Source organism: Cinclus cinclus, chromosome 15 (genome assembly GCF_963662255.1).
Source record: "Cinclus cinclus chromosome 15, bCinCin1.1, whole genome shotgun sequence".
In the NCBI taxonomy this organism is placed as follows: domain Eukaryota; kingdom Metazoa; phylum Chordata; class Aves; order Passeriformes; family Cinclidae; genus Cinclus; species Cinclus cinclus.
Window position 1 is genome coordinate 15,167,490 of NC_085060.1, and position 56,494 is coordinate 15,223,983.

Consider the following 56,494-nt stretch of genomic DNA (forward strand, 5'->3'; position numbering starts at 1 on the left):
ATCCAAATTGCTCCTTACGGGACTGAGGGCAAAAACAGCCCAGGGGAAAAAAAATCCATCTCGTTGAATGTCTACTTTGAATGTGACCATGCTGTGCCCAGAATGGTGCCCTGGACAAGAGGTGGCTGGGCTGTGCTCAGAGAAACAAATCCCAGGAGTCTGAGGTGTTGTGGACTCTTCTGAAGGCCATTGAGAGGAGCTCCTGTGGCTTTGGAAGCTGCTATCTCCACACCCCCAGTTCCTATAAGCGAGTTCCTACAAGTAATTTCCTATAAACACGTGGTTGTTACAGAGCAAGAAGCATAAACCCACTAATCTGTGCTGGCATTAAGTCAAAAAAGTATTTTCAAAAGGGTAAGAGGGTTTGAAAGAGAGGATGAAAGCAGCTGCAGTAATCCCATGGTGTCTTCATGCTCTTCCAGAATCGTGGCAAACTGCAAATCCATTTGCAAGCCATTTGTGGTCCCTGTGTCCCCGTGGGAGTCAGAGCCACCACCCCAGCCGACCCCAGAGCTGCCCCAGCCCTGCTCCTCCTGGGGGGCTGCCCAGGTGACAGTGGCACCTCGAGGGTCCCCGTGTGTTGGCACTGCCCCTGCAGACCCCAGCGTGTCCCTTCAGCAGCACCTCCCACGTCGAAATCCAGGGGATTAGAGCTCCTCATCTCCTCCCTGCCTGGTGGCAAGACTAGCAAAGCAATTAGGCTGCTGTGGCAATTTTATGGTGCTTAGAAAATTAATTAGCCACTTATTAATTAAAATTTGTCATTAATATTATTATTATTATCTTTTCTTTTAATTCCTTCTCGAGCTTGGGGTTTTTTCTGTTTTGTTTTTTTTTTTTTGTTTTGTTTTGTTTTTGTTTTTTTTTTTTCTCTTCTTCCTTTGTATTTCTTGCTTGCTTCCCAGGATGGACACATCCCATCCCAGCTCCCCAGCCACAGGGAGGCCCTGGATGGGGAGCTTGGCTGTTCAGGATGAGCCTGGAGTCAACAGAGCCCCACGATGCCCAGAGAGTGGACACAGCCCTGGCAGGGCACCTGCAGGACTTACCAGGGAAAGCCTTTGCATAAATCAGCATTTAGGTCAAAGGACAAATTCTCTTCTTTTTTTCAGAGACCTGGGATATCTCTCTTTTTTTTTTTTTAAAGCAGAGGATGCAGATAAAGGCTGGTGATGTGGAATCTTCCCAAAGAGGCAGTTCCTGGAGGATAATGTCGTTCAGAGGTTGGAAACCACAGCACTTGTTCTTTGTGGACACCAGCCAGGGATTTTTGTTGTTGTTGCTTTTTGTTTGCTTGTTTGTTTTTTAATTCTACATTGGGAATAATCGCCAAGAGACAGTTTCATAAAATTTTACATTAATTTAAGACCAAAGTGTATTTTATTTGTACCCTTGCCAGGATTTTGAAGTCTCCCTCCCAGGCTCCTGTCCTCTGTTGAAGCATCTCCAGAGACTCCTTTGATGCTCCTAGCATGAGAGATCCCACCACCCCACAAGGCCAGAGATTGTCGGAGTTGGAAACTTTCCCAGAACAAGTTTGTTGGTTAAAGGGCTCTATTTGTGATGAAATACGGCTCAGTCCACAGGGTCTTACCTTCAGTACTCTCACACTGTTGTCTCAGACGACGTTAAGCAGCACCACTCTTGACACGCTCCTCTCTCCTGTAAGAGGCACCGAAGAACTTTATTATCGTCAATAAAATTCCTGCTGGGGCTCAGCGTGGCTTGGCCCGTTCTGTCCTCAGTTCTCCTGGAGTTTTACAGCCCGTGTTTAAGGCCAGGCAGCGCCACGGACACTCCCTGGCTGGCCACGACCCGGTGATGCCCCGTGGTGGCTCTGGGGCAGCCCCTGCCCTGCGCAGGTGAGGAGGGGACACGACCCGCAGGGAAGCAGCAGCACCACGGTGACACCGCGGTAACAATCGGTGGGCACGGAGTGGCAGCCACGGGCTGGGCTCACCCCCAGCGGGGCAGGGAGGGGATTCTGCCCTCACCTGGGATCCCAGGGGAAAAGTGTAAACCCCAGCGAAAAGGACGTGGAGCTGCTGGGGTGGGTCCTACAGAGCCCGGGGAGCTGCTCCGAGGGCAGAGCCCTGCTCTGGAGCCAGGCTGGGGAGCTGGGGGCGCTCACCGGGACACGTTCGGGACCCGGGAGCAGGGTCCGAGCTGGGTGCGGGGTCGGTGCTGGGGTGCACGGCAGGTTTGGGGTGCGGGGTCGGTGCTGGGTACTGGGAGGTTTTGGGGTGCAGGATCGGTGCTGCGCTCAGGGCAGTTTTTGGGGTTCAGAGCAGTTTTTGGGTGCAGTGCTCGGGGCAGTTTTTGGGGGCAGTTTTTGGGGTTCGTGGCAGTTTTTGGGTTTCGGGGCAGTTTTTGGGTGCAGTGCTCGGGGGAGTTTTTGGGGTTCGGGGCAGTTTTTGGGTGCAGTGCTCGGGGCAGTGTTTGGGTGCAGTTTTTGGGGTTCGGGGCAGTGCTCGGGGGAGTTTTTGGGGTTCGGGGCAGTGTTTGGGGTTCGGGGCAGTTTTTGGGGTTCGGGGCAGTGTTTGGGGTTCGGGGCAGTGTTTGGGGGCAGTGCTCGGGGGAGTTTTTGGGGTTCGGGGCAGTTAATGGGTGCAGTGCTCGGGGCAGTGTTTGGGTGCAGTTTTTGGGGTTCGGGGCAGTGCTCGGGGGAGTTTTTGGGGTTCGGGGCAGTGTTTGGGGTTCGGGGCAGTTTTTGGGGTTCGGGGCAGTGTTTGGGGTTCGGGGCAGTGTTTGGGTGCAGTGCTCGGGGGAGTTTTTGGGGTTCGGGGCAGTGTTTGGGGTTCGGGGCAGTTTTTGGGGTTCGGGGCAGTGTTTGGGGTTCGGGGCAGTGTTTGGGGGCAGTGCTCGGGGGAGTTTTTGGGGTTCGGGGCAGTTTTTGGGGGATCCACGGCCCGGCCCCGGTGCAGCAGCGCCATCTGCAGGCGCTCCCGAGCACTGCACCGCCCCCTGCGCCGCTTTCCGTGCAATAAATAATAAATAATAATAAATAATAATAATAAATAATAAATAATAATAAATAATAATAAATATTAACTATTAATAAATAGTAATAAACTCCGTGCTTCTCCCCTGTGCTCCATCTTTCCCTCCCGTGCTCCATCCTTCCCCCCCGTGCTCCCTCCTTCCCTCCTGCACTGCACAGGAACCCTCTGGGATGTTCCCCAGGCTGGGGGAACCCCCAGACTAACTTCCCTGGCAGCCCTGACCGCCAATAACCCGATGGCAAACCTACTCTGGAAGCTTCTTCCCGGGACCTGAGGCTGATGAACACGGAGCAGCCTCACAACATGGCAGGGAAAGGGCATAAATTCAAACATTGAAACATTCTGCTTGGCAAAATCGTGTTAAACCCCCGATATCTGGGTGCTGAGATATCATAATCCAATGTTGTTGTGGGTAACATTTGACGAACTCCTGTTAGATGTCATTCTAAGGGTGAGTTCAGAGCTGTTAAAGCATTACAGGATTCAACTTGCTGCTTGCCAAAGTCACCCTTCTGGCTGAAGTCACTCTCAAACAGCACTGTTACCTCAAAAATAATTTGTCTCTGCAATCAATGACCTTTCCTTTCTATTAAAATCTCGTTTAAAGTTTCTAACCCACTTTTCTGCAAGTCCAAAGCGTTGTTGTTCTTAAATAACCTTTAATAACCAAAACCTGCCCAAAAGTTCCTGCCTTCACCCTTGGCTCTGGGTGGTGCCTGACCGGTTTTATTCACTGCTCACACATGTCAGGACTTTTCCGTTCTACATTGTTTAATAAATGAAATTTTTGGGTACAAGCTGAGCTTTGGGGTTAGAGCAGCTGTCCCTGGCCCGGTGAGCACTGGAAATGTCCTGGGGACAGCTCCAGTGCCAGGCTCACCCTGAAGGAATGTCCCAGCTGCAGTTCTGAATTGCACCAAAGGTAGCAATAAAATAAGCCTTCCCTCCTGCAGCAGGAAAATGAAATTTGCCATTATTCACACAAATCCTCGTGGAAGAGTGGGCTCCACTTGCACGAAGCTGCTGTATTTCATATTGCACTGGTTAATACCAGTGTCTTTGGAGGTCATCAAACTCAACAGTTAAAAAAATTAATCTGAGAATTTACAGCAGTTAAATACAGCTAAATAATTAATGATGAGAAAATTGAACTTCCCGTTGAGATTGGATTAGGAGCCAATGTGGGACACCACTGCTGTAGAGCATCTTTCCCTGGGGAACCTCCCAGCAAAAATCAGCTCCTTTATTGCTTTCCATATCACTAATAAAATATGAAAGGAGAGAATACAATAATATTTTCATATCATATTAATGACCTTCAGAATGCAATCAGACTTGCAGCTCTGGCAGAGCAATTTGCTAACATAATATAAAACTGTTAATACGATATGAAGGTCACTGAGACTGTACAAAAATTAGTGTAAAGACAGCAACTAACCTGGGCCCTTCAGCAGCAGGAACAATTAACTTCCAACTTCATTTCTGCAACCTGCACCTCACATGGCAGGGGCTGCTGGATCCCAGGCTGCTTCTTCTCAGGCTCTGAGTTCACTTTTCTCCTTCTGCAGGGCTGGAAAAATACTTTTAAGAGGTCCTGCCATGCTGAGCAAGTGCCTTGAGCTCCTTGGAAAGACACCACTGCAGCCATGCAAAGCAGATTTCTAAAGGAGGTGGAAAACTCTAAAAGACCTGGTGAAAAAAGCTCAGATTCAAGGGGGTTTATGAGAAATATAAGAAAAATAATATTTTTAACAGAATTGAGCATTTAAAAATTAAAATATTTCCAAATTGTATTATTTTGCCCCTGACTAAAGCTGATATGTTTTGTTTTGGTAGTTTAAACATGAGAATGTCCAATTTAAAAGTACTAAACAACCATAAATCAAGGATTTTAAAATTATTTAAAAGAAAGCCCTATTCTGAAGCAGGAAAACTTTGCTTTTCACCATTCCATGTTCCTGAAGCACTACAGAGCATGGAGGACAGGAAGCATGTTTAAGTCATTCTTTTAGGGTCTTCTAAAGAACTAGGTCTAGTTAGAAGAAGATTAAACTCTGCTCTTGATCCAGTGTAAACTCTTATTCCAAATCTGTCCATTTGACCTCACCTTAAGTCCACCAGTGCAGGAGCACAAACTCCAGATTTCTCTCTGAAATGTCTCACTGATTCCCAAAATGTTCCCTCTTGGGAACATGGGATGGGGGAAAGGAACATAGAAACTACATGAGGCTTCTCCTGTGCTGGACTCCTCTTCCAGACCCTCCAAAACTTCTCTCCTCCCTGGAGCACCCCTGAATTTCAGCATACACAATATCCTACAACAAGGCACCTACAGCTCAACTTGTTCCATGAAAAGTTATCTTGTTTTATTAACTTTGGATGCTCTGGATTCATTTGATGCCCCTATAAAGGACCTTCTCAAAAATGTTGGGAGAACAAAGATCAAGTTATTCTTTCATCAATGAGAGTTTTGTCTAATTACACCAACATCAGCATGACAAAGTGGTGATGGAAAAGTCCCTGTGAAATCTCTTCTGAACAGCAGGAGTGGGTCAGACTATGGCTTTGTTTCCATAAAAACAGCTTTTCTGCAGGGCTTCAACATCCTGAATGGCAAATACAGCAAGGAAAAGAGTGTGGGAAGCCACTCTCCAGCTGCACAGTGAGCAAGAGGGGAATCTCCTCCTGGAGGTGCAGTTACAGCCTGAGCCAAAGCCCCTTTATATATGTTTTATACAGGGATTGATTGGCATTTAATTAACCTCCACTTTATGCCATAGTCAATCTTTAATTAAATGCATCCTTAAGCATAGAATTTAGAGCATCACCAGAATGAGTTTAAGTGCAGGAAGGGATTTTATGTTTTCCTCATAAACAGGAGACAAAGAAGGAAGGAAATTGCTGCTTGGAAGCAGGAGCCTCCTCAGCCAAACACAAAACTCTTTGCAGGATCCATTCCCCCAGAAGGAGACATCCCAATTTCCCACTGGGTGGGGATTTTTGGAGGGGGAACCCAAAACAGAAGCAAGGCTTGGATGGAAGGAGCCCCTGCCCAGATCCCCTGAGCTCTTTGGAGCCCCAATTCTTTGTGCAGCCTTTGAAAAAGAAAAATTCCAGGAAAGAAACAAGTAGGGAAAAAACCAAAGGTACTACAGATGATTTTCTAATGTAAACAGCAGTGGTTAATTTTAATATCTTAAGTAGGTAAATATTGTTTAAATAAGACCCAGCAGTTAAAAGAACATCATTATTTTATAGGTTGCAACAAAACCTGTGTCTGCTTTCTCTGCAAAATTCTGAGCCTTCTTACACAAAAATGCTGAGCATAACAAAGTTTAGAATCAACTTATTTTCCATTGCCTTGTGACACTCATCCTGCTCTGATTGCCCTGAGTGGAACCCCCACTGTGGTCACCCCACAGTCTGATTTCAAACAAAATTTTCCTCCAAATTTTGCCTTACACAGAGGTCAAGAATCACCACACAGGTTTCTTGTCATTATTAGCCAATTTATTCATATCAAAGTGATGATTTAAGAGGAATTCACATTATGGATCATTCACACGAGTAAAAGATGTTTTTACCAAACAAGGCAATTTTGAACCAGGCGTAACCATTTCTGAAGAGAAAAAAAAAAATCCCTTAATCCCCCAGAGAAAGGAACCTCCTCTACAGGGCAGTGTACGCCCTCCACTTTCATACAGATTTTCTTTAAAAAGACATTTCTCAGGCATCCCATGGGCAGCTGTTCAAGGTTTTGCCTGGGTGCAGCCTCACGTGGAAATGCAGTGAGCCCCAGAGCCTGCTGGGTTTCCCTGACAGCAGCAGGGTTCAGCACAGCGAGGACGAGCCCAAGCAATGCCCCTCTGCCTCAGTCCCACCAATAAACAGCTAATTAATGGGCAGAAACATAAAGACTGGCATTGCACGATCTGCTTTCTCACCTTGTTTGTTAGCTGTATTCCTGTGATACGGAGAAATGAACTTTGCAGGTTAATCCTGTCATTTTTGCACCATCAGGAGGGGTTAGAAGAGACCTAAAACATCTCCAAGTTCCAACTCCCTGCTGCGGGCAGGCTCACCACAGTGTGCGGGCTTGAGATGCTGTCCTGCTTGAGAGAAGTGTTTTAAAAACCAAAACAAAACAACTTTTTTGGTGGTGTTGTTGACAAACCAGGAATTACTGACTGACTTTCGTTTATTGGAAACACGAACTCCACACAATGTCAGTCCACAGTTCAGCCTAGGGTGACACCAGTTGGTGTTTTTTAATATGTGTCAAGAAGAGGGAAGGAAGGGGAGAGAAGCAGAAAAGGATAATTCCCAGCTCAAGGAGGGAGAATTTGGGTTTGACCAGTGTGAGATCACAACAGTCAGAAGTAAACTAAGAGATACTTACATTTCCATTAACCCCAGAGTTTCATCTCACCCAGAGCAAGTGATGGTGCAGATCAGCCCAGACTTCATCTCCATTATTGCACAAGTGCCTTTGGGGCTGGTGGCCACATGTTTTGGTTGAGCTGGGACCTGGGCATTCCTCTCTGCACACAAGTATTGCTCCCCAGAGGAGAGGCCCCCACACCAAGTTCTCATATGAAGGATTTGTCACCCTGTTTTTCTCCCAGAATTAAAAGCATATTCGTTTTGCTTCCAGAAAACCAATGACACACAAAGCTCACCTCGCCTGAATTAAAAATAACAAGACTGAATGTTTTCCTTGTAATATCCCAAAAGCTCAGACACCCCAGCTGACTTCCATATTTTATTTGAAAGGAAAAAGAACCCATGTGTCCTGGCAGATCTGTGCTAAAATCACGCCTCATTGTGGCTCCAGATTGAGGGATTTTTCCAAGGAAAGAATCTCAAGTGCAAAGCTGACAAACATTTCTATGGCTCCAGACTTGCAGTGGTGGAAGGTCACAGGCTCCCTTCAGTCCCTCTGGGTCTCTTTTCCATAGACGAAAGGTCTCACTGAGCAACTCAGCTTGGAGACAATGATCCATGAAGAGACTCACGGCTTTCCAAGAAAATAAAAGTCTGTCTAAATCATTTAGGCAGGATAACGCCTTCTTCCTTCGTGGAAAAAAGTGTCTTTCACTGCCTGTCTTATCTTTGTTATAAAAAAAAACCGCCTTTCATTCAACTTGCAGCACAATGATCTCGTCCTACCAGCGCTAGACATTCCCTCTGCCCGAGCCCATGTCTCCTAGCATTGGGTCTCCAGCATGAATAATTGCTCTGCACAGGCTGGCAGTGGGCAGGGAGCAGGTTTTCCTGACATCCCTCCCACAGCAGCCTTCCTCCATCCCTCTGGTTCCCGTTCCTCTGCCAGCCCCGCTGGGAAGGTGCAGAAGAAGCGAGCAGAGATCGATGCTGTGCCACACCATCCTAAAACAAGCACTGCTACCAGCATCCCTGACTGACCCACAGAGTAGAGACTCCGAAATTCCCCCAGCTGCCCAAAATCCAGGCACAGTCCTGCCCTTCCAACCTGTGGCTGCTTCCATAACTGCAGAACTGAGCGTGCCTGGACCATCGCCCTCTCTGGGGCTGCATCCAGCTCCTCCTCCACCCTAAAATGAACTCATGGATTCAGCTTCACGTCCCTCCTCCAGGATTAGCCAGAAAGAGAAGCCGTTTTTGGCAGGGTTAACGAAAGAGGGGGATGAAAACGCTGGCTAAAGGCAGTAAATAATGAAACCAACTCTTAGGTCAGCTGTGATGTGCTTACACAATTCCTGACATCCCTACTAAACAGCCCAGATGGAAACGTGAACCTTTCTAAAGGATAAGGGATTGTACTAACAGAGAGTGTGCAGGATCCTTGATATTGTGGCATTTGAAATATTCAAAGTGAGCAGAATTTCTCTATTCAAATGTCAGCCTTAGTTCAGCCAGAAACTCAGCACCTGCCACAGCAAACACAACTCACCCTCACCTTTAGGATCAATCCCCTCCCAGGCCTTACAGCACATCATATGCAAGTCCCACACCATCCAAACACTAAAAAAGAGCTTTTCCCCAATAAACCAGCAACCTGAGTGCCATCCTGGCCCCCTTCAGCCTGAAATGGCTGCCAAACAAAAACTTCCTGCCCGCCTAAAACAGACCTCCCTGCTGAGCGCCTGCCTCTGCTCCTTTCTCCATTTTTATCTTATATGCAGTAATTTGCTTTGTTTTTCTGATATTTAGGATTAAGTTATTACATTTCCAGATATTTCCCCATAGACATTTTCTTAAATAGCTTATGTTGCAATAGTAATAATCCTTTGGATGGTCCAGCTGATTGTTCACCTGATTTCTTTTCACTGGGGTAGGGCTGTAAATTAGATCTCTCTTCTCCAAAGTTTTCTTGGATGAATGGTTTCATTAATAAGAAAAGAAACAGAAATCGATTCCAGCACTCACAAGGCTCCAAAGAAAAATAATTTCAAAGTAAAGAGAATTTAGGAAATTTCAAAGCCTAGAGGACAAAAATTAGGACTTAATCAGTTTTCTATAAATCCTAGCTTTAAAAAAATAAGGGAGAAAACACAGAAAACATGTCAGGATAAAGAAACTTGCCAAGAAATGCCAAAATTTCACAAGCAGAGATTTTCTTGTGTTTCTTTCCCGATGATTCTTGTTGGAATAACTTCACCCTCTAAGCATGTAAGAATTTTGTTTGTTGTTTTGTTTTACATCTCCCTTTCTAGTCTCCTCCAGTTACTGAATTCCATCTGGCCTTTTATTCCTGTATCCTAAATAATGTTTCTCTCCCCATGATCTCCCACCTTTGCCAAGCAGCAGGGACACCCAGGTCACATCTCACCTTGTTGGTTCTCCAAGCTTTGGTGTCTTCTGCCAAGGAGAAAGAGGGACTGGGAGGTGCAAACCCAGCCCTGCTCAGAGGTTACTCCTTGTTGAAGAGATGCTGGGATGTTCACACATCTGTGCACTCCCAAAAAAGGGAAATGTGAAAGGAATTTCTGTTTTGTTAACCCCAGCTGCTGAGCAGGAGTTTCCTACAACAGGAGCTGCTGGAAAACACTTCTGCTGCACAGTCTCCCAAGTGTCCCTGGCAGCAAATCATCCCCTTCTTAGCCCTGGATAATTTGTAAGGACGTTTGGAGGCTTCTGCTGGGGCATAAATCATTGGCAGCACACAGTTGATTCATGGGGAACTTCAGTGAGCTCAGTCTCAACTCCAAACAATTACCACTGGGCTGATTTCAGAAAATGTCTCTTCCCTTGGGATGAAAGCATCTAAATCAAGCTCGGTTTCAAGCCACAAAAAAATTAATGGCAGGTATTGCCATCCCACTGTGCATGGAGCTGTGCACATAAATCCCACCTCGTGGAGTTTTACATATCACACAAGCCCCAGTTTCAAAATTTATATTAAAAGCTAGCCTAAAGTGTGAAAAGCTCATTCTCACAATTTTATTTTCACTTAAAGAAGCCCCAGTATATTAAAACAATCAGAAAGACATGGGCTTATAAAAACATGTACTTCTGATATTGCATTATCCCAAGAAAAGCTTTGATGTATCAGTTTTTGACAGGGTAAAACGCTGCTCATCCAGGGAGTTGGGGTTCAAAGCAAGGTGTCTTCAGAGCATGTTTTTGTCACCACCTTGTCCAAAGGACACAAAAAATGGGTTGGAGACTCCTGGAAGGATTGGAGACTCTTGGAATGGTTGGAGACTCCTGGAGGAACGTACAGCCACAGCAAAGGGAAAACTCGTTGTGATTTAGTAAATTATTCCAGACTTCAATTGATCCACTTAGTATTTTCTCTTCACTTTCCAACAATTCAGGGCATTTTTAAAAAATTAAATACAAAGGCCTTCACACATTTCAGAAAATTAATCACTTTGGCATTTATTACCTATTCATTTATGTTTAAAGCATGCTTTATAATTCATTTAAGTACCTCAAAAATTAAATTCTTAACAGCCGTAGGCCCAAATTATATTTAAGTAAGAAAATTAAGCACAGTAATAAATAGTAAAGAATTCTGAAATATTAATTTGGCCTGTAGCATTTCAAATGTTTATTTGCAATAATTAATTTGAAACCAAGTTTACATTGCCTATGCCAGGAGTTTTTTGGGAACTTTGAGTTAATGTTATTAATTCCCTGAAATCTGCCCTCATTCCCCCCCTGACAAGCACTGCCAGCTCAGTGAATTAATTTAAATTAATTCTTTCAGCTGTTTTGGAGTTGGATCATTTTCCATGGGGCACATGGAATGAGCAAACCCACTCTTCCTGGGCCGGTGCAGGGGGAATTAGCAGCTGGAGCTGTTAATTAACTTGAGATTCATTTTCTGCTCCCTCCTTCTGCAGCAGAAACCTGAGCAGCACAAGGAAATCCCTTCTTTTGGCTTGGAAGGGACCTTTAAAAGCCATTTAGTCCAACCCCACCTGCCATGAGCAGGGACACCTTCAGCTTGATCACGATGTGATTTTGTAATCTGGCAAAGCAAGATCTTAACCAATTTTTATTCCTAAATTGTTGTCTTGCTATCAGAATTTAATGAGAGTTTTTCTATTGTACAGTTTGCTCCAGATGCTGAACCCTGGAGTGTCAGAGCATTTCAAATTGCAATAAATTTCCTAATGAAAACAGCAGACATGCACAAACATACAGGTGTTTAAATCGCCTTTCCTAGGGTTTCATAGCTTTTTAAAAAATCGCTAAAAACATACACCTGGTTTCTATTTGGATGTAAAATATTTCTATGTACCTCAAAAATCTGCATTTTGAGGTTTTTGCTCTTGATCAGAAACTTCCAGGTTTGCCTCGTGCCGCTGTTTCCAAAGCAGAACTTTTTGTGCTTGGCTGCAGCGGGAAGAGCAGAGGAAGAGAAGCGAGAGGGAAATTGCGGGTCCAAGCCCTGCCCACACATTTCCACGCGGATCCGTGCGCTGCCCTGGATGGAGCGGCTGCCCCGGGAGTGCTCCCGGCCCAAACCCTGCCCGAGCTCCCAGGGATGGGGTTCTTGGGTCTGTGCAGGGGTAGCAGCTGGACTCGGAGATCCACGTGGATCCCTCCCCGTTCAGGACAATCTGTGATTCCATTATTCCCGCTCCTCCTCCTCCTCCTTTCCCGACGCTGGGGAGTCCTTGCCCAGGTGTGACCTCTGCGTTCAGGGAGATGCTCCAAGGTCGGTCCTGCCGCTGCTTCTCTGCCTCTCAGCCAGGAGCAGCGAGATCTGCTTCGGGAGCAGCAGATACGAAACTGTCCTAATAAATCCTTCGGGATACGGACATGAAGGGACCACACAGACACATCCCACAGGCAGGAAAACGAGAGAACCAGGAGAACAAAACGTTCTCAACGAGGAGAAGTACATATATATAAAAGAATAAAACAGCAACTAATTCCGGTAGCTCAACTGAACTCCAGTTCCTGGCCGTGCATCCTTCAGCTGCACTGATCCCGGGAGGGCTCCGGGCGGGGCCGATCCCGGCGGGAAGGGCTCCGGGAATGCTCGGGAAGGGCTCCGGGAAGGGCTCCGGGAATGCTCGGGAAGGGCTCCGGGAAGGGCTCCGGGGAATGCTCGAGAAGGGCTCCGGGAAGGGCTCCGGGAAGGGCTCCGGGGAATGCTCGAGAAGGGCTCCGGGAAGGGCTCCGGGAAGGGCTCCGGGGAATGCTCGAGAAGGGCTCCGGGAAGGGCTCCGGGAATGCTCGGGAAGGGCTCCGGGAAGGGCTCCGGGAAGGGCTCCGGGGAATGCTCGAGAAGGGCTCCGGGAAGGGCTCCGGGAAGGGCTCCGGGAATGCTCGGGAAGGGCTCCGGGAAGGGCTCCGGGGAATGCTCGAGAAGGGCTCCGGGAATGCTCGGGAAGGGCTCCGGGAAGGGCTCCGGGAAGGGCTCCGGGAAGGGCTCCGGGAATGCTCGAGAAGGGCTCCGGGAATGCTCGGGAAGGGCTCCGGGAAGGGCTCCGGGAATGCTCGAGAAGGGCTCCGGGAATGCTCGAGAAGGGCTCCGGGAATGCTCGAGAAGGGCTCCGGGAAGGGCTCCGGGAAGGGCTCCGGGAAGGGCTCCGGGAATGCTCGGGAAGGGCTCCGGGAAGGGCTCCGGGGCCGCTTGCGGGGCGCTGCCTCCATCTCCTGGGCGCTGCGGGGAGTGCAGCGGCTGAGCCGGGACCTGCCCGGAGCGGGCCCGGCAAACACCGGGAACAGCGGCACGGGACCCGCACATCCCCCAGGACAGTGAATAGCAGACCCGCTGAGCAGTGCCAGCATCCCGAGTGGATTTGGGGTCCCCGTGATCCTGTAACCACCCGGTACCTGTTCCCCCAGAGAACAGCAATGAAGAATCACTTTCCCCTTTCCCCACGCTGCTCCTCGCCCCTGGAATGTCCGGGTTCAGTCCCAAAGAAGCAGATGATAGCACAATCCCTGTTTCTAACACCTTGCTACGAGGTGGACTCTCAGTTTAGTTGCCAAGACCTCCAGACAAGGCTTTCAGCACGGCCAGGTGCCAGGTTAGGGAGACACAGGGCCAGTACAGCACCCCACAACTGTAGTTACCATAGAAAAAGATCTGCGATTCAATAAAATGGGAAGGGACCTTAAAGCCCATTTCTTTCCACTCCCTGCCATGGGCAGGGACACTTCCCCTATCCCAGGCTGCTCCCAGCCCCATCCAGCCTGGCCTTGGACACTTCCAGTGATGGGACAGGCACAGGCACAAGCCCATCAAAATTTTACTGTGATTCCCCCACCAAAGCCTTAAAAAGAAACCCCATTAAATTAAGAGATATCCCTCCCTCTGTGATTGCAGTCATCCCCAGAGACCAGCACACAAACCTGGATGCTGAGGGCCACAAGAGCCCAAAATGCACCTGCTCAGAAATAAAGGAATTTGCACAACCAGCCAGCATTAGGGCACTGAGCTTCTTGTTTAAACACTTCTTGGTACAGGATTGCTCTGTGCATGCCAAAAATCAAAGAGCAGGCCCCAAAACATCTCTGGAGAGCTCAAGATTTGCTCCAAGGCTGGAAATGCAAACGACCCCAAGGGCAGGGAGCTGCAAGGGAGCCCCCACCCAAACAGTGCCTTAAGGGGCTGCAGAACTAAGCTCAGCTCTAACAGAAGCTTTCTGTGTCTTTCAAGAGGCCCACAGGAAGCTTCTCCCAGCCTCTGAGAGAAGTTCCCCAGAGGCTCTGGAGGGAAATTGTTAAACAGAAGTTAAAATAAATACAGTTAAATCCATATTTTGGCAGAACTGCCAGCAGACACCTGCTCCCTCTTCCTGCTATGGGTGGGACAAGCAAAGGTAGGAACATATTTACCTTAAAACATTTTGCACCCCATAAAAACACAAAAGAGACATGGGAAGGAGCCTCTTACATTCTATAAAGCTTCAGAGATGACTCATGGGGAAAACAGCTCATGAGAACCAAAATTTGCAGGAAAACAAAGAACAGGATGCAATTAAGGCACATTTTGGAGTGTCTTTTTTTTTTAACACTTGGTTCATCCCTGTCCTTGGTTTCTCCAAACATTCAGTAAGGTTGGCTTTTAATCCATGCCTTGTCTCCTCCCATCCAGAAACACTTCCACCAAGCCTGCAGATCTCAATACCTGAGACTCAGGGCTTTTAAAAATATTTTAATGGTTTTGTCCAATTTGGTTCATTTTTCCTGCCTTGAATGAAATCAAACAAATCATCACAATCTAGCAACCTTGTACCTGCTGATTCCTCTGTGGCTCCAGGCCCCCTTCTTCTGCCACCAGTGCTGGTAAAAGCAGTGTCTTGTGTGAGCAAGCAGCACCTGGGAGATGGACCTGAGGCAAAGGTGGGAAAACCTTCCTCTGCATTCAAAAAAATAAAGCATCTATAAACCACTGTGAATACCAACAGCACCAGCAGTTATCAAATACCTCAGGAGGATTTTAAACCCAGTTTTTAATGTCATCCCTGCCACTTGTAATTCAAGTGTCTCTTTTCAAAGGATCAGATCTTTGCAGGAAAATTATTTCCTCTTAATATATAGAGTCAAATTTAATTGGTACCTAAGAAACACAGAGGTAACACATCAATCCTACCACTGAATGTCTGTTTTGCTGCAAGTGTGGCATGAAACATTTGACTCAATATAAATTCATAAATAGCTCTTGATGTATGTGAGATTTTTGGCAAGGTTTATGAAATAATTCATATACATTTAATTTAGGAATGCTTGCTCCTTGTTTTTTATATCCATTTGAAAAACAGAAGCAAACTAACTTCCAAAGCAGAAGTGATGCATTTCTGTCGATTACCAAATGTTATGAATTTGCAACCCTTTTATTCTAGTACTCAAGGAACTGCCAGCTAATTAAAACTGTACCTTTATGATTATTCGGGGAGTTTGACAAAAATAAATACAATTTTCAGGTTGTCTTTGGTGTGTTGTAATTGAAGGCAGCAGTGCCAAGAGAAACACCACTGCACTGCCAGACCCAGCCTTGCAAGAAGAGGAGAACGTAGTACAATGCAAACTTTAATGTCAATATATACAGAGTTTTAAAGAAAACATTTCTTTTAAAATTAAATGAAATAAATACAGTATGATACAAAATCCACAATATGCTTAAGAGAAAGAAATGACAGTTACAATATCTGATAACGGGGACCTTGTGTAGAGTTTCATCTTTGAAGTACCTCAGAGCATGGAATTCATTGCACACTGTTCTCAATTAATGCCCTTTATGGAGATTTAGCCACGTGCCAGGAGAGTTTCAGCTCTAACCAGAGCATCAGTGCAAGATGCCAAAGTGCTTGGGACATTATGATAATGCAATTAGTTAATTAATTAGCAAACACTGCTCAAAAGCCTAATGCAAAACACCCAAACCTGAACACTTGGTCCTGCAAAGCAGATCCACCTCCAGCATCCTTGGTCCTCGTGTGAAAAAACCCCAGAAGAGGATTCAGGGTTATTCAAACTCACTATTGGCAATAAGCTATTGCCCCAAAAATTAATAATTAAGAGATATAATCAATTAAGTATCTTTTAAAGCTTTCAGAGAAAGTTTGCTTTCATTACACAGGAAAAAAAATCTCAAGAAAACCAGTTGCTTATGATTTTGTGGTGGACTTTCTAATTATGTAAATTATTACAAATACATTAAGGGTGGGGGTTTTCAAATTTGCATCCATTTTTCTATTCCCAAGGAACAGTCAAATTTGGAGGAGCAAATATTTAAAAAAATAATTGGAGCAGGGACAGAGATGTTGATGCAGAAAGCTGGTGTGATATGAATGAAGTGCAGGGGTGTTACCAACAGCTATCAGTGCACACCTAAAAGAGCTTTGGAACAAACTTTTAAGGAGAATTTTATGTTTTTAACCCTACAGAGCTCCTGTAGGATTACATAAGGACTACTATGATCACAGCTGCAGAAGCTTTCTGGGAACTTTGAGAAAGAAAATCCTACTCCTCTCTCCCCTCCCACAAATATTTGCAAACTTCCAGGTCTGGATAGGACTGAAAAGCTTAAGTGCTACAGAAATACATAAAAGCCTGTGTTTACATTGATGTTTTAGCCTAATTTCACTGATACAAACCAGGAGACTTATTATAACCTCATGTAATTAATTTAACACAGCTGTACAGACCAGTCTCTGAGTACACTGCAAGGAACTCCCACCTGCTGAAGTTTGCTAGAGGTTATTTTAACTATTGGGCAGCTGAAGATCAGCTTTGGAAAAGGAATTAAAACATGGAAGACAGAATTCAAGCTCAACATGACTGACTTGGGTGAGGTTCTGGATGCCTTCTCTGGTTGCAAGAACATTCAAACAACAGAAGTCTCAAATGAACAGCAGACTCAGCCCCTTGCACATCCTGGTGTGGGCAAGGGGAGTTCACTGATTTTGAGCACAATGGGAAGAAGAAAACCACAAAAGCCACAGAGCAGTGGCTTGACTGGACCCAACCAGGAAAGCTCTCAGGAACTCACTGTGGTGCCAACTGCAGTTTTTGGATATGGAACAGGAGTATAACAGAGTTCCTCATTTTATATCCAAAGGATAACTGAAGGTACAAATGGAGATATCCTGGAGTGAAAGAACTGCAAAAGAGGTCCTGAGCTCACTCCAGCTCCAGTGGGAATCTGCTTTTTGTGTGCTCCAGAGCTGGAATTTTCTGATAATGATCATCACCAAACACCAGAGCAAGAGCTTCTTTGGCAGGAAGCCATGGCCAAAATATTCTATCATTTAAGATTTAATTCTGTGGAGATTCCTTTAGTCTGAATGCCTACTTCTGTGCAATTATCAGCATTTGTGAAAATTTGACTCCTTTTTTCTAACTCAGTAAGGCAGTAAGAGCATCACCAATTTGTAAACTTGAACTGTGCCCAGAGGATATGAAATAAAAATTTCCACTAACCTTTCACTGCAGCCAGAGCACTTTCCCAGTGCCTGCTCTTCCCTCTCAAACCTTTAACTGACAGCTCACGAGCCGACCATGCTACTTTTAGATATCAAAACCTAAGCTGGGAAAGAAAGGGATGAGAACCAGGCAAGGAATTCCCACAGGAGCCTCACAAAGATGATCATTAAATACAGAAAAAGTAAACTGCAAGTGAACTCTTTCGTGTTCCTGCATATCCCAAATATTTCCAAGACTGATATGCTGAAATAGTCAGAGTGAGGGAACTCTTCCCCCAAAATAAAGATTACAATTGGCATACCAGGGTACACTGGCCTGTCAGATATAACACATCCACATGTTTTCCCCACAATAAGACAACTTTGTAATGTTGCAGTCACTGAAACTTTGCTTTTACCCCTGGAGTACCACTTGCACTAAAGGCCAGCAGTGCTATGAAACAGGGATAACTTGACAGGAGATGTTTTAAATACTCTGCAATGAATCAGAACATCCACCTTGTTGGTGTTCTTTTCCTCTCACCACCTTTGTGCTGCACATCAAGAGCAACTTTAGTCCCTTCAGCTGCTTCCAACTGTTCTTGTGCAAAATGCTTTTAAGGTGCTTATACTGTGGTGCTTCTAATCAAGCTAAAAGAAAATACCAACAGAAACACTGCTAAATGATTCATGGATAAAGCCATTAAAGACCAGCTGCTGCCTTACAGGAAAGCTGAAGACAATTAAAGTTTTGACATTTTCATTGTGTTCCAATGGCCCTGCATTACCTCTTATCCCCAACACAGCTTTGAGGACTACATTTCAACCTTGACCTGGGCTCAGGGGACTTAATTTCCACCCTTTTTTGGGTAAATTCAAATTCTTCTGGCAGTCATCTCTAAATTTACATAAAAATGACCCTGACGGGGTGTAGACAAGAGGTTTCCAGCCATTCTTGCTGGAAAAAATCTCCTTTAAGGGAAAGGAGGATGAAGCAGCTGCAAAAGGGGCAGATTCTGTACTTAACAAGAAGCTTTCCAGGAAGCAGTTGTATTCTTTGATAAGCTTTCAAGCATTTCAAACAGGCACCTCAAAACTAGGCACAAATGGCCCCTAAAGCTTCCACCATCTATCAAACACTCAAGAAATTCCATCTGGGGGATGTTCTGCATGATACAAAGAGCACACCTATGTTTGCTATATCATTTAGTCTCAAGTCTACATATATTCATACTTAACTATTTGGCCAGATAATGTCCATCTTCCCCCACCACAACAGAAGAAAGCAGCTTATCTAAAAGTACTTCCAACACCACCAAGTCCTTCACAGGTATAAGCAAAAACCAGCCAAGACCTCTTGTGAGATCCGAGTTATCACCACCACTCCTGGTGCTTGGGCCAGAATTCTCCTGGAAGTTTTTTTTCCTGCTGTCTCAAAACACTGTCAGCCCTGGGGTCTTGCATTTGAAAATTCAATGATGACAAATGAGCCTGAACTATGTTTTGAGTTTTGGTAATTTCACAGTCAAATGTCACTAATATATTTAATAATCATCCTGCTATGTCACTACAATTGCTCAGTGTCTACAGCTTTTGAAAGCACTTCTAAGCCTATCTCTGAATGAACTACCAGCAGTTAGCATTGGTTTTGAGTCAGGAAACCCCAAGGGAATTCTGGCCCTGAAATGAATTTCCTCTCCATCCCAGCATTTAGGAACAGCTCAAGTCCTAACACCAGACAGAGAGGGCGAGTGAGTGCTGGTCACAGGATGCTGAAAGGAATTTGTCCATAACTGTGAAGTTTCTTGATCAGAATTCCCTTATCTGGGCACACAGCAAGGCTTATTTATTTTCCCAAGCTACCCCTACAGTTAGGCAAAGAGAATTTTGCATTTCTGTTCTGTAATATTTGTACATGCGGCAAGAGAATCAGAGAGAAGCAACCTTCTATTAAAAAAAAACAAACAAATAAATAAAAAATAAACCCCAAGTGCCAAGTTGGTTATAATAAAGTGTCAGTTTCTCTCATATACCAAACAAACCTAATATTGGGTGTATTTAGTGGAAAGACTGCTGAGGAAAATAACACAGTAGCTGTACTAATGGATGGGAAATATAAATAACAAAGGATTGAGCTGCATGATGTTGGTTTGAGGTGGCAACAATTTTGCTGAGAACCTGAATTTTGACAGTTTATGCACATACTGACTTTCTCCAGCTCAGGACATAATTTGTGGTAACAACCAGAAATGTTCATTTTCCTGTTAGAGGCCATAACCAGCATTTCTTTTGGGTCACAAGAGATCAAATTTAAGTGCAGGATCTTGCACATCCCTTTGGTTTGTATTTCCACACAAACTCCTCAGTTACTGGCACCGTGCAAACACAGACCTACCAAATCAACAGTGATGAATTAACCCTGGCACATCACACTGCTCAACTCTGCATAATAGTCATGGACAAGGGAAAGGAATTGAGTTGAATCAACGAAGTGCCCAATTACAAAATGAAGAATTTGCCCTTCACAGCAGGGTCTAAAGGTGTGAAGCAAAGAAAACTCACACTGACACTTTATGTACAACTTGGTCATTGGCAACGGTCCCCTAAACCTTTTTTTTTTAAACTGAACCCAGCAAAACCATACAGAATGTGAAAGAATATTTGCAACAGATCTCAAAGGACAGTGAGAAATTCATTATGGTGTACCTGATGTTTAAATTAACTTAACAGATACGGCCTGTAAAACAAACACAGTATGAACCTGTGGATTTTTTTTTCTTTTTAAAAAAAGGACTTTTACAGAATTCAAGTAGTGTAGCAGGAAACCATAGATGCCTTTTGATCACAGGTCAGGCAAAATAGAGCCACTTGTTGGGTTTCCCCCTTGCTTGTGTCTGCTCAGGTGTCCCAGTGGATCTATAAGTCTGTGGATGTGAGCTTTTTCATGCTCCGTCGCTGAGCTAAACTGGAGGCTGCCACAGGCTCCAGCACTGGCTGAAATGTCTTGTGATTCAGTGCAGAATATGTAGCAGCCATGGCTCCCTGGAGAAAAAAGAAGTATGTCATATTAATTCATATATACAGAAGTTTGAATCAGAAAATAAAGCAATTAAACATTAAATACTCTATTAACTCCATTAAAACCAAACAAGACTTATGCCAGGTCATGTGAATTCTCTGAAGCTTGTTAGGGAAAAGAGCATCAATTGTCAAATCCTTCCAATGTCTAAAAGCATGGCAGACACTTCTTTCCCCTTCTTTTGTATTTCTTTTCTACCCCTTAGATGTAGGAGTCACCTGTTAATATAGGTCAGAATTTCTATCTTTCAAGCCAGATTAGCACCAATTTCTCAAATACAGCCACTTCAGTGGCTACTCAGGTCCTCACTTTGGAGACAACTCAAGAAATGCCTTAAAAAAAAACCACACAGAAAAATCTCTTCCTTTACATAGAGGCTAAAAAGAGTAACTTACCAATAATCTGGAGAGGGACTTGATACAAGGGTAAGTAGGGCCAGGACAAGGGGAGTGGTTTCCCACTGCCAGAGGGCAGGGGTAGGTGGGATACTGGGAAGGAATTCCTGCCTGTGAGGGTCTGGAGGCCCTGGCACAGGGTGCCCAGAGAAGCTGTGGCTGTCCCTGGATCCCTGGAAGTTTCCAGAGCCAGGCTGGACAGGGCTTTGGAGCAGCCTGGGACAGTGAAGGTATCCCTGCCCAGCTTTATGATCCCTCCCAGCCCAAACCATTCCATGAATCCATCTCACTATGTAACTTAAATGTGTTGGTGCTATGGAAAACAAATAGAAAAAAATGAGACCTCTGTCTGTAAACCAATGACACCAAATGAGCTTCTTGCACAGCCCCCAGCTGAAGCAGCATCCCAGGTGGGTTTACCTTTACTAGATGTGGGGCATCTTGCCTGTTGAGCTGATAATGAGGCAGCTGGTCCCTACAGGCAATCCAGGAATGCTTCAGCACCTGCTCGGCCGTGTACCGCTGGTGGGGATCCACGTGCAGCATGTGTGACAACAAGTCCTGCAGGGAAGGGAAACACAAAGATTGCTCAGTCCAAATCATCCTAGGTGGCTTTGAAAGCAGCAGGGATGGCAGCAATGGGAGAAGCACCCGATGTGGAGGGAGTAACACAATGGCAGCACACAGAGAGCAGCAGACAAACGGGATCATTCCGTGCCCTGACACTGCAGAAGGCTGAGAACAACGTGTGGTACTATTGGAGCAGTTCAACAGAGCCAGCCTTGATTGCAAAGCAACTCACTGTTGTGCTTTTCATGTTTATTATGAATATAATCTTTAAAAGACTAGAAATCCTATTAAAATGCAGCAGGCAGATTTTTATGGAGGAAAGCTATTATTTGCAAATCTCTCTCCTTGTTCATTCTGCACTTTGGGCTCTGCTGACTCTTTACTACAACTGAATTCAGAGACAGTGAGACCCAGCAAGGAATTTTTCCTTCAAGAAGCCACATAAAGCATAAAGCCAACAGCAATGGACACTTGTTTTTGCCTGTTAGAAGCAGTAGCAATAAGCTACTGATTAATTACAACGTTGGTCCAAAGGAGAGGTGGGTGGGAAGGGCACAGAACAGAGACAGCAACAGTTTGAAATAAAACCAAAATATGAGCAAGCTGACAGAATGTTCCCTTTGTTTTAGGTACAAAATGTGAAGCATTCTTAAAAACACAGAAGTGAATTTCTCATGCTAGGACAGCAGCAGCCAACAAGCATTCTGAATCACTCCTACTGAAATGAACAAATACTGCACTTCCAAGGGATTGGGAAAAATATTTAAACATTAATATTTAATATTAATGCTGATCTTTTTAACAGATAACACTGGTGATTAAGATACCCACAGAGTAGGTCAACACCATCCCATGGAATCCATACTGACTACAGATGGAGTCTTTAAACAAAATGTCAGAACAGATAAAAGCCTGCAGATAACAATAACAAACTACACTTATAGAGCAGTCTAGCTGATCAAAGCTCAGCAGATTTCATAGGAATTCCACAAAAATAAAAAAAACAGAACACATTTACACCTTTGCTGCATCTGAAACAGTGTCCCAGTTGCCTCCACTTAGAGAGAATTTTCCATTGCCTATCCGTACTAGGATCTCCTCAGGAGTATCATTGGGACCATTGGCAAATGGAGTATAGCTGGTGAAGGAAAAAAAACAAAACCACCTTGTTATAGATACAAACTGCAAGAAATGGGTAAAATCTTGAGAAGCAGGGGCAATACCCCACTGCCAAAAGAAACATATCACAGAATATATACACATACTATTAACATTATGGCTAATATTAAATGGGAAGTACAGATTTATCAAGAAAATAATTTCCAGTAGACAGGATTTAGCCATGAGACTAAAAGCCTGCTCTTTTTCTGTTAGAGCAGGATTCAGCAAACATCTCTCATTTGGCCACTAGATGCCTCCTAGAGCTTCGTCAGGTTTGGATGTTTAGGAAACTCCAGAGATCACAGGAATGCAGCAGGGGCAGGAGACATGAGGAGAGTAAAGGGGATGAGGTGGGAGGACAAGAGGCTGGAGGGTAAAAAAAAAATCCACCACATATTTTCACAGACTCAATTCCCTCCTGAGAACTGGGGGAAGTCTTTGGCACCCCCAAGTCCTGCTCTATGGGAAGAGAAACCTTGATGCTACTTGGGAGCTAAACATGGTTTATTTGGCTTTGACTCAGCTGCCTGTCCCACCTGTGAGTCTGTGTCATTCCATGAGCCAACACCTCACCATTTCTATGGAAGCAAGGATTCAGGCAACATTCTGGGATTTTAGGTAAACAAAACAGCTCAGAAATATTCTCACCCTGCCAGCATTGTGTAAAGGAGAACTCCCAAGCTCCATATGTCACAAGCAGCATCATATCCCTGTCTCATGAGAACCTATGAAACAAAGAGTGGTAAAGACTTGGCATATATTAAAAAAACACCCCAAAAAAACACCACAGCCTAAGGAAAGGTCAGTCAACCCCTGGATCATGTCAGAAAATCAGTAATCAAATCTAACATTCAGGTTGCAGTAAATACCAGCAATACTTTTTGTTCCCAGATCATCTCTTAAGATTTTCACCAGGCTCCTATCTTATTTTTGAGGGTGGACTCTGCTGTTTTTAAAGCAGGTTTATAATAAACATATGCCTCAGTGTTTAAAAAGCATGTGTGATTATATTTAAAGAAAAGCAGCAGAATTGTTGAGGTTTTGTCCCAAGCATTGCTGAAAAGTTTTAGCATTTGATGCACCAAAAAACAGCATAAAGAAAACACAGAGCAGCTTTAAATACCTCTGGTGCCACAAAGTTTGCAGTGTAGCAAGGAGTTAGAAGTAGTCCATTCTCTCCTCGAAGTTGTTTTGCAAATCCAAAATCACAAATCCTGATGGAATCAGCATTGTTTGAATCATCAGTGTATAAAATATTACTGGGTTTAAGGTCTCGGTGCACCACCTTTGAACAAAGACATTTGAAAGCCATCACTGAGGAGAAGCAGGTACATTTGTTTGCAATTTACAATTTATGAAAGCTGTTCTCTAGATTAATATACATATGAGAGTTTTAAACAACTATATAACTAAAGTACCCAAAAATTCTAGTTTAAGTAATGTAAGAACAACCTCCTGGCTCATAACGCAACTGGAACCAACATCATTCAGCAACAAGGAGAACAGGACAAAAATCTGCAGTTTCATAGAGTCCAAATGCTTTGCCAGGATAAGAAGAGAAGTTATTTCCATTATTCGCCTTTGTGATAAAACACAAAACCCTGTAGGATGAAAACAAGCCAAGCAAAGCACAAAGGGCAGGGGAGTGGCAATCTCAGAGCTGTGCCAGGGCTCACTCACCCCCTGGCAGTGCAGGTAGTCCACGGTCTTGGCAATGGTGAAGAGCACAGCGCTGGCCTCCCGCTCCGAGAAGAATTTCTGCCGCAGGATCCGGTCCAGCAGCTCCCCCCCCTTCATCAGCTCTGTGACCAGGTAGATGAATCTGCCATCATCATACACCTGGGGAGAGGTTTAACAGTGCTCTCACACAGAATACTCTCAGAGCTATTAAAAGGCAACATCTGTAGCTACACATGCCCATAAATCCCCTCCTCCCACGGCAGCGGGCAGCACAAACAGCGGGGACTGCCAAGGCAGGGAGTGCAAGGCAGCTCATGTGTCATCCTGGGAGTTCATGACTCAAGCTGTTAATTCATCACTCCCAATTCAAGTTGTTAATTCATCACTCTGAGTTACATTTTTCACTGTAAGAACTTCTGCTGCAAGAGGAGAGCAGCCCCACAACTCCCTACTGCTCTTCCCTTCCAGAGCCATTCTGGCAAAGACAGGACAACATGCAGGCCACTGCTTCCTCAGGTTACCAACACATTGGCTGCTCCTTTGAAACAAGAAAAAATATGGCATTTCTAACCTTTATATCATTTCTCACCTCAGGCTGGTTAAACAGCCTTTACAAAAATTTAGTATCAGGACAACATTGTATTTTGAAACGCTCCCTCTATTATTACGTACTCCTCTCCCAGTAGATTTTTCTATGTAAAAGAAATTTAATGAATCCAAATAAACTGCCTAAATCTGCATTTATTTTTTCAGCACTGTCTAGTAAGAGGCAGCAGAAAAGGAGGTACATACATCCTTTAAAGTAATAATATTTGGATGTTGCCCATAACGCATGAGAATCTCAATTTCTTCTGACGGATCCCTTTTGCTTTTATCAATTATCTGCAAAATATAAAAGGAAAAACAACTTCCATAAGCAAAGTATATTTAATAAAGACTTTCTTGTATCTATAGTCTCATTTCAACAGCAGAATTTTAAAAATATAGAGTTCATTACTTCTTGCTAATCATGAGTAATTCACCTTCCAGCTTCTAATCCTGTTTATTCATTTCTTGCTCTATTCTTGTACAATTCCATCATTAATGCAGCCTATCATGCTCCACTGAACAGGGAAATGCATTGGTCTGAAGCATCACTAATTCCCTGCAGCCCAGTTCCACCCTCACGAATCTCATTTTATTTCAGGTATTCCCATCACTGTACAGGATTTTCAGCTTTTAAAATTGTCACTTATGAACACGTAAAAAGAGAGTAACTGGAAAATTCACAAATATAAGTTTTCGAACCTACTGGCCAATATTTTCAAAATGTCAAGAGTGGAATTTATGCCAATACCTTCACAGCAAACTCCATGTTTGTAGCTATGTGGATACATCTCTTGCAAACTGAGTAGGAGCCCACACCAATATCTTCCTTCAATTCATAGACATCAGTGAACTGTGCACTGTTTCCATGAAGCTGCTTTAAAAAAACACAGGCAAGTGGTTATCTCAAGTGACAGGATTCTCCTTGCCATTACATTGGTACCAACAGCAGAAATTCCTCCTGCTTGCTCATGATTTTTCTTTGAAATTCTGCCTCCAGAGCAACAGCAACTCGCTTTTAAAAATATCCCATGGAAGTATTTAATAAGACACATTTTATAACTGTCTCCTCAACAAAGCGAGAACAACTGTAAATACTAAATATTGGTCAGTGTTTGACATGCCAAAGAAGGTTCCCAAAAGCAAAGCATTACCTGGACTATGGGCAGGATATTGGTGAGGGGTGATATTTTATGGTCTTCTACAGTAGTAGTTGCAACAAAACTAAATCCCTTGAAGAGCTGGTGGGCGTTTGCACTGGGTGGGACCCCTGGAGAATCTGGGGGCACACAGACACACAGGATTAGAGTGGCTACATCCCAGCAGGACCATTTCATAACATTCAGGACAGGTATGTTATAAAAACCATCTTGAGGGAAGGGAAGCAAACAAGAGGAACACCAATGTTAAACAATGAATAAGACTTCTAGTTTGTTATCTGTGCTCTCTTATTTCAGTGACACGCAAACAAGTATTCCAGGGTTTTATCTAAAAGTGGGAAGCACTGCAGGAATTTATGTATGAATACACATTTGAAGGAAGAAGTTGACTGAAACAAAACTACTTATGGAAAATAAATAAAGATCATTGTCTTGTGCTCAACAGCTTCGTAACACAGAAATGTGTTTGGTTCAGTGGTGAATGAGCTGCTGGTGAGGCACAAGTGAGGCAGAACAAGAATACCCAATTAGTAAATTTTTACTGAAAAAAAATCCCTGAATTATTAGAATTAAGTTTTTCCTCAGGTTCCATTCTGTGCACCTCTGAATTCACTGTCTGAAATCTCACAGTGAGCAAAGCTCAATAATTTTATGTAGCCTATTAAGAGCACAGAGCATCTCCAAACAAACATGGGTTTAAAAGCTGGATGCAGCAGGAAAGACAAAAATTCACAAAAGAGAACCTGAAGTGAAACTTGAAGCAGACCAAGCAATAATAATGATAGTAGTTAATGTTTCTTAAAGCAAGGCATTCTCAATGAAATACTGACCCTAAAAAGAATCACTGCTGCAATCAAACTGAGTTTACTTTAATATTAAACACTTCCCCTCAAACACTGCATGCCTGACTTTAATCACAGCTAGAAACCATAGTCCAGCTTTTAATACTCCATTTATTTTTTTCCTTCCTGAGTCAAAGATTATCACAATATTCAAAGAACAGAAACCTGCTGAGGGGAATATCCTCCTTCAAAGCACTGGAACCTTGGTGCATCCTTTCCTTTTAACTTTGTCCCTGGCTTTTCTGCTTATTGTTTTAGCATTAATTTGACCCTCCTGTCCCACTAACCTCATCAATTTATAGCCATGCACAGTTACCTTTTGGGGTTTTTGCTGTGAATTCTGGATCAAAACAGAAAGTATCTTCTGGCTTTCCAGAGGCAGGTTTGAATGGAGGCTGAATTTCTCTTCTGAACAGTTTCTGAAAGAGAAGGACAAAGATTCAAGAGTCACCGAAGCTTCCATGGGCACTGTTATTTTATCAAGATAAAGGGTAGAGGACAAAGACCTCAACCAGTGTCAGGCACGTCCCTCTTAGCAAGGAACTGCACCTTCTCAGAGCTCTATTCCAGCCTTTTCCTAATCCACCAAACTAAATCAGGGAAAGATCTCAAATCTACAGTAAATCCCATTTACACCTAACAGAAAACTTAATGTCAAAATATGTTGAATCCCCATGCAAAATTCAGAAAGTTCTAAGAGCATTTCCTTGCCATTTCTTTCCTCCTTTCAGACCTATTTTTTGCATCTTTTCTAAATTTAGCCTTCCTGCACAAACGCATACCATATATTTTAGTTAGAAAAACCAAAACAACCAAACCAACCAACACCAAGGAAAGGGAGCATAAATTCATCCCAAGGAAATAAAGAGGTAAAATACAGGAGTGTCATCAACACCAGTGAAGTGAAATAAATGCAAATTACTGCCAAATTAAAAAAAAAAAAAGTAAAAAGGAAGAGCTAGAACTGCTGAAACTGCTGAGCTTTCAAACTTCCCTGCTGGTATTTATTTCAACCTCAGTCCCTTAAACAGGAAAAAAGTAAATAATCAAGCCAAACAAGACAACAACTTCTGAAGTGTATTCACATAAAGCAGTGAAGTTTTGCTGTTACTAAAAACTTGTTGCTGAACAGATGCTGAGGGAGCTGCTGCATGAACACAGCCAGAAAACCACTCTTCAAAAATAAATACAGGAGATAAATAATGATGAGGGGTTTTGGAAGAAACAGGTGAGCACAGCACTGCCCTGTGTGGTTGCAGCTCTGTCAGCACAGCCACATCTTATTTATTCCATCAAGCACTGCAGCATCACAGCAAAGGGGGATTTATTTCACACACAGCACCTTGGCTTTGAGAACATTTCTGACAAGCACAGCTCAGAGGATGAGAGAACCACAGAATCATAAGGTGCTCATGAGAAATTGAAGCCAGGAGTCGTGATCTTGTAGACTTTGGATCATCGTGGAGTACTTGAGTTAATTCCTGACCTGTGACTGGGATGGGATGGGAGTGATGCAGAGGGAAGTTCAGGACAGTTCCAGCCACAGGGAGCTGTTGTGACCAGCAGGGGAGCACTGGACAGACACTTCCTGAAGGATTCCTGAGAACACCAGCAGCCTCTCCCACCTGCAAATGCTCTAATGGACTATTTCAGCTTGAGAATGCTGCAACTCTTAATTATTTAGAAAGTAAACACACAATTGATAATTAATACTCTATGTGCAGTAAATACCACAGCTCCAGATGCCAAGGAATTACAGGAGAAGCCAGGATGTGCCAGTCAGCACTAATGCAGTGTTTGCTGTGCCCTGTTCTGATGTAAATACTTGTACAAATGCTACAACACACAGAAAACTTAACAACAGCTTCATCATTCAGATCTGTTTGTACTCACATTCCAGTCAACAGTAGAAAAAAAAGGATGTCTCTTGATTTCTTCAACTCCATCTGAACCAGCTCCTGAACACAAGAAATACTGTGTTTAACACACTTGTGGGTAAAGCCTTTGAAGTCGCACTAAAAATCAGCCCATGTCTAAAAAGTTTGCACAGACAAGGTTACTTGAGGGAACTCTGAATACAGAGATATTCCAAGGATGTAAAATACCCAGGGATGCAAGGAGAGCACAAGAAGCCCATAAATACAGTGTCAATATTCTTTGCTGTGACACTATCAGAGCTTTGGTTCACTCCTACGTCACTGATCCCACATTTTGACCATTCCTTGGCTCAGGAAGTCATGATCCCAAGGAAGTCAGGATCCAAACTAACAGGAAATGGTACCCAAATATTGCTGATCACCCAGAGCTTGAGAGTCTCTAGCAAGCACTTTTTTTTTTTTTTAAATAAAAAGTTAGGCTGAGTAGATTATTTAAATATCCAAATAAATGAACCAACCTAATCTATTTGATGGGTTCCTTTTAAACAACATCCTCAAGAGACTTTGTGCTTCAGGGCTGAGGAACTGAGGCATTCCCAGCTTTGCTCTGAAAGAAAACAGAGAACGAGTCAGAAGAAGAAACTTATCTTAGTAAAAACTGTCTACATAGATTTCACTGCACAGTTTGATGCACCAAGGATCTGTTCCAAAGCCTTGTAGAGTGCACATAATTAACTCATCAACTTTTTCAGTTTCCCATTATAGGAGTGGTTTAAAATAAAACACAACAAAGAACAAACACCGGACCAAAACCACCAAACCCCACCCAAGCCCCCAAAGCAAGCTTTATGCTGAAACACAGTAAGATAATTATCTCAGGAATACGTAAGTATTTTCAATTTATACCTTCATGTCACCAGGTTTTCACCAAAATAACTACCAGAAACTCAGAAGAGTTACCAAATTACTTGCCCTTGAAGTGACTGTTACTATTCCTCATATAGAAGCTCACTGAGTTTACCATTTATTTGATTTAATGGAAACTCTAATGCCAAAGCAGGAAATTCTTATGCAGAGCTGCAGCATCACTGGGAGCTGCAAGGGAGGCAGCTCATGGTCTAATCCATCCTTTCACAGGCAGCACCACCATGAATTCCCACTCAGGGCAGGCTCCAAGTGCCCTGTGCTGGGAAGAGCAGAGTTTCTCCCTCCTCCCCTTCCCCATCACCCCTGAGATGGCCCAAGGCTCTGCCTGTGCCACGAGGAAACTCTTTGTTAGCTGAGCACAGACAGATGAGAACATATTTGCCCAACAGCTCCACTCACTGAGCACCAGCTCACCCAGTTTGTCCAGTCCAACAGCTTCTGTTGTAACTGGGGTAATTTAAGATGAGAATTTGAGCACGTAAGGGCTCTCCACATATCTGTACACAAAAGCAGCACCTGATCACCTGCTGCTTACAAAACAAGGGGTGCTGTAACAGTAGCAAGGGAGTGTAACAACAACAGGAGTGAAAATCAAGCTGCTCTCAGTCACTGCACTGTTCTTCTCTTTATTATATACCCACAATCAAAGTACAGATTCATCCCTGAGATTTTAATTGCTGGGGATACTTAATGGTACTTCACAGTCTGGGATCTAAAGCTTATCAAGGGGCTTTTTGCTCCTGTTGCAGCTCAGTGCTCTTAGAATCATAAAATGGTTTGGGTTGGAAGGGACCTTAAAGTTCATCTTGTTCCACCCCCTGTCATGGGGACACCTCCCACAAGACCAGGCTGCACAGGGAGCTATAACCAGCTGTTAAAACATGTTTAAAATGACATTTTCTTATTTCTGAGAGAGGAAGGAGATATACTTACTTCAGTATCATATTCATAGTCTCATTTCGATCTTTACCTTGAAATGGCAGGGTACCAGTAAGCATTTCAAACTGGAAAGAACAAATGTTAATCTAAATCAACACTTCTTCCCCCAACTGCTGAAACAAAGTGTTAAGCACTGCACTCTTTCCTACCTCTACATCACACTGGCTGAACCTTGAAAAGATTATGGAAGTGTTCCCACATCTAAAATTCTGCTCTCACTTGCAGTTTACATGATGATAACAGTGGCAAGTGTGGCATGATGATGATGGAAGAATATTACACATCAAGAAGTCACTTGAAAGTAATAAAATCTCCTCCACAACCAGGTTCTAGATGTTGCCATATTCCAAAAAACTGTAAGAATGGTAAATTCTAGAGCAGTAATTTACTTTTCAAGTCCATCTGCATGTCAGGCTGATGTTCTAACACAACTCAGGAAGGGCAGAAGTGGCAGCACTTATCTCACTATTTCACTCCAGCATTCCTTCCATGGGCTCACTCTCACAGAAATGCCATTAATATTCCCTCAATCCAAGTCTTCAAAAGCCTGTTTTTAAATTTAACTATCAAGTAACATGCAAAATAGATACACAAAGTGAAGTTTCACACACTGACTACAACTGGTTTTAACTACTAAAGGATGACACAGGATTCTTCAGGTGCCTGATAAATACTCCTTAGAGGTAAAAAGTCAATTTTATTCCACCCAGTAGCAATTCAGTCACCGAATTGTCCCCCTTACCCAAACATGCCTAACCAGAACTGGATAAGCTTATTCTAAGTGCATTAGTGTGAGCTTAGCAAGGGAAGCAAGAGGCAAATACAGTACCATGAGGACCCCAAAGGACCACCAGTCAGCACTCTGGTTGTGCCCTCGCCTGTTTACCACCTCAGGAGCCATGTACTCTACAGTACCACAGAAAGAATAGGCCTTCTTCTCTTGGTCTACTGATTCCTTGCTGAGTCCAAAGTCTACAACAACAGCATCACAAGAACACAGCCAGTAAACAATGTCAGGGGAAAACAAATCAATCAATATATGGCAATTCCAAACGCAAGCGTTGAGAAGTTTGGGTTGGTTATTTCCAGAAATATGATTAGCACAGCTCTCCATGAAACAAGAGACTGCAGCTACCTGGAGATAGCACATTTCTTCTACTACACACCTCAAAAACCGTTTTAAAAGTTATTAAATTCATGATTATCCATCAAACTTATTACTGAAATAACCTGACATTTGAAATCCTACATGTTTAGAGCTCTAAGGCACTCAGAAGTTCTCATTTTCTCTGTTTACTGCCCGCTTTAGTCACACAAAAAATTGAATAAAAGTAAAAATCAGTTTCAAAGGGAATGCAGCCTGCATGGTCTGGTCTTACTGAATGATGAATAAATAAAATCACACTAAAAATACTGTTGTTACATAAGGCAACATGGATCTGTAACCTGCCTCAAGTTCAGTACAGAACAGCCCTGCACTCCCAGAATGTTCCATTCCCAGAACACTTTTTTCCCTATTTTGAATACAGTGAATACACAAGTCCTTGACACTGGCTCAGCTCTCAAACACTTTTTTCCACAGGGAATAATGATTGCTAATCAATGATCCCATCCATTATTTCCACTTTCAGAAGCAAGTGACAAATTTAGGATTGAATTGTATTTAAATATAGCAGAATTTTAAAAGATGTGCATTCTATAAACCTGATTTCCATCACCATTATTCTATCAAGTCTTCAAGGGTTTAAAAAACTTCATTTTCTCTTGGAATCTAACAGCAATTAGATTAAATTACAATTAACAGCAATTAGAATAAAATACGTGATGGAATCTCTAGTACAAAATCATCACCTTCAATGTAATTTGAAGCTTTCAGATATTTATAGTAATTTGTTTTCCAAATAATCAATCTTTTATATACATAATTTTCTAGAATATATGTATTTGGATTGTTCCTCACAGAACTAATTTCTGCAATTCTACATGCATTTAAAATTGATAATAGAGAAACAAAAAGAAAACTTATTTACAAGAGGCTGTATTAATGAGTGGTGCCTACCTGTTAACTTGATATGTCCTGCTTCATCAAGCAAAATGCTGAAAATTAAAATTCACATTCACCAAAACACATAAAGAACAATATTCACATAAAACATTTAAAATATAAATTAAAAAGGATGATATCCAACTCTGTTATTACTTCAACAAGCAAATACTATTTCATTTAAACCACAGACACGTGTTTTACACTTTGTATTTGTTTACAAAGTCTTAACAGAAATAATTTTAATTTTTTACGGTGGAAAAGGCAAAGCAACAAGCAAAATACACATAATAGTGGTAAAATACATTTTACTTTACTTTTCTGGCTTCAGGTCCCTGTACACAATTCCCAAGCTGTGAAGGTGATCCAAAGCAAGGGCCAGTTCTGCGAGGTAGAATTTCACATCTTCCTCTGTAAACATAACCTAATAAGAACTGTATAGATTTACCTTCTGATCTTGTCTTCAGTTTTTAAGACTGCAATCTAAAAAAATATAGTCCTGTCTGCCTAAGTTTCAAACTTAGTTTTAAAAGTCCCTTGTGAACTCATAATTCATGAGTTTAGCCAAGAGAAATGATTTAGTATTATCTGTTAATTATAAAGTACACAAAGAGCTACCTGCAATACTCAAATAAAACCATCGGCACTACTGCAGAGCATTAATTAACTTTTAGATAAGAAATTAATTGTTATATTTGGTGTAATTGACACCCAGCACTCCTCCTGCCACAATCCCAGACAATTTTCCACTGCATCATAAAATTTAATATACGGCTGGCTATATTGGGTGGGTGTAAATTTACATTGACAAGATTTAGGAAAAAAACCAAAAATCGCTTAGGAAAAAAGCGTGCAGAATAAAACACTGGTGGCAATGACAATGACAGCCTGGGAGTTGAGGAACCTACTCTGCTCTTAGAGGAAAAAAAATAAAATTCAAGAACCCTGGTGAGACACTGAAATATTGATGTTACCTCTAGAGAAGAGATACACTTCTGCCCTGAACACCCCACAGGTTGCTTCTAATTTAATATAAAATAACTGCCTGCTTTGGCTCTTGTGTTCTACAAATTACTGGAGAAGCTCAGAATCTTTAAGTGGCTGGACCAAATTTGGGCTTCAAGGCAACTATTCCCTTTTTTGCTGAATCCAGCAGGAATGGGAAGTACAGCCACCCAGCAAGGCTGAAATGGAAATACCTGGGCTCCCTGACTCTGTGCTCTGAACTGCTCAGGTGTGCTCTGTTCTCCAGGCACAGAATACTCCCCGATTTCCATAATGACAGGCACTGACCTGGGGTGAACAATGAAGCTGTTACACTCCACAGTGTCACCTTCACACCTTTAAAGAGCAATGCTCATGCTGGGTTTCATCTCTTTCAAAAGAGCAAAGGGAAACCTTGGATTTCATTACTCCTTGGAGCAGCCGAAATGCAAATCTCAGAATATAATGATGCTAAATGCTAACCTACCATCTCCCCATAATGACATCTAAAGCTGTTCTCTGGGTCAAGTCAAACATGATGCAAGTCAGCTTCATTAAATATTACCAATAAAAAATTCATTACACACTCATCTCACTGCCACAGCTGGAACTCTCATACCCACATTAGAACTTAAAGACCAACATAAGTCTTTTATTAACTTCATACTAAACCAAATTAATTTAAAATAATCCTTGTGTGCAAAGTATGGGGTGCCACAGGGAACTTATCCTCATGTGCATTGTCCATAGGCTGTGTTTCTCCATGGACTTTTCATTGAAAGTACCTCACATTCCCACCAGAAAATAACAACCTGATTTTTTTTTTTTTGTATCTATATACATAAAAGACAGTATAAAAGGTAACTGAAGTGTTCCAAAAAACAGGCGGAGTCTTGGCAGTATGAAAACTTGATAATTACAACTTCTTGATTGCCACAAGGAACACATCCCTCTTTCAACCCCTGCTGGAGTTCTTATGGAAAGCCTTGCATCCCTTCTTTAAGCATGTTCCATAGGGGATAATCCCAGCTGGGTTAGTGCAAGAGAACAGCTCCTCCTGCTATTCCAGAATTCCCTCTGGAATCAGATATTCCATATCAAAGCAGAGCCTGACCTCTTTCCCACCTCCTGCTCCAATAAACCAGGACAAGTCAGCCACTAAGTTTTTAACAGCCATTTTAGCCTCCAGATTAATTAATTTTGAGCTCAATTCTTAGACAATCACTGTGTTACCGAGCTCAGCTTTTAACAAAAATGCCTTTAAATTCTTTCCTTTTTTGTCTGTTCCTAAAGTAAAACCTTTATTTTTATGAGATGTATAAGGGGAAAAAACTCTCTCCTGGCCTTACATACTGGGAATAAACAACCTCCTCCAGGCCATGAAAAAAAATCAGATAACACAGTTTTGTCATTCAAGAAAGTGGCTTTTCCTGTGCTTTGGCAATATAAATGGATTTACAGTGGTGAAAACACTGAAAACCTCTTTTGCTGTGAAGCTGTTGAGAAACTGCCATTAAAAATTTAGATCTTTATAAAAGGTTTGCCAAAAGGAAATAAAAGACTTCTAAACATGTTCGTAACACTTAAGGTAACATGTAATAAATATTTGATGGCAAATGTCTTTTTAAAAAGGTAACAACAGCCTGTAGCTGTATCCCCTTCCCTCCTCTGGATCTCTCCCTCCAGGAAACAAAAATAGAAATGAAAAATTCAAGGTCCAGTTGTGTGCCAGGGTTGGATGGAGAGGAGTGGGCTCAAAAGCACTCTGTGTTGCCACTTTGTGGGGTTCAGGATGAGCATTTGGATGGCAGCACAGGGCAATTTTACAGTGCAGCAGAAAGCTCTCAGGGTTGCAGGATTCCAGGAGCACCTAAGCTGACTAAGAGCATGAGAACTACACATCCCCTTCCTTCAATGCTAAATATTCATTTACTTCAGTTGTGTTTCCAAGCAACAAAACATTTTTAGACAAAAGAACCGTACTTTGCAGATGCCAAATTAAAACTTGGGCTACTCATCAATACACACTTGGTTTTTTAAGGATAGAACAGAATCTAGAATATGTAAGGAAAGCCCAAAGTTATTAAAAACTTCACTATGATAAGAAATATGGAGGAAAACAGGTTTAGAAGCCAATTCTGTACCAACAAAACCCAACCCCTGTCTAAGAGTGAGTGGAGATAAAATTTTAGGTACTTACCTCTTTGGATAATCGTGTGAATACATCTCCTCCCCTGAGAAAATCCAATATTAAATAGAGCTTCCCTTCAGTCTGAAAGGCTTAAAATAAACAAATAAATAAAAATCAATAGTTGTATGACAAACCTACAAAAGAGATCCGAATGCTTCTACAGCTAGGAAATTTCAGTTACAGGCAATACTTTTGTTGTAGAACTGAAATAATTCAGCAGCACATGAGGCAATTTACTGAATGATTCCTCACTTCTTCACAGAAGAAAATCAGAGAGGCTTAAATAATGTTCTTTTATTTCTTTTATTGTGGTTTGGTTGAAATCAATAAAAAGTACAAAAACTCTGCAGAACTCGAAAGCAAAGATTTGTAAAGTTCTTACAAGAGGGCTCAACCTAAAACTTTTATATAGCCACGTATTTACATTCTTTTATTTCCCCCCCCCCCCCAAGTTGCTAGAACCTAACCCTCCAAAAGTGAGGCAGAACAAGAGCAGCTGTGCCCTCAAGCAGGGCAGGGAAGCGTGGGCAGAGGGAGGGAGCTGTACCAACCATAGTGCAGTTTGACGATGAACGGGTGGTTCACCTCCACCAGGATGTCCCTCTCCATTTTGGTACGGACTCTGTCCCGGACTGAGGGCACACAGGGAAAACAGCACCACTGTCAAACACACGCTTTTACAACACAAAGCCAGCACAGAGGCTTTGCTGCCTAAAGGAATCTCTTCCCTCATCGTTTTATTTGGTTTTAATGTTCGAGTCTCCCACTAAACTCTGGCTTGTTTCTTGGCTGCCCCGACTTTCTTCTTTGCTTCATTGTATTTCCAGCACATCCCCCTATTTTGGGATAATCCGTGTTGCTTTCAAGAAAAAAGCTCCCATCTACATTCCCAACTTCAACTTCTGAATTAACTCTCTACGCTGAATATTAATTATTTTTATGATTACTTTTTTTCCCTTTAACATTAACAGTCCTATTTACACACAGTGTAAATGTCTCCTGGAAGCCAAAACACTGAATTAAATTGTTCTGGCTCCTGGAACAAGGGAATGACTTAATATTAACCACAGCAGAGTTCTGAATTAACAAAAGACAAAAGGAAAACTGTTTATGAAATTAACTTGTTTTCATATAATGAAAAGTCTAAACAGAATTAAATAATCCAATTTTAAACTTTGAAAGAGCATTTCTGACCACATAATTAAAGCTACCTGGCCAGATTTAAAATAATACTTAAACATGAACTTACAAGTTACTCTAAAAAAAACCCCTCCTGTCAGAGAAGAGTTATGAACTCACTGACAAACATTTAAGATTACGAAAAGCTTTTAAATACAAATGCACTAAACCCCATGGTCCAAAGTCTCAGTTGAAAGACAAACCTACCTTTTAAAGAAGCTTTTTTCAACACTTTCATTGCATAAAGCTGCCCAGCATCAGGCCCAATTATCTTCCTCACAAGGAAGACCTGGGAATATAAAGCCCATTTTTAAATCACTGCAAGCTTGGTAATCAAACCCAAACTCTCAGAAAGCATTTGCAAATCTCCCATTAATGTCAGGCAGCTCCCAGTGCTCTGTAGCAAGCACAGACCTTTAAAAGAGCAAAACTGTATTCCATGATCAGATCAGATCTGCAAAGCCCCAAGCTCTCTGAAGCATGACACTGGCCATAAAGTTTGGATTCTTCCCTGATTTATCAAAGAAGTTCTTACAGAAAGATGTTTCTTTCTATCACTTTCTTGAAGAATGACAATTCTGCCTGGTCTGCCACCTCCCAAGAGGTTTTTGAGGTTTAAGACCCAAGTCTCAAATGTGAAACATTCATTTTTATTAATGAATTCTGGTACAAGTGGTGAGATGAAAGCAAGGAAACCTCACCATTTAAGATCAAAGCACCCTTTCCCTCTGGAATAGCAACTCCAACAGGTTTTTCTACTTTTTTCTCTCCAGAAGAGTTTTAAAGATAGATGGGATATAACTTGACACTGAGAAAAGCATATTAGATAAAATATTGCAGTACAAAGACATGGAGCTACATAAATTTTTAACCACCAGATCTTCCAATTTACAAAATGGCTTGATATGTGCTCCTACTTCTGAATTGCTGTTCTTGTAATAGCAATTACTAGTTATGAATGATTTGGTTTTGCTATCAAACACAACATACAAGTGAAAGCCAAGAGCTCGCTAAAATTACCTCTCTGATCTCACCTTATCCAGACTTTAATTTACAATTAATTTACTTACATCTAGAAATTATATATATTTTTTCAATGATCTTGCCAAATTTTCCATTCTAAAATCAGAAATTCAAGCACTGTCACGACTAAGTTGTACAAGGCTGGGAGAGGGGTTGTTTTTATTTTAAGCTCTGGTTAGAAGAAAAACATCATGCTTCAAGGTTGTCTGGCTTTTTGTTTTAGTAAGTTCTGCCCAATAACTGACCTACAACAGTGCTCTCTTATAGGCCAAGGTGACAGAAAATAGTAAAGGGAGTAATTTGAACACCAGCAACTAAGAAAACAGCTTTAGATGAGATGAATACAATCTCAATTATAAAATATTAGTAATAAACATATAGGAATATTTTATTCTTAATAACCAACAACTTGTGAGAACATAAGGAATTCATGTACAAGTTACAAATTTTAGCTAATAAACTCAAAATAGCTGAAAACTACTGAAGCAATTCTAATTTATTATTTAATTTGCAGACAAATCCTCCATAACTACATGCCTGCTTTAGAAGGCACATCATTCCTCAAAGAATGAGGAGAGAAATTCAGTAATTCAGGAGGCTTAACCCTTTATTTCTGTGGGAACTGTTAAATCCTGCACTGCTGTCAAAACCAGGCTCCAGGAAACCACCCTTGTGTTTGCCAAGCCCAAAGGAAGGACCCTGGGAATAGAAAACACCATGAAGGGAACAGCCACTGATCCTCCTTGATTGCTTTCTCTTTTCATGGAAAGAGCAGAGATAAAGAGCTCTGAGCTCAGGTGTGCAACAGGCACCGTGCAGCTCCTGAACAGGCACTGCCAGGGTCCCAAAGCTCCAGAGCATGTCTGGCCAAGCTGCTGCATTCCAAGCAGGAGCACTCCTCAGGCTGGCAGAACCCTGAGCTCTGGGAAGCCAAATCTGAGTCAGGGCTGGCTGTGCCAGCTCTGCTGAACCCTGAGGTAGCTTCAGACATCTCAAGTCAGGAGTAATAAATATATGGAGAAGTGTGTGAGGGAACTGGCAACCAACATTACCAGGTAGAGAAACGTTTCTGAAACCTTTAAGTATTAAGAAATATTTAAAGTCTGTTCCCTACACTACCACTTATGCACAGAATGCCTTCCTAATGCCAATTTCATCCTCTCTCATTGCACTCTACACAGAGGTTTGTACTTACCTGGAGACATACACTGAACCAGCAGAAGAAAAAGAAACCATAAAGCTACTTTGACTTTATGTTTGATTACTGTAGATGTTGCAAAATATGTAGTTTCTGTCTAGTTTTAAAAAAGTAATTACCTTCCTATACACTAGGATTAATATTTCAACTGTGTTTCAACACAGTGACTGAGAGATCAGATTTTCAACTTCACTTCTGCAAAGTGACACCCAGTGGCACATTACAAAAGGAAAATATTCTAACAAAAACCCTGCCATATTTCTTCTCTGTGCCATTTGAATAATTAGTGTCTTTTAGCTGTAGATCACTTGATAAATACAGCAAACCAGAAAACCTGAAATACATTTCCAAGGTTATTTACATTAAGCTCCAAACTGCCATACAGTTCCAAACTGTAGCTACACAAATAGAGATTTTGTGCCTTGAAAAAAGCCAAACATTCCCAGCATGTCAAGTCCCATCACTAAAAGACAAACCACCACTTCCTTCAGAAGGTTCTGTCCACGGCACTGGAGCAAGGCTGGGAAAGGATTCAATTACTCAATACATTTTCAAACATTCCCAGCAACTCTGCTGACCACTATTTCCCTGGAATGTCTGCAAAGGTCTATGGAACAAGTTTATCATCTTACCTTTCCAAATGATCCCTGTCCAAGAACCTTAAGTAGCTCAAACTGTGCTGGATCTGCTTTCTCACATCCTTCTTTCACATGGTGTGTTATAGGAATTTCTTTCACACTTCCTTCATCCTGTCATTTCAAAGCAAACAAAATACAACAGTGAACAGGCCTGCAGTAACTAAGTCTTGTTAAAAATGCATGTAAATGGCTGGATTTTATTTTGTTCATTTTTATTTAAACGTTTTAAATTCTAGTGAGACTTAGGAAAACTAAGAACTAAACTGTTCAAATGAAGAGTTTTTTCCATCTATCTTTTCTTAAATAGATGCATCTAAAATTTCTGAACTGAAAGAAAATTCTCAAAGAACGGTCATTTCCTTTCAACTACAGAAAAGCTTGATTATTTTACATGAAAGGAATAAATACACAGATTTTTAAACCAAGACTTCTGTGCTTCACCTCTGCTTAGCAGCTTTAGTTTTCCCAGTGATTACTCTTCTCATCTTTCCCCCTTCCTGAAATAAGTCTTAATGAAAGCCAAATTGAATTTCATCATTTGGGGTAATTATTGCTTTTCACAGCAGCAAATAATAACTCTGGTCATCCATTTGTAGCTGGAGGAACAGGCAGCATTTGAAGACCATAAATAAGAGATGAGTCATCTTAAGGACTCTGAGAATTCTTGCATCCAAGAGAAGAAACAGCTCTGGGGTGCAGAGCTCCTGGGAAGATTATCCTGTGTGGGGACCTCCTTCAGACAGCTGAGGGTATAATTCTGAGCTAGGTGAGTGATTTAATGTTCTCTTGACTTCTCATGTCCCTCTCACCTTCAGCAAAGCAGGGCACAGCAGCCCCAGTTGTGCAAAGACAAATGTTCCTGATGACAACAAGTCCCATGAAGGATTGCAGCTTTTATGGTGTAAGAGAAGTTTCTGAGAGCCAAAACAAGCACGGTGTCAAAATAAGCACCCTTGAAATCAAAAAACTGAGGCCCACAACAGCAACCTCAGCTTGCAGGTGGAAAAGGAGGGGCACCCTCAGCCCTATCAAGAATATCAGTAGAGTTCTTGTACACAACAAAATCATAAATGAAAATCCATCTGATTTACAGTACTTCACTTCTGGGGCATCAAATGACTACCAGCTGTCTCCTATCCTCTCTGCAGGCCTTCATTATGGAAGCTTCTCTTAGCAGAGACCAGAAAAACACCCCACCAACCTCCTGTGAATTACAGCCCCTCAATGAGAAGCACAAACAGCACCAGGAAAGGATCTGAGCACTGGATGAAACAGCTGAGTTTGGAAATAACATCATTCTACAGTCAGGGGAACTTACTGCCCAAGACTGTGCATTAAAACTTCCAATCAGCTTTATCATAGTTCATACAGAAGTACCTGGATGAAATTCTGGTTTTACACGAAATTCAGAGAAGAAATCTGCTCATCTGAATTTGTATATACTGCAGTAATTGAAGGAAAAAAAAAGAAGCAATCATCACACTGCATTAATTGCTTCTGCCTTAATTGCTTTGCTTGTCCAGAGGGGGAAAGAGTTCAAACAAACATCTTGGTATATTCCCAAACTGTAGTCCAGCTGTTACTGCACTGGAGTCCTTTCTCCTCCTCTCTCTTATTTTGTCCTCCTTCTGGGAAAGGCCTGTTTGTTTTCCCTGCTTCCCACACAAAGGTGGGTATTAACACCAGACACTGCTGGAAAACAAAGTTAATTCTATAATTCACACCCAAACGACTTTATTTCCCTCTCTGGTCACAAACCCCCATCACACACTGATGACACACTATAAGCATCCCAACCTCCCCTCACCCACTCCCCCTGGTGACTGTGCATTTATGCACTCAGAGGAACGATACACCTATCTTTTCATCTTCCTTTACTTTTTAAACACATGCCTAATTTAAGGCTGGTAAGAACAGCAGCATTTCGAAGTCATCTGGTGACAGATGAAAGCAGCAAGTTGTCTAATTACACACCAAGTTGTACAACAGACTTAATGGCTGCTTATTCCTATGAAATATGTAAATACTCTATTTAGAAGCCTTTTTTCTTCACCATCCTAATCTGTATTCCTTAACACCGTGAAACTTTGCATGAGAAAAGCTCTTTAAGAGTTCAGCCTCTCCTGTGTTTATCACCCACCTCGAGCCATTAGCCTGTGACATCACACCTGGTTGCTGAGGAGACAGAGGATTTCTAAATGTGAACATGGGAGAGAAATGTTTTCCATGCAAATAAAGACTAACTTGAGATGGATGAAATGAGTTACGTTTTTATTAAGTGTTTTATCTTCACAAAAGATGTTTATATAATTTCACTTCCTTACCTATCATTAAGGCACTAAAAACTGGCATGACTGAGTTGTAAAGAGACCTTTTCATCACCACCAAGAAATGAGCACACAAAGCTGAGCAGCTCCAAGCCACTTTCATTTTCATTTCTACTTTGGCCTCCACGAACTGCAAATTTGGTTATCTCATTTTGTGTTCTGCTGCTTGAGCAGCAAATTCCTTTCCAAGCTGAGGCACCAGCTCCTTGCACAAGGGGCCTTGCACAAGAGGGAACTCTTCCCTGCTCCCAGCAGGTTCACCAGGAGCCAAGGAAACACCGTGAGCACTCGTGGCTTCGTCACAGCTCCCTGCGATGTGGCACCAAGCAGCCCAGAGCTCAGCAACCTGCTCCTCCTCCTCCTTCAAGAGCAGTAGAAAACTCAGACAATCCACTGCTCCTTTCTTTGCTACATGTGAGGCACTCTGACACTCTATTTACCCACTCCACACCAGGAAATGTCCAGGCACCACCTGGGTCTACGCCCAAGACTTCATTCTCCAAACCCTTCCCTATAAATGTTGTCATTGTAACACAAAGCAGTGGTTACAGCTGGTGACAAGATCTACTTATCCCAGAATCCCAGACTGGTTTGGGTTGGAGGGAACTCAAAACTCATCCAGTGCCACCCCTGCCACGGGCAGGAACACCTTCCCCTATCCCAGGTTGCCCCCAGCCCTGTCCAGCCTGGCCTTGGACACTTCCAGGGACACTCTGTGCAACAGATACCTTCGTGACCCTGCTCAAAAATACAAGGATGAGTGTGTTGAGAAATGCTGGCCAGGATTTCCATGGGAACTCAGGCATTTCATCACACACAGGATGAGCCTGAAGTTTAGTCCAAAGTTTAGCCAGCACACAGAACACTCATCTTCAGCATCTCCTAAACAGGCACTGAACAAAACCCATGCTCAAGAGGGGCTTACCTGGGATATTTCCACATGAAAGCAAAATTAACATACTGGTGTAAACATTAATTCCGTTCTAAGAAAGCAGAATTAAGTACCTTTGAGCTGAAGGTACAGCAGCTACACTAAAACCTACAAAGGCAGAACAAATGACTGCAGCAAGAGCAGCATTCAGCACCATGTATGAAAGGTTCCAGGTTGGCCTGAGCATTTCTGAGGTGGAGGGATCAGCAAATGCTCCCTCCAGCAAAGGGAATCTTTCCATGAAGCTCTGCCTCACACAGCACATTTTCCCAAGCAAGGCAATTACAGTCCCTACCCAGGTACTAATTTCCAAAGCCATCTTTGAGACTGAAGAGTCTCCTCAGATATTGTTCAAATAAAATGATGTGTTCAGAAGTTATTAAAGAGCAGGGAATGCATAAATTTTGCATCAACAGGTCATGCTAATGGGTGGCTGAAATGAGCAGGAATCAACACTTACGTGGTAGGAATACGGTTCACCTTCTTCCATAGGTTCATCTGCCATTTTAAGGCCATTTAGCTGGAGAGGAAATAAAAAAATTTAAAAAAATAAAAAAAGAAAAAAAAAGAAAACCCATCATTAAGACCCAGCAATTCCAATTAATAAGAGCTCAAAATTTGACCAATTTACATTTCAGAGCACGCAAGTGAAAACTGGTGGTGGGGTTGCTCTAATTTAAAGCTGTAGTTTCAAACAAACACTACTACTCAGTAGTTATATTTAGTATCTCCCTTATGTATCATTTAGCATCTCCCTTTGGAAATGCCATCATTATTATTATTATGCCAGTGTTATTTAATTGGGATTAATTTAAAACTCCTTTAAAAGCTACAGATACCACCCCTACAGGATGACACCAATGCAGAATTCTTCAGTTATGCACAAATCCTATGCTGCAGATGCTTTTCAAAAACCTAGAGTCTTCTAATGAAAATTAATCTCCAGTTTAAAGAGAAAAGATGTAAAAGTGATTCCAAGCCTTTTCGAAAATATCAAGTCCACAGCTGCATTAAAAAAAATAATCAAACCTTAGTTTAAGCACTCTAAGTCACAAAAAATTCAGTGCTGAAACAAAAAAAAAAAAAAAAAAAAAAAAAAAACAAAAAAAAAAAAAAAAAAAAAAAAAAAACAAAAAACCAAAACCAAACTCCAGAAATATGAAGGACATGCTCTGTTCAGACATGCAATACACTCATTAAAAACTGGAAATACCTGACAAAAATGGGGGAATGTCTTTATGGATTTTGCTAGTAATAATTACTAATTTATTTATATATTAATTGTTCAGCATCTCTACCTTTATGTGGCACAGATCTCACACGAAATTACTAACTAGAAATGACATAAGAAAACTCAAACTCTTTTCTTCTGAAAGCAGAAGTTGGACCAGTTAAATTCTTAGGCTGGGTAATGACCTTTTTTCTTTTACTTCTGAATTTTTCTAAAATCCCTGCCTAAGATATTGGAACATGGTATTACTGCCAGCATGGGAGTTGGTAGAACACAGGACTACAAAGAAATGCTCCACAGATTGCTCTGTTCAGAACCAAAGCCAGAATCTGTAGGAACAGGTGAGGCTGCAAGGACAGGTTTGTACCAAAGCTGTGACATCCAGGCAAACCCTCAACCACTTCCACTGAAGTAAATAGCATAAAGCTTCATTTATTTTCACTCTACAAGTTTCTATTTATCACAACTCAGTTTAAGCAATGGTACTGCCAACCCATGCCCATCATTCACCTCTCATGTGTTGCCACCCCAACTCCAACATCCAAAAAATCACTCATGCATTACCCTGCATCCACAAACCAAAGCTACTCATTTGCTACATAACTTATTTCTTTTTTTGCATATTTTTTTCCAACTTAGACATTAGGAAGGACAAGGCACTCACTATGCTTGTTACTGTAGAAATTAATTGAATAAATCCAGAAGTAACACCAAAGTTCAGCCCAGCTCTGACCTCCAACCTCTTTTCCATGTAATTTCTTTTCACAACACAAAGATTACATTCAAGTGTGAACCAATGTGAAGCCCACCAAAATTGTCCAAAAAGCTTATTTGGAACTAAACTGGGTTTCTATTCCAGGTGCTCAGAAATGTAATAACGTTGTTCCTTCGTGGATTTTAATTCAAAGTGATTTTATTGTGCATTTCACCTTTTCTTTCTATAAATATGGGCAACATTTTCCAAGTTCTGTTACTTAAATTTAAGCCCTGGAACCAATGCTACCAGCCAGAAGAACTGCAGATACACTGAAAACAAAAGAGATACAAAAAATGGGGCTGGAATGGGGTGTTGAACCCAAAATCAGTGCGTTATTTCATCTAGGTTGTCCCTGAGAACACCATTTAATGTACTTTCAACTTGCTGGCAAATCAACTACACTAAGCTATTGGATTTTTATGGCAGGTAATCATCTTAATTAACAATTTCCTGTCATACACTTTTCCTCTTCACTGTTGCTCCTTGGTTTGTGTTTGTTTTTTCCTGTCCAGTATCTCTGTACTGATACAGACTGGGATACCTGCCAAATTCTAGTCCAAAGAATTTGATGTTCAAGGGCACGAATCTGCTTTTATTGCTTGATACACACAACCACACTTTTGCCATATTTGTTTGTGAAGCCTGGTCGCTGTCCATAAAAAAAAAAAAAAAAACAAGGAACAAAAATCTGCAAACTTGTTGGAATATAACCCAAAGTCTGGTAGCTTGTGAAGTAATTCAGCTAAAAAAAGTCAATGACAAAAATCAAATCATTACTGTCTTGTACAGTCACTTAATTGGCCAAGTTTCAACAACCAGAAGCTGACAGAAAAAAGAAAAGAGACAGTTAATACTTATTTTCCACCTCTGTGGAAACCAGATACAAAATGCAGCTTCCACAGCCAAGTGAGGCTCCTTTTAGTGATTTAATCATGAATATTTCTGCACAAACATATATAGAACAGAACGATTTTAACCTCTAAGTCATCATTTACTAAATATCTACAAATGCACAAATTTAATTTGTTATTGAGAATTTAAAAGCACAGCTCTCTATAAAAAGAACAGGTGAAAGAAACCAGTACTGATTGTCTAGGAGATTCCTGCATCTTTCAATCATTTTGCTGTTCAGTGCTGCTGAATTCCTACAACTGAACACTTTAAATATTAACTCTCATGAAAACTCAAACGGAACTCAGACATTTAGGCAAACATTGACAATACTTTCCAAACACACATTCTGGAAATGAGACAAAGCACCCCATGTTGTTGATTAGTATAAAATAACAAAAAGAACTATGTAAATAGATGAGCTCAAAGTTTAGGTCAGAGCACCTGGCAGGTCAGACACTCATGTCTGAGGGTCCCAACTCCCTCACAGGGAGCAATGTGCCTCTGGATTTAAATAGTGCCGTGGATCCCATGGCTGGGACCATCCCTGTCCCCTTGGCAGAATATCCAGAGGGCTTCTGTGGGCTGGGAAAAGGCTTAATGACTATTGCACATGTTCTTCCTCTGATCAGTACAGCAGAACAGAGGATTCCCAGTATTACCAAAGATTTGAACAATCTGTTCCCCTCCCCCCATATTAAGGATGTTTTCACTGTTTACATGGTAAATGCCTTAGGGCTTGGTGGGTCTACAGGTTTTGGCTGAAAGAAGCCAGGCAAAAGGTCAGCAAAAATGCCTAATCCCAGGAAAACCAGTGGAAGATGTAAAGCAGGTTCATCCTGCCCTGGTTTTACTTCTTCACTGAGGCATTCAAGCAGAATTTTAAAAATTTTAGAAAAAGCAGACCTGGGAATTTTATCATCATACTATAATTAGAAGTAAAAACCAGTATTCAGAACCACTCACCTAAAATCTTGTCTGGCTTCAAAAAGGTGAAATTCTACCCAAGGGATCATCAAGAGCTCCTGTATCCTCCCCAGTTTCTTCTTCCCTGGACTCCATTTGGGAAGTTTCTGTGGTGTTCCCAGAGCTGCACCTCAGTTCTCCCACATGAACAGGAATAAGCAGTTTCCTTCCCCACACACAGAAGGTACACTTCAAACACTTATTTCAAAATATTTGAGTGGAAGCTGACATCAGAAATCCCAATTATGTCAAAAAGACTTTGGAAAAAAGTATCCTGACAGGACGACCACATTTGTTCCTTATTTATTCTTAATTACATCTATAGAGAGTTTGCATCATTAATTTAATTAGCAACACATTGGCCTACGGAGGATTTCCTGAGATAGGTCTGAGGAATTTGAGGGTTCTGGGCACATGCACACCCCACCTGCACAAACTCTGGGCCAGCCCCAGTCCCTCAATTCCCCCCACAAAGGGAAGAGGCCTCTAAACTCCCTCACACTCTTTAACACACCAAGTAAAAGGGAGAGAAAGCAATGTCAAACACTTGAGACCCATAATCAATTACTAGGGAGAGCTACAAAATTCTTTTCCTGCGGCAAATAAATCATACATTCAGACTGGACACCAAACCTTCAGCCACATGTAATTAGTGATTTTAAAAGAATATTTTGATCTGTCCCATTATTAGATCAAGGGAGAATTACGTGTGCCTCCAACAGCTCATAGCTCTGACAAAACACAAAGCTGACCCCAAACACAGGGATCACTGAATTAGCAAAGGACTTGGGATCTTTTCATTCCTGCCTGTGTACATGATCTTAACTTCAGAATCAAAGGGCATAAAGCAGACAGTCTCCAAATCATGTTTAATAGCAGGTAATTCTGGAAAAGGATAAGATTTAAACCTGAGGAAAGCAATTATTTCAAATTTCATTGCTAATGTAGTGAAGTACTAGACAAATAGCAGAACTCTACCTATGACGAGTAAACAAATCATACCATTCTTTGGATTTAGGGTTACTGTGAAGTGTCTGCAAAGGTATCCTGCAGGAAGCAAAGGTGAGCTACCTGCAACAGACTCCTGACTCCAATCAGACTCAGAATACTATAGCAGATTTCCAAAATTAATTTCAGAAGTGGGATACAAACCCACCATCATTATTACTGTATCGCAGCACTTTTCAATGCATAAAGACACTCATTGTTTTCCCTTTAAGAGCATTAATGTGCATACTTTTTTCCCTTTTTTTTGAAGGCAACTTGTTCTCCAAGATCTTTACAAAATCTGTACATTGTTGCAATGGCTGAGGGCACTCAAATTAGGGGCTTTTACTTTCTCTCCTGAACAGAACACCAGCCGATTGTGGAGATTCGGAGAGATGCACAAAACTAGGTAGAGCTGAGTCATCCACGTCACTGCCAGTAATTACTCACAAAGGAGTTATGCAACTCCTAACACTGACAAAATTCAGTGGCCTTTGACAGACCAGGCTCAGAACGTGCTCCAGAGGATGGACTGAAAACACTGGCCAAAGTCAAAGATGTATTTATTTCAACCGGCAGAGGCAACAGCTTATGCACAACAGCAGCAGAGCTCAGCTCACAAAAACGCCTTTTGGAGGGCAGCAACTTTCAATGCAGCCCCCTTTTCCAGCAGAGTACTTTGGTTTGCAGTCACTTTTTTGTTTCAGCTTTGTCTTGCTTGTCACAGTCAGGCAATTAAGCAACTGGGTCCTGAAATATTTATTGCAAAATTAAGTATTTGAGAAGGAGGTTGCATTTATGCAATTCACAATATTCATGTCTTGCAAAGAGCATGTGCTTACAGCAATTACACAGCTCATTGTAAATGCAATCCTCCCAGTTCAAGGGGCAGAAAGTGCCCCAATTCCTGTATTCTGCCCAATTCCAACTATTTCAGCATTTCATTCAGCTTGGTCAGTAAAATGCTAATGTTTACTTTCCTGTTTCTTTGTATACTGTAATTACATTTTAATAATCTACAACAGTTGATTATGATCAACACCTCATACCTATTTTTATTACCATGGAAATACTTATTAATCCAATATCCAGGGGGAAAGAAGTTCATTGAATATTTGAAGTTTTAACAGCACAACATTGATCCTTCCTACCCAGGCTTAAGGAATTCCCAGAGTCACAAAACAGCTTCACAAGTGATTCTGTCACAGGAATATAAACACAGGAACAGCACAGTGCACAGCCCCAAATCCTGAGCACTTTAAAGACCCTCCCCCCCCCCCCCCAAAAAAAAAGCGGCAAAATAATTCAATCCTGACCTTCAATAATTTCTTCCAAAAGTTCATGCTGTTCTTGTGACTTGAAGCATGAAAATTTGTTTCCTACTTTCAAGATCACCTCCTCTCCTTGCCAGGTGTTTTTACTCCAAGTCAATACAAGTGCTACTGGAAATGCACTTACTGCTAATAACATAATCCTAAATTTTGTCAACAAGCAAAGTCCTCAGAGAAAACCATTCCTCGGATTTTTCTTCCTGTGCCACAGCTGATGGACAAGAGCACCAGAAGGCACAAGTTAATCTTCAAAATAAAAACGTATTTCACAGTAGTTCTGTTGACTGCAGTTCCAGCAAGGCCAAGGTCAGAGATCTCTCAGACTGCCAATACAAGGCTTAATTCTATAAAATTTAAGTGAAAGTCCAAACTAAAATTAATTTTGAGATAAAATACAGCTTTGTTGAATCCCCAAGCCACATGGATGTAGAAATCCAACAAGTGAGAAGTGCAGCACACCCCTGAGATCACTTCTAGAAAGGGTTATGACAACACAAGTATTTGTTCCTGTAATTTGGGAACTTCACACTCAACTTGAAGAAACTGGTTTGGCACTAATGGGCTTTAAGTGCTGCTGGCCAAACCTAACAAGGACACAACAAACACCAGGTCTCCTGTTCATCAGAGCACAACTGGAGGAGCCTTACACAGACCTTGTGAAATAGCTCAGGCCTGAGGAAAATACAACTTAGAGAGAGACTGTTGCAAACAGTTGCCTTCAGATGTTACACACACACTGAGCCCTTTCAGAGGGACTTCCCTGTCCTGTGCTCTGCTGGCTCCACTTGCTGGGGGGACTTGTCCAGCCAAAAAACACCCAGGGACCCACATCCCAGTTAGGCTGCAACACTCTACACTTGCTTATTTTACCACTGATGCATCATAATTTCCTAATAAACTGATCAACAGGACCAAGAAGGTTCCCAGAGCTTTGCTAAGTTTCATACCTCAATTACAACAAACTGCTTTTACAGACAATATGAACAAATAAGCCTCAATATTTCTGCTGACTTTCTGATCCCGCAGCTTCACTAACACAATTGGAATTTCTCTAATATTAAGGTAGAGGGACTGCAGCAAGTATTATTAATCATTAGAACATTTTAAAGTGTTAGAGTGCAGCAGCCATGGTATAAAAATGCATATCCAAGTAATTACGGTACTAAAACCCCCAAATATTAAATGCAATAAGAAATGTAGGGTTTTATTCCCTTACATTTTTTATCAGGAAAAAAAAAATTTCAACAAGACCCTTTAAAGGACGTCCTTTCACTCCTGCACGCTTTGTACTTTGAGATGATTTTGCTACAGACCCTTTTCACTTGCAGTAAGAAAAGTCTGGTGCACTACAGAAAGCAAGTCTGACCAGTTTCAAGCAGCTTTATTTAGATAACATCTTTTGTGTGTCTAACAGACCTAAGTGTAATCTTTTATTTGTCATAGCTGACGATACCTGATACACAACCCTTCACTCCCGATTTCAAAGTGCAAGAGTTTTAATACTCCAGCACCACGTTCTGCTGAGACAGAGGAATCATTGCAACAGAACCAGTTTTACCTTTGATTTTCTTTTAAATCGCATTTGCTCCTTGCTGATGAAGCACCTCGAGCACTAAGCAATACCTCGAAGTCGTTCCTCATTCTTTAACACGTTTAAGCAGCCAACGCTCAGCCAGGCACTCCTGGATCTCTCTGCTCGTTGTCTTTATGATAACACAGAGTTAGTTATTCAACGTTTAAGCAATCCAATGCTCAGCCAGGCACTCCTGGTTCTCTCTGTTCGTTGTGTGCACGATAATTAATGTATAGCTATTCCAGGAGAAGGCAGAGACCTCCGTAGTGACAACCTACCTGGATGCACAGCCACATTAGCGCGAGCAAATTTCCAGCAAAACTTACAGTAACTTTTCACAGGAGCTACGGCCATAAAAGTGAGTTTACATACAACCTCCTGGATGCTACGAGAGGACGGACGCCTGTGACACGACGCAGCCGGGAGGCGACACAAAGCACCGGACTCCCCCGGGCGCCGGTCCCGCCGCCTCCACACGTGTCACGGCCCGAGCCCGGGGGGCACGGCCGGGCCCGGGGCGGCCGCGGGGCTACGCGGCGGCCGGGCCCGCGGGACGGCGGGGGCGGGCGGGAGCCGCCGGCTGCGGGCCGGGGCCGGGCGGTGGGGCCAGGCAGGGCAGGGCAGGGCAGGGCGGGCGCGGGTCGCGGCCGAGCGCAGGCCGGGGGGAGCCGGGGAAGGCGGGGTCGCGGCGGGCCGGCTGAGGGGGCAGCGGGGCGAGGCCGGCGCGGAGCGGCCGCGGGAGGCCGAGCCGGGTGCAGGTGCCGGAGGGGCGCGGAGCCGGCCCGACCCGTTCCCCCACCCCCCCCCCACCACCTTCCGCCCCGCACTGACCTCGGCGCCGCTCACGTACAGCTCCATTTTGTGGCAGGGCTGCGGCTCGTCGTCCAGCGGCGCGCACGGCACCATGTCCCGGCTGTGGGGCCGCGGCGGCTCGGCCGCTGCCGGGGACCGTGCGGAGCGGCGCGGGGCCGGGCGCGGGGCGCGGAGCGGAGCGCGGGGTGCGGGCGCTGCCGGCCGGCGGGGGCGGCGCCGCGCTGCGCTGCCCCGCGCACGCCCCCAACATGGCGGCCCGCGGGGGCGGGGCCTGCGCCGCACCGCGGTGACGTCAGGGCGGGACGGAGAATCCCCTGCATGGGGAGAGGGGGGAGTGACGCGCGGTGACGTCACCGGGGCCGCGGGGGGACGGCGCCGCGCTGAGGGGGATTGGGAATGGAGGGGTTGGGGATGAGGGGATTGGGGATGAGGGGACTGAGAATGAGGGGATTGGGAATGGAGGGGATTGGGAATGGAGGGGATTGGGAATGGAGGAGATTGGGAATGGAGGGGATTGGAAATGGAGGAGATTGGGGATGGAGAGGATTGGGGATAGGGGGATTGGGGATGGAGGGGTTGGGGATAGGGGGATTGGGAATGGAAGGGATTGGGAATGGAGGGGATCAGGGATGAGGGGATCAGGGATGAGGGGATTTGGGATGGAGGGGATTGGGAATGGAGGGGTTGGGGATGAGGGGATTGGGAATGGGGGGATTGGGAATGGAGGGGATTAGGGATGAGGGGATTTGGGATGGAGGGGTTGGGGTGAGGGACACAGGATGAGGGGGATTGGAGGCGAGGAGAGGAGGCTGAGGGGACGGAAGGTCAAGGGATTGGTGATAAAAGGTTTGGGGATGAGGGGCAGGGATGAGGGGCAGGGCTGGGTGGCGGACACCGTCACTGACCGGCGCTGAGGGGCACGGGCTGCGGGCCCGGCACGGGGAGGCTCTTCCTCCCACGGAACTGACAGAGGGGAAGGAAAAAAAAAAATAAGAAAAACCCGAAAGTTTCGTTCGGTTTTGTTTGTTCGAATTTGCTAGGTGTGGGGACAGGAAGCGCGGGCGGCGCGGAGGCACAGCCCGGTCTCAGTGGGAAGCGAGAAGGAGCCGGGGCGGCAGCGGGGCCGCCTCGCCGTGGTTACAGCAGAGCGGCCCCGACGCTTTGTTCGCACGATGTGCTGGGAGAGAAGCGCGGCAGCGCTGCCGAACGGGGGCAGGAGAAAGAACCTGCATGGAAAACGTGAAAAAACAACATTCTCCCTTCACCGTTCGGTTTTAGGAGCTGGAAGACGCTAGATGATACTGTCAAAAGTATGTTTTTAAAGGATAGAAAACTGCCTCAGGGACAGTTTATATTTGAACATGCTCTATGACTTATCAACAAGCCCTGCCCTTTAGAAAAAGCAAAGACTCAAACCGTTCTTAATTGCCAAATAATTTTGATGAAATGAGCACAAACAAGGGAACAAGCTGGTGCCCCCCATAGCTCAAACACTTTCCATGCTGATTTTTTTTTTTGGCTCAGAAGTCAACCACTGCACAGACAAGTGTATGATGCTGTGCTGCTCCAGTCCTTGATTAAATCCAATTCCCAATCCCCCAAAGCTGCCCATTCCCTGTTCCCCGTGGCTGAAGAGTTGCCTATTGTGAATGTGTCACTGCAGCAGCTGCCAGCTGGCACGTCAGCATTTCCATTGCAAGCCTATTTTTAAAGGTCTGGAACTCAACCATGGAAGACAAATGTTTTGGAGTGTGTGCCGGGAAAGTTTGTCCTTCAGAAAATAAAAATCAGGTGAGAAAATGGAGGCGCAAAGTCACAGGTAGTTAATGTCGACAGAGAATTTATGTTTTAAATATAGAATTGTTCAGGCTGGGTCACTTTATTTTTGTTGTGGTAGGAGTGTGTGAACACGGAGATTTTGCAGCAATTAAGTGACAGGAGATGAAGGGACGACTTTGCAGGCTGTTGGTGCACACTCTCACTCTACTGGTGACACTGGTGTGGCCAAATCTGTGAGATTAAATCTGTGCATACTTCATCAGTGCCATCTGGCACTTAATTTAAATATGAAGGAAATCAAGTGAGGAGTGATTTTTGAAAGTTCTTGGAGTGCTCAACAAGAAATTTTGTCTAAAACTCCTGTGGCAGATGCTGTTTTCCTGCATCCCTCTTCTCCCATTGCTCCAAATAATAACAGGCTGTAAATGAGTGTTCTGCATCCCCAGGGATTTGAGAAATTCAGAGGAAAGCAATAATTAAAGGAGTTAGGATTGTTATTTGTGTCAAAAGGCCAGAAAAGGGAAATTATTATGTATGTAGATACAAGAAAAAGGAAACTTGGCATTTCTGTTGCAACCAAACAAGCAAAAGGTATTCAATAAAAAGGCAACAGTATGTCTCTGAAAGGTAAAAATTAGCATGAGCCCCCTCAAATGCTCTTTCACAGGGAAATAAACATCAAAAATATATTAGCAAATCACTGATTTAGGAGAACCAGGGCCTCATGCCTTGGGTTTCAAATGAATACTTAGATATTATATACCTGGATATTGTATGTCCCTATTTCTAGAGCATCTAATCTGCCTGTAGGGGTATCAGATCTCATTTGGTGCCCAGGTTTCAGCTGGGGGTATCACATCCCTGCTGTGCTATTTGCAGCTGAATATTTCTGACATTTCAGCACCTTCGTCTGTTCCAGAGGTTCTGTCCGTTCCACCCCTCAGCAGGTCCTTGCAGGAGCATCACGAGAACCTCTGAGGGACTTTGATTAGATGAAGGGTTCAAAACAATTAGTTTCTTAATGCAGATTCACTTCAAAATTAATTCTACAGCATGGTAAAATTGCCGAGAGTAGTACTTTGCCAAGCCTAATAGGAAAGGAATAAAAATAATGAAAACAAAAATAATAATATTATAGTAATAAATGGGATCTGCAGCCAAAATTCAGCTTGTTCAGTATCAGTAAGATGAAATCCAAGCACTCAGTTGTCCCCTTTATGCACCTGCAGCCACCTGACAACATCCATACTTAGTTTACTTATTCAATTTCCCTGGAAATCATCAATCACACGCTTGAACATAAGAACAACTGCTTATTTATGATTTTAAAAAATCCCTGCACTTTCCCTGCATGTCATTCCCAGCAGGACATTTCTCAGAAAGGCCAATTACAGACTGGCATTCCCTCTCCAGTTTTCTGGTTATCTGTAGCTGCCCTAAACAAGATTATTTCAGAAGAATTCCGCAAACTTTGTGTTCATTCACTCAGCAAGTTTTCCAGGAAAGTAAAAACAAGATTATTATCATCAGGCCACTGTCATTGGTTCCCTTCCTTCCCCAGTTCAGTGACAACACTGAACCTGAACCATGACAAGGACAGCAGAGCTTTCCCCTGGAAAGCCAAGCAGTGGGAACAGAGGAATGCCTGGATGGTGCCTCTTTTAGCAAGAGCTAAGGAAGGAAACTGCAAAAAGCAAAGTTTGAGGAAGCTGCCCTTGCTTGTTTCATTCTGCTTTTACAACTCTGGTCTCACCCCTGGAAGGGAACAGGTACTAATTTGGGTTTGGGGATTCAGCTCAAGGCAGGCTGAACTCTAGGACTGATTGTGAAGCTGGTTTGGGGGGGATACAGTTAATTCCTCAGGGCGAGTTTATTCAAGTTCATCATCATTTCACCCTTAATCTGTTGTACAATACGATTTCAGCACATTTTCAGAGTCAGAGCAGCACAACCCTTGCCTGTTGTGTGCATGAATGCTCGTGGGACAAAGCACGTCCTGTTCGTGCCACTCGCTCTCCTACGAGAAGGAAAAACAACTGTCCTGATGCAACAAAAATGTGTCCTTGGATCCTTGAGTCCCTGCCAGAACTGCTCCAGAGGAGGGACTGCTTCACACAGAGCCTGGGGAGCTCCCACACGGGCTCAGTGGGACAGCTGTGGCCATTAAAACGTGGAAATCCTCTGCACACAGAGGAAATTGTTTAGGTCCTAGAGACGTAAACACAGCAGAATTTTCACAATTTTAGACACTGGTATCCCAATACCAAACACCTGTATACAGATTAAGTTATGGAACAGCATAATGACAAAATCTTCAGACAATGCTATGTCAGTGTGAATATGAAACAGAAGTGTAAGAGTCCATATCCCACCCTGTATGTTCTGACATTTAAGATAGGCACCTAAGCCAAGCTCATTTATGTGTATTCACAGAGATGTGGCATCAAACACAAACAGTGTGAACTTGTTAAACAGTTTATTGTGAGCTTTGCCCCACTCTGTGAAGGCAAGAAGAAGGAACAGCCAGAACCTCTCTTCCACTCTGTTGTGGTTATGTCAGAGTACGAGGTGTGACGGAAGAGGCCTGTGGTGAATCCCTGCCTCAGCTTCATTATATTTCCCCATCTCATCTTTGTGCTTCCATAGCAAGGATTTAAAAGCTCACTTAGGGATAAAAAAAGGAAGCCAATTGGGAGATGATGCTCCCAGATTAACACCTTAAGGAAGATCTACTATTTCATTCTCACCATCAAAGCAAACATTTTGGGGGATATTTTGGAACCACAGGACAGACTTAGCAGCAAATTTTGCCACATTTGTCCAAAATGAGCTCAAGAAATATCTCAGGCATATGGAAAATACAATGAATTTATCTCTGCTGATCAAAGTGCTTTGACAGTAGGGGATGAAAGCTGCAGATAGGCACAGTGAATGAAGATCCTACGAGACTTTTTTATGTACTTGCATGTACTTGTTTTCACTTAAAACCTTTTACTTTTTACATTTCATTTTGAAATGCATTTTGAAATCAAATGTCCTATAGTTCATATTCTTCCCCCAAAACTGAGTAAATGATCCAG

General features: G+C 42.8%; 1 protein-coding gene across 3 annotated transcripts; it reads right to left on the reverse strand.

Moving 5' to 3' along the window:
- Nucleotides 1-15,469: 15,469 nt before the first annotated feature.
- Nucleotides 15,470-51,765, reverse strand: RPS6KA6 (ribosomal protein S6 kinase A6). 3 transcript variants are annotated; one of them, XM_062503189.1, is made up of 23 exons: nt 46,424-46,634; nt 45,598-45,606; nt 43,547-43,606; nt 39,823-39,939; nt 37,177-37,258; nt 36,342-36,422; nt 35,800-35,879; nt 32,933-33,039; nt 32,631-32,668; nt 31,401-31,543; nt 30,566-30,636; nt 29,224-29,312; nt 28,722-28,786; nt 27,145-27,247; nt 25,981-26,105; nt 25,578-25,703; nt 25,034-25,123; nt 24,242-24,400; nt 23,685-23,846; nt 23,210-23,286; nt 22,421-22,538; nt 21,251-21,391; nt 15,470-20,398 (listed from the first exon to the last, which is right to left on the reverse strand). In XM_062503189.1, exons 1-23 carry the CDS (start codon nt 46,508-46,510, stop codon nt 20,273-20,275), a joined length of 2,256 nt encoding a protein of 751 aa, XP_062359173.1. In that variant the 5' UTR covers nt 46,511-46,634; the 3' UTR covers nt 15,470-20,272. The 3 variants fall into 3 exon arrangements, with proteins under 3 accessions (XP_062359173.1, XP_062359171.1, XP_062359172.1); XM_062503187.1 differs by lacking the exons at nt 45,598-45,606; nt 46,424-46,634 and adding an exon at nt 51,654-51,765 and having other exon boundaries at nt 25,578-25,700; XM_062503188.1 differs by lacking the exons at nt 45,598-45,606; nt 46,424-46,634 and adding an exon at nt 51,654-51,765.
- Nucleotides 51,766-56,494: the final 4,729 nt, after the last annotated feature.

What these genes read in the sequence shown, in the direction of transcription:
- RPS6KA6 (XM_062503189.1), bottom strand. Translation starts at nt 46,510, where the DNA reads ATGGTCCCAGCCATGGGATCCACGGCACTATTTAAATCCAGAGGCACA. An exon ending in CACAGCAAAAACCCCAAAAG is followed by an intron (nt 26,106 to 27,144) that starts GTAACTGTGCAT and finishes GTGTGCCCCCAG; the next exon opens with ATTCTCCAGGGGTCCCACCC. An exon ending in CTTTACACAATGCTGGCAGG is followed by an intron (nt 22,539 to 23,209) that starts GTGAGAATATTT and finishes TTCCTTCACCAG; the next exon opens with CTATACTCCATTTGCCAATG.